General features: G+C 44.4%; 2 protein-coding genes and 1 long non-coding RNA gene across 3 annotated transcripts in view; all 3 read left to right on the forward strand.

Moving 5' to 3' along the window:
- The first annotated feature begins 26,765 nt into the window (after positions 1 to 26,765).
- Positions 26,766 to 53,827, forward strand: LOC115168979 (uncharacterized). Its single transcript, XM_029724601.1, has 9 exons — positions 26,766 to 26,842; positions 27,104 to 27,427; positions 27,545 to 27,823; positions 28,025 to 28,075; positions 50,793 to 50,888; positions 51,006 to 51,034; positions 51,152 to 51,193; positions 51,330 to 51,401; positions 53,010 to 53,827. The coding sequence occupies exons 1-9, from the start codon at positions 26,782 to 26,784 to the stop codon at positions 53,145 to 53,147; spliced, it is 1,092 nt and encodes a 363-aa protein (XP_029580461.1). The 5' UTR covers positions 26,766 to 26,781; the 3' UTR covers positions 53,148 to 53,827.
- Positions 53,828 to 68,697: 14,870 nt separating this feature from the next.
- Positions 68,698 to 72,089, forward strand: part of LOC115168713 (uncharacterized) — a 68,535-nt gene continuing 65,143 nt past the window's right edge. The window contains exons 1-2 of the mRNA XM_029724337.1: positions 68,698 to 68,855; positions 69,557 to 69,886. Of these exons, the coding sequence (XP_029580197.1) occupies positions 68,795 to 68,855; positions 69,557 to 69,886 (391 nt within the window). The 5' untranslated portion in view covers positions 68,698 to 68,794. The remainder of the gene's footprint in view (positions 68,856 to 69,556; positions 69,887 to 72,089) is intronic.
- The window catches only part of LOC115169207 (uncharacterized), a 767-nt gene continuing 591 nt past the window's right edge, over positions 71,914 to 72,089 (forward strand). The window contains exon 1 of the long non-coding RNA XR_003870817.1: positions 71,914 to 71,946. This is a non-coding gene — a long non-coding RNA (uncharacterized LOC115169207). The remainder of the gene's footprint in view (positions 71,947 to 72,089) is intronic.

The following is a 72,089-nucleotide window of genomic DNA, read 5'->3' on the forward strand; positions in this document are numbered from 1 at the left end:
AGCCCTGACCCAACATTTGGGAAACTACTTTACAGGAACAGTAATCATGTCTATGTATCCAGATGGCACATGGAAGATGTCTGCAGTGCACACATCATACAGATAGGAGGTTTTTATTTTAGCTGGGACCATGAAGAGGAAGTCAATGAAGGTCTTCACTGCTCCCTGACTTGTCAGTCACTTCCTGTTGTTGTCCAAAGTCAGAGTGATGTCACAGCCAGACGTCTGTGTGATCTGATATTTGGAGTTTCTCTGCAGCCAGGGCCGGCCCACTCATTAGGCAGGATTAGGTGGCCAAGAAGCACCTCCAACAACACATAAAACCTCTCATAATTCTGCCCCAAAACAACAACAATCTCTCTCAACCAGTGACATATGGGCTTTTTAGGTGAGCGCTGATGCCGCACTGTGATAAGCAGTGCCCACGTTGTCAAAGGCAAAAAAAAAAAAATATTTCACTTGTCCCTTCCCAGCGTGCCTTTCCAAGGTGCTGCGGCGCTCCACCAACTTTCCATCCCAAAAATGATCCATCACCTCCCGAGTGGCACAGCGGTCTAAGGCACTGCAGTGCTATAGTCTTACTGGGAGTCCCATAGGACAGGGGAGGGTTTGGGCGGGGGGGGGCTGTACTTGGCTCATCACGTCCTTGCAACTCCTTGTGGCGGCTGACCCTGGTCGCCAGTTGAACGGTGTTTCCTCCGACACATTGGTGCGGCTGGCTTCCAGGTTAAGCTGACGGGTGTTAAGGAGCGCGGTTAGGCGGGTCAGGATGCATGACCCCACCTTCGGGGAGTTGCAGCGATGAGACAAGATCGAAATTGTGGATCATTTTATCTGCCAACATAAATCGTGTAGCAGATATAGCATATGGGAGAAAGATGTGGCCTTTTCTGTAACCTACAGGCTGGAGATAAAATGTATGACAATGTAATGAGATGGACACTTTTTACATCATGGAGGTTTCTCCGAACAAATAGCCTCACCTAAATGGCACCCAATCAAATAAAAAATGTGCTGACTTGTTAACCAATAACATATCCTCAAAACAGGACAGGTCAAAGTAAAATGACAATATGGAATGAACAATCAGGTTACTCACAACTGCTGAACAGAAGTTTCACCCTCGAGGGCTAAAATGTCATGATCAGTGATTTCATATCTGTATACATCAATGTTTGACGAGCTGATCATAGTGAGAAAAAAATATTTCTGCATTTCCCGCTGTGTAAACACATTTCAACTAGGCTCAGGATAATTCCTGAAAAAGTTGGGTACCTGACATCCAGAGCTTAAATAGAGAAATTGATTATATTCTTGGAGAATATTCTGAAAATACAACTGGTTTGATCTGGGAAAAGATATGCCAGAGGCTACAGGGGACAGGAAGAGAATGGGTCATACAGAGGTCAAACCAAGAGGGTGGATGGAGGTTACCCCACAGAACTGTAATGAACATTGAATCATTCTATTACTATGGGTTAACTGTGTCCAACAAGTAGGGACTAATAGAGGATCCCACTTCCCTTTAACTAGTTACATGGCACCACCTAGTGGTGAAACTCACTGGTACGTCTGTCAGAGTATAATGGTGATTGGTTTGGTTCCTTATGATCTTGAAGACACAACACGGAGGCTACAACTCTCAAAGACACACCTGTACTACAGTGGAAGAGATACTACTACCCCATTAATACATAATGAATCATTACCTGATGATCTTGTAGAAGACACAGCCGGCGCTCCAGACGTCCATCTTGTGAGAGTTGTGTCCGTCAGTTATGAGGCACTCTGTGGTTCTGTACCAACGTGTAGAGATTTACTCTGTGTAGGGCGGGAGTAAACACTAACACGAGCCAAAGTTCCCCAGCTTCAGAGTGTCCTTCTGTTTAGGGGAGAAGACACAGGATACTACTACTGTGTGTGTTATACTGTCTGTTATGTTCCTCAGTTTCTGTGTTGTGGTTTGTGTATTTTCATGTATGCATTTCAGGAAATGGATTCCTGAAATACTCTACAAGCAGCTGATTGGTTAGCCCCATTGATGATTGGAGAGCTGACCCCGCCCCCTTGTCAGGACGCAGCTGTCTCCAATGACTAACTCCTTCTGAAGCTTTATAAGCCAGTGTTCTGTTGCTCAGAAGAAGATGATTGCGGAGACGAGGCTAATGGCTGAGGGTTATAGCATGTTGGTTGTTTCTAAGAGATTTGTTATGTACTCCGTTCGTTGTTGCGAGGGAGCTGATTGGTTGTGTGTCAATAGGATGCCGTGTTTTGATTATTGAAATTGTTTATTCTGTTTCATTTGTTCCCAGGGGGGAAGGGGAAGGCACCTAGGAGTGCTTAGGCAAGAGGCCCGCAGGCATACATTACCCGTAGTAGTTTACTGTCTATGCACACTAGGAAAGACCTGGGCGGACCATCCCCTGTATTTTGGTTAGTGCTAGATAGGTAAGTAGTGGGTAGGCAGGTAAGGTAGGAGAGGGGGCTCTGATATTTACTTGGTTAGGTTCCGTCCAGCTCCTTTTCCCCAAAATTACCTTGTGACGGAATAAGTTCCCTGTAAATGGTTAATCTCTGCCTTTTGTCATCCTTATTCACACCTACGGTCCATACCTCTTTCACACCACAGAGAGTTGCGTTGTAGCAGGGTGTTGCGTTCCCTCTTCCGAGAGGCGTGTGTAACACTGTCCTACCACCAAGTACTGTATGAAGGCTGGAATGTGTTGCTTTTAAATGATAAAGAAATATTTAACTGAACATCCATTTTCATTAAACAGTGACTGAATACAAAGTATAGTAACGATGTGAGCAGACCAAGTCATTTGGCGTCACTCTACAGCGGAAAGGTGGAATAAACTAGTCAGGAGTTGGTTTCCTTGATTGAACCCAGTTCTCTATTGAAGGATTATGGTCAATACAAACACTCCAACACAATCAAATCTCCCAAGAAAAAATATCTTCTAATCCAGATGTATCGGGAACACGATTATCTTTAAACTACAACAAAAGTCATGGGTTTGTCACCGTCTTCATGGTTAGCGTCTCTCTTGGTAGCCATCTTCCAGAGGTTTTTCCTCCCTCTTACTGGTTCCCTCCTCCCTCTTGTAGGGAAAAGATAATGGGTCATTAGTACCATCAGCTGTGCTTAACTGCCTCAGGTCCCCTTGACTCACATGCCTAGTTGGGCTACCATCCGTGAGTCCAGCCTGCCCTCTGGTGGTCCTTCCACAGTAACTGAGTGTTTGTCATGGCATTCTTAGTGCCACCATGGGTAGGTTCAGTAGAGTTCTCCTCCAAACTCAATACATCGCTCTCCTAATGCTCATCTGTGATTACCTATGTATGTGGTCCAGAGACTTGCAGAGCTGATACATGTAGTTGTGGATCCTGCTCTCTGGCAGGATTTACATTTTAGTCATTTAGCAGACGCTCTTATACAGAGGGACTTACAGTAGTGAATGCATACATTTCATACATTTAATTTCATGCATTTCGATTCCCCCGTGGGAACGTGATTGGATGTCCACTTCAGCCCTTGACAGGTTTAGAACATATTGGTACATATGCAGAAACATACATAAAATGTGATGTCATACACAAACAGGTATAATCTGCCTTAATATATGGACAGTGGGTCATCAAAAAGATGTACAAAACAAATAGGAACACCAAATCACTGGTACTACCCAGCGGGGGCATGGTACAGCTGTCCAAGGTCTGGAGATGGGACTTCTCTCTGGGCTGGAGGGACAAGAAGACAGAACCTATAATTATCTTCATCAGAGTAGGGTAGAAGATAACTGCTGTCCATACAGAGACGTAAATATGCCTTTACATCAACTCACGTAAAATGTACATTACCGGTCAAAGGTTTTAGAACTGTCACGTTGATATAAAGGGTCGGGAGACAGGCACAGGAATGCGTAATAGTTTTTTTAATTAAGCCCAAATTACGGCGTGCCGTGTAAAGGCACGGGGACGAAGACCAAACAATCACATAACAAAACACAGGGTAGAAACTCAAAACAAAAGAGTGAGGAGTACCTTGAATAAATAACACACGCGCACAATGATTAACACATGGGACGAGGACCCATAATCATCTGCACAATCCACAAGGGAACGAAAGCCCAAAACACACAGCACTCCAAGCGCACAGCACTCCAAGCGCACAGCACTCCAAGCGCACAGCACTCCAAGCACACAGCACTCCAAGCGCACAGCAGACATTGTAACAATGATCGACAGCCCAAAGGAAACTAAAGGGCACACTTATACAAGTACTAATCAGTGGGAATTGGGGATCCGTGACAAGAACACCAACTCATTCAAGGGTTTTTCTTTATTTGACTATTTTTTACAATGTCGCATAATAATGAAGACATAAAAACTATGCAATAACACATGGAATCATGTAGTAACCAAAAAACTGTTAAACAAATATATTTTATATTTGAGAGTATTCAAATAGCCACCCTTTGCCTTGATGACAGCTTTGTACACTCTCGGCATTCTCTCAACCAGCTTCATGAGGTAGACACCTGGAATGCATTTCAAGTAACAGGTGTGCCTTGTTAAAAGTTCATTTGTGGAATTTTACAGCTACAATCAGTCTGGGTATTGCTCTACAGTGCTAGATTAGCATCTATGAGTACAACACACAGGTGTGTGTGTGTGTGTGTGTGTGTGTGTGTGTGTGTGTGTGTGTGTGTGTGTGAGACACCTGTCACCTGCCATGCCTAAGGTGGTCCCCAGCACTGGTTGTGTTGGAGGCACTCTCTCCTCTCTTACCTCTCTCTCTCTCTCTAACCTCTCTCCCTCCCCTCTCTATCCTCTATCTATTCTCTCTCTATTCTCTATCCTCTCTTACGCCTCTCTCCTCTCTCTCTATCCTGTATCTATTCTCTCTCTATTCTCTCTCCTCTCTTACCCCTCTCTATCCTGTATCTATTCTCTCTATTCTCTATCCTCTCTTACCCCTCTCTCCTCTCTCTCTATCCTCTATCTATTCTCTCTCTATTCTCTCTCCTCTCTCTCTATCCTCTCTCCCTCCCCTCTCTATCCTCTATCTATTCTCTCTCTATTCTCTCTCCTCTCTTACCCCTCTCTCTCCTCTCTTAACCCTCTCTATCCTCTATCTATCCTCTCTCCTCTCTCCCTCCCCTCTCTATCCTCTATCTATTCTCTCTCTATTCTCTCTCCTCTCTTACCCCTCTCTCTCCTCTCTTAACCCTGTCTATCCTCTATCTATCCTCTCTCCTCTCTCCCTCCCCTCTCTATCCTCTATCTATTCTCTCTCCCTCTCCTCTCTTTCCTCTATCTATCCTCTCTCCTCTCTCCCTCCCCTCTCTATCCTCTATCTATCCTCTCTCCCTCCCCTCTCTTTCCTCTATCTATCCTCTCTCCTCTCTTACCCCTCTCTCCCTCCCCTCTCTATCCTCTCTTCCCCTCTCTATCCTGTATCTATCCTCTCTCCTCTCTCTATCCTCTCTTCCCCCTCTCTATCCTCTATCTATCCTCTCTCCTCTCTCCCTCCCCTCTCTTTCCTCTATCTATTCTCTCTCCCCTCTCTCTCCTGTCTCTTCTCTGTCTCCTCTGTCTCCTCTATTTCTCCTCATGCTCAGAGCCGAACCACAACACACCACAACACCACAACACCGTCACTAACAATCATCTACCCTGTCCTGCTAAATACACTCCAGAAATGTAGAGTTTTATGTATCACCATGTCAAATAAAGTTGTGTGCATTAATGACTGTATTAAAAGGTGCACATCTCTGCTGGTCTTTGAGTTGAATTACCTTTCTAGAGGCTGTTTACTGTCTTACAGACATAGTACTCTATAAGGGAATGCAGAAGATAAGAAAAAATGCATGAGAATAAAGGACACAAATTTTGTCGACCAATAAATAACTGTTTGAAAAATTGTAAAAATCCCTCCCATGTGGAATAACGGTTTGATATTTCAGAAATAATTGTCTTGATGGAATATACAGTAAACCACTAAATCTTACTACCTATCCATCCATCAGACTTCTCATGAACTCTGAATGACATTTCATCATGATATGGTCCTATATAGTTTATCACATCTAAGGCAGTGGGAACAACCAATATGTATATTCCCTGTCAAAAGTTTGGACACACCTACTCAGTCAAGGATTTTTCTTTATTTTTGCTATTTTCTACAGTGTAGAATAATAGAGAAGACATCAAAACTATGAAATAACACATTGGAATCATGTAGTAACCCAAAAAGTGTTAAACAAATAAAAATGTATTTTAAAGTCTTCAAAGTAGCCACCCTTTGTTCCCACATATGCTGAGCACTTGTTGGCTGCTTTTCCTTCAGTCTGCGGTCCAACTCATCTCAATTGGGCTGTCATGTGCCTTTTACTGAGGAGTGGCTTCCGTCTGGCCACTCTACCACAAAGGCCTGATTGGTGGAGTGCTGCAGAGTTGGTTGTCCTTCTAGAAGGTTCTCCCATCTCCACAGAGGAACTCTAAAGCTCTGTCAGAGTAACTATCGGGTTCTTGGTCACCTCCCTGACCAAGACCCTTCTCCCAGATTGCTTAGTTTGGCCGGGAAGCCAGGAGATCCAGCTCTAGGAAGAGACTTGGTGGATCCAAACTTCTTCCATTTAAGAATGATGGAGGCCACTGTGTTCATGGGGTCCTTCAATGCTGCAGAAATGTTTTGGTACCCTTCCCCAGATCTATGCCTCGACACAATCCTGTCTCGGCGCTCTACGGACAATTCCTTCGACCTCATGGCTTGGTTTTTGCTCTGACATGCACTGTCAACTGAGGGACCTTATATAGACAGATGTGTGCCTTTCCAAATCATGTCCAATCAATTGAATTTACCACAGGGGGTCCTCCAATCAAGTACAATCAAGAAACATCTCAAGGATGGTCAATGGAAACAGGATGCACATGAGCTCAATTTCGAGTCTCATGGCATGGAAATGCATAGTAAATAAGGTATGTATCTGCAGCTGAGTTTCTCTCCGGGCGCGATGGCGCGTGCCTGTAATCCAAGTCACTGGGAGGCTGAGGTTGGTGGATCGAGTGAGCTGAGGACCTCAGGGATGTAGCGCGCTATGTCAAACGGGTGTCTGCACTAAATTCGGTATCGATATGGTGCTCCTGGTGGAGCCCGGGGCCACCAGGTCGTCTAAGGAGGGGTGCACCGGTCCAGGTCGAAACGAAGCAGGTCAAGCCCCCATGCCGACCAGCAGACCACATCTGTAGGCAACACCCATAGACTCCTCTACAGACCTGGGCCCGGCTTACCATAAGATGCTTTTGGGGCTAAGTTCTCCCAACTCCTAACAGATCATCAAAAAGGCAGTGGTATCGAAACTCTAAGCACATTTTCAATTGACTAAGTACAACACACAAAATCACACAGTAACTTTTTCACCCAATCTAATCAGTGCTTCATTTAGAAATATGTTTCACATTGCAATACATGTTCATATAAAGTACCTGCTTTCATAATGCAATGTTCACATTACTTTTCATATGATTGTTTTCTCATTTGTAAACACATTTTACTATTATTTAATCTGACTGCTCTAGTTAATCAATTAACCGTTTGGTAAACCTATAGATTTTAAACTGGATTGTCTACTATATACAGATTTTGTATATAGCAAATGTATGTTTGTAAAGTATAAACATATGAAGTAGGATATATACTGTAATGTAATATTATGTTGATGACTATAATGATTTTACTTTACAGTACATAAAACAAATCTGACGTTGACAAGATCAGAGATGTCCTGTATGTAACAAATGCTTCCCATATACAGTAAACATGTATCCAAATGAAGTTGCTTGGGTTTTCACACTGCTTTACTCAATTTTAATTGGCCAATACAGTAGGCCTACTGTATTATATGCCATTTACACAGCAGACACTTTTATCCAAAATGACTCCATACATTTTCTTATGTGACCCCAGCGGGAATCAAACCCACAGCCCCAGTGTTGTTAAATGCCATGCTCTTAATAACTGAGCCACACAGGACCACCACAATGCATAGGTAGAATACAATACTGTAAAATATACTGAACAAAAATATAAATGCAACATGTAAAGTGTTGGTCCCAGGTTTCATGAGCTGAAATAAAAGATACCAGAAATGTTGTGCACAAATGTGTTTACATCCCTGCTAGTGAGCATTGCTCCTTTGATAAGATAATCCATCCACCTGACAGGTGAGGCATATCAAGAAGCTGATTAAACAGCATGATCATTACACAGGTGCACCTTGTGCTGGGAACAGTAAAAGGCCACTCTAAAATGTGCAGTTTTGTCACACAACACAATGCCAAAGATGTATCAAGTTTTGAGGGAGTGTGATATTAGCATGTTGACTGCAGGAATGTCCACCAGAGCAACATGGAAGGTGTACAGTCGTGGCCAAAAGTTTTGAGAATTACACAAATATAAATTTTCGCAGTCTGCTGCCTCAATGTCTTTAGATATTTTTGTCAGATGTTACTATGGAATACTGAAGTATAATTACAAGCATTTCATAAGTGTCAAAGGCTTTTATTGACAATTACATGAAGTTGATGCAAAGAGTCAATATTTGCAGTGTTGACCCTTCTTTTTCAAGACCTCTGCAATCCGCCCTGGCATGCTGTCAATTAACTTCTGGGCCACATCCTGACTGATGGCAGCTCATTCTTGCATAATCAATGGCTGGAGTTTGTCAGAATTTGTGCGTTTTTGTTTGTCCACCCGCCTCTTGAGGATTGACCACAAGTTCTCAATGGGATTAAGGTCTGGGGAGTTTCCTGGCCATGGACCCAAAATATCGATGTTTTGTTCCCCGAGCCACTTAGTTATCACTTTTGCCTTATTGCAAGGTGCTCCATCATGCTGGAAAAGGCTTTATTCGTCACCAAACTGTTCCTGGATGGTTTGGAGAAGTTGCTCTCGGAGGATGTGTTGGTACCATTCTTTATTCATGGCTGTGTTCTTAGGCAAAATTGTGAGTAAGCCCATCCCTTGGCTGAGAAGCAACCCCACACATGAATGGTCTCAGGATGCTTTACTGTTGGCATGACACAGGACTGATGGTAGCGCTCACCTTGTCTTCTTCGGACAAGCTTTTTTCCGGATGCCCCAAACAATCGGAAAGGGGATTCAAAAGAGAAAATGTCTTTACCCCAGTCCTCAGCAGTCCAATCCCTGTACCTTTTGCAGAATATCAGTCTGTCCCTGATGTTTTTCCTGGAGAAAAGTGGCTTCTTTGCTGCCCTTCTTGACACCAGGCTATTCTCCAAAAGTCTTCGCCTCACTGTGCGTTCAGATGCACTCACACCTGCCTGCTGCCATTCCTGAGCAAGCTCTGTACTGGTGGTGCCCCGATCCCCAGCTGAATCAACTTTAGGAGACGGTCCTGGCGCTTGCTGGACTTTCTTGGGTGCCCTGAAGCCTTCTTCACAACAATTGAACTGCTCTCCTTGAAGTTCTTGATGATCCGATAAATGGTTGATTTAGGTGCAATCTTACTGGCAGCAATATCCTTGCCTGTGAAGCCCTTTTTGTGCAAAGCAATGATGATGGCACGTGTTTCCTTGCAGGTAACCATATTTGACAGAGGAAGAACAATGATTCCAAGCACCACCCTCCTTTTGAAGCTTCCAGTCTGTTATTCGAAGTCAATAAGCATGACAGAGTGATCTCCAGCCTTGTCCTTGTCAACACTCACACCTGTGTTAACGAGAGAATCACTGACATGATATCAGCTGGTCTTTTTGTGGCAGGGCTGAAATGCAGTGGAAACTTTGCAATTAATTGCAATTCATCTGATCACTCTTCGTAACATTCTGGAGTATATGCAAATTGCCATCATACAAACTGAGGCAGCAGACTTTGTAAAAATTAATATTTGTGTCATTTTCAAAAGGTTTGGCCACGACTGTACAATCGCCATCCCTATGAGCGTACCACCCTCCTTCTGGCCATGGACGAGGCATGCGATGACATCAATCCAGATTAATTTCAGACTTGGAATCGCCATGCAAAATGTTTTTCACCAGGTGCATAAACAATGAGGACATTCACTGCAATGTTGATTAGAACCAAATGAAGACCAAATGCTCCAGACAGGCTTGATGCTGAACTTAATGTTTTATTTTTTATTTGTTTTGTTTCATTTCATTACTGTACACATATATTGTAATTATATCTGAAAGAAATACACTTATTTTTGGTATCAACGATTGTGAAAGATATCTTCAGAAATCACACCTTGGGATAAAAGTGATGGAAATTTTCAGCCAATTTTAATGGGTAGTGAAAGTGAATTTCCAAATGTGAAAACAGTGTAATGTGCTGAAATAAACAGTACTGTGGCATATTCAATTCAATTTTGAAACATGTATTTAGCATTTTTTTTGCTGTTGGATTTACCTGGTTGTTAAAACAACTAAATTGAGAAGACATTATTCTGTTGTATTTTGGTCATTCAATCAACGTTCTCATGTTATTTCACAGTTAACTTATAGTATAAACATATATTTTCAATCAATGGTTGCGTGGTGAAAGATGTCTCCAAACAAAATAAATTATTGTAATTTCTTTAAATGGTAGTTACAGTCTTGTTCATTCGCTGCTCATCTCCTCTCCGCTCCTCTCCTCTCCTCTCCTCTCCTCTCCTCTCCTCTCCTCTCCTCTCCTCTCCTCTCCTCTCCTCTCCTCTCCTCTCCTCTCCTCTCCTCTCCTCTCCTCTCTGCTGTCCTCTACTCTCCTCTACTCTACTCTCCTCTACTCTACTCTACTCTACTCTACTCTACTCTACTCTACTCTACTCTACTCTACTCTACTCTACTCTACTCTCTTCTACTTTTCTCTACTCTCCTTTCTCATCTATTCTCCTTTTCCCTATCATCTATTCTCCTTTCCTTTCACTTCTACTCTGCTCTCCACTCCTCTCTCTCTCTCTCTCTCTTCTCCTCTCCTCTCCTCTCCTCTCCTCTCCTCTCCTCTCCTCTCTGCTGTCCTCTACTCTCCTCTACTCTACTCTACTCTACTCTACTCTACTCTACTCTACTCTCTTCTACTTTTCTCTACTCTCCTTTCTCATCTATTCTCCTTTTCCCTATCATCTATTCTCCTTTCCTTTCACTTCTACTCTGCTCTCCACTCCTCTCTCTCTCTTCCACTCTCCTCTCCTCTCCTCTCTCCTATACTCTACTCTCTCTTCTTCTCTGCTCTTCTCTCCTTTTCTCTCCTTTACTCTACTCTCCTCTCTCCTCTACCCTCATCTCTCCTCTCCTCTCTCCTCTACTCCCTCCTCTCCTCTCCTCTCCTCTCCTATAATCTCTCCTATAATCTCCTCTCCTATAATCTCCTCTCCTATAATCTCCTCTCCTATAATCTCCTCTCCTATAATCTCCTCTATTCTACTCTCCTCAGCTCTACTCTCCTCTCTCCTCTTCTCTCTCATCTGCTCTCCTTTCTCCTCTATTCTCCTCTCTCCTTTCTCTCTACTCTGCTGTCCCATCTACTCTCCTATACTTTGCTCATATCGACTCTCTCCTCTGCCCTCTCCCAATCCTCTCTCTCCTCCCCTCTATTTTTTTTATCTCCACTACTCTCCTCTATTGTACTCTCCTCTTCTCTCCTCTTCTCTCTCTCCTCTACTCTCCTCTCTTCTACTCTCTCCTCTACTCTCCTTTCTTCTCTACTTTCTCCTCTCCTCTCTCCTGTGCCCTCTGCTCTGCCCTCTCCTCTCCTCTGCTCTCCTCTCTCCTCTCTCCTCTCTCCTCTACTCTCAACACTCTTCACTACTCTTCTCTCCTCTCTTTTCCACTCTGCTCTCCTATCCTCTCTCCTCAACTCTGTTCTCTCTCCTCTTCTCCCCTCTCTACTCTACTCTGCTCTATTCTCCTCTCTCCTCTATTCTCCTCTCTTATCCTCTCCTCTCTCTACACTCCTCTACTCTCCTCTTCTCTACTTTGCTCTTCTCTCCTTTCTCCTCTACTCTCCTCTCTCCTCTCCCCTCTCCTCTACTCTCTCCTCTACTCTCCTTTCTTCTCTACTCTCTCCTCTACTCTGTCCTTTACTCTCCTCTCCTATCTCCTCTCTCCTCTCCTCTACTCTCCTCTCTCCTCTGCTCTCCTCTCTCCTCTCCTGTGCCCTCTGCTCTGCCCTCTCCTCCCGTCTCATCTCCTCTCCTCTCTCCTCTACTCTCAACACTCTTCACTACTCTTCTCTCCTCTCTTTTTCACTCTACTCTCCTCTATTCTCCTCTCCACTCTACTCTTCTCTCTCTTCTACTCTACTCTCCTCTCCACTCTCCTCTCTCCTCTCCTCTACTCTCATCTCTCCACTCCTCTCTACTCTACTCTCTTCTCTCTCCACTTCTCCCCTCTCTACTCTCCTCTCCTCTATTCTCCTCTTTCCTCTACTCTTCTCTCTCTTCTACTCTGCTCTCCCCTCTTCTCTACTTTGCTCTTCTCTCCTTTCTCCTCTCCTCTCCTCTATTCTGCTCTCTCCACTACTCTCCTCTACTCTCCTCTCTCCACTACTCTCCTCTCTCCTCTACTCTCCTCTACTCTGCTCCCTACTATCCTCTCCTCTACTCTCCTCTCCCCTCTACTCTCCTCTCTACTCTCCTCTCTCCTCTTCTCTCCTCTCCTCTCTCCTCTTCTCTCCTCTTCTCTCATCTCTCCTCTCTCCTCTGCTGTCCTCTTCTCTCCTCTACACTGCTCTCCTCTCCTCTCTCCTCCTCTCCTCTCTTATCTTCTTTTCTCTTCTCCTGTCCTCTACTCTCCTACTCTCATATACTCTCTCCTCTACTCTCCTCTCCTCTCCTCTCCTTTTCTCTCCTCTCTCTCCTCTACTCTGTTCTACTCTCCTCTCCTTTTCTCTCCTCTCTCTCCTCTACTCTGTTCTACTCTCCTCTCTCTTTTACTCTGCTCTCCTCTCTCATCTGCCCTGCTCACTTCTCCTCTCCTCTTCTCTCATTTTATATTTCTCTCTCTCTGCTCAGCCTCAGAAAAATAGAAGTGGTCTGAGCTGAAAGAACCACTGAAAGAAGGACCAGTTGCAGACATAGACATACTTATTATTCTATTTATGTACGTCATTAACTGCAGTTACATTCACGTTTATAACAATTGAAATATTTACATATACATCAAACCCAACAGCCAAAAACAGGTTGTTGTCACGTCCTGACCAGCAGAGGGCGTAATTGTATTAGTTTTGGTCAGGACGTGGCAGAATTATGTGTTATGTGTTAGTTAAGTGGGTTGTTGGACTCCCAATTGAAGGCAGGTGTGTTGAGTTGCCTTTGATTGGGAGTCCTATATAGTAGTGTGTGTTTTTCTTTGGGGTTGTGGGTAGTTGTTTTTGCACTGTGTTTGTTAGCCTGCAAAACTGTTGCTGTCGTGTTTATTGGTTTTCCCCTGTGGATGCTTTACTTGAGTTTATTAAAAGTATGAGTATTCACATTCCCGCTGCGCCTTGGTCCACTTCTCTCCATGACGACACATGTTACAGAACTACCCACCACAAAAAGACCAAGCAGCGGAGGAGGAAGGAGCCACAGGAGTACAGCGTAATGGACTCATGGACATGGGAGGATATCCTGAATGGCAAGGGATCCTACACATGGGCGGAGATCCTGGCTGGAAGGGATCGCCTCCCATGGGAACAGGTGGAGGCACTCAGAAGAGCGGAGGCAGGAGGACTGAAGAACCAACGGCAGCGGTATGAGGGAACACGGCTGAGTAGGAAGCCCGAGAGGCACCCCCAATAATTTTTTTTGGGGGGGGCACACGGGTAGTTTGGCTAGGCCAAGGAAGAGCCATAAGCCAGCTACCCGTGATTACATGGAGGAGCGTATGAGGTGGAGGGCGCCATGTTTCGCCGTGATCCTGCTGTTTGTTTAAGGCTACTATGAAAGTGACCTGTATTTGCATGTGATCAGGGGTTTATTCATTCCAGTATCGTGTAGTAGCCTGAACTTATCAACGTTACACTGAGCTGTGTGACTGGAATATGAACGACAGTCATCCAATTAAACGGCACCGACCACCACTTGAATATGACCACATTAATGCCAAATCCCTGCATCACTAAAACAGACTCTCATACATGTGAAGAAGGTCTTTAACTGCTGGTGAACTGGAGGATTCTCACCAAGGTGTCAGAAACTAGATAAAAACATGACCCCTTTGAGGAAGTGATTCTACAGTGGTGAATAGAGATGCTGCTGTATGGTGAGAAACTCATATTGCTGAGACGCTCTGACAGAGGAAAGAGACAGAAACAGAGGAGAGAGAGAGGGGATCATGGCTGACATCCATCATTCATTTTTGGGATTGCTTGTGACCGTTTTGTACCTGCTAACAGGTAAGACAGAGGAGAGAGAGTAAGAATATGTCATTAGAGATCATAGAACACATGTATTTCAAACGGCCAAACTAGTTCAGTTTACATTTTACTAATATTATGATGACATTTCTGTTGTGTATCTGTTTACTCTTCACTATTGTATAATAGACAGTATATTACACTATTATTCACACTGAAGAATATCAATAAGAATACCTATGAAATATAATGTCATCTGTATTACCAGTTAATAATGATCTGATGTCATACTCCTTCCAGGTGTCAGTGGAGAAACTCTCTCTATGTTCTCCAGAGTGGGAGATGATGTCAGTCTGCCGTGTAACAATGTGGTTTATCCAGACTGTTCCTCAACTGTATGGATCTATAACAGTGTTGGATCTACTGTTACTATTGAAGAGGTCGTATTGGGGAAGATCAAAGTTGACCAGACAGAGAGAGCAGACAGACTGAGTTTAGGGTCTGACTGTTCTCTACATGTTAGTGATGTCAGAGCTGAGGATGCTGGACAATACACCTGTCAACAGTACCTTACAGAGACTGGACCACAACATGGAGGTGATGCCCCTGTTCATCTGTCTGTTCTAACCAGTGAGTATTACTGTTTAAATCAGTTTAAATGTCACTATGTACAAGTGTAGTGTTAATAATCATATGTAATGTGAAAACAGCCAACAAGTACTGTATACCTTTTTCTCTTTCTCAGTCTCCTCTACCACACCAGTGACAGATCTGAAGTCTAATGTAAATATGACATTACGGTGTTCTCTGCTCACCTATATGGGACATGGAACGTGCATGTCAGGAGTTAGTCTCAGCTGGGTGCCTAAAAACAGGTACTAATGCCCAGGTCACACTGGATTCTTCCTGTGACATCACTCTGACTGTGACACTCCAGAAGGAGGACAACAACAGGAAGTGGACGTGCACGCTGACTGAAAAGGGAAACGTGAAGATCTCCATTGACTTCACCTCCGCATTCTCAGGTATGTGTTCTTGTTATGCTACTAGAATATGAATAAGTTCACAAGATCTGTGATGATATTAAAGTTGAATATCCAACCTGATTCATTTATCCTGATATTAGTGATATTTGTGATTGATTTGAAACCTACTGCTGTGTCTGATGATGGGTTATTTAAATAAACTAACAGAGGATGTTCTCCTACTGAATTAGATATTGAAGAAAAGACCACTGATAATGATGACATCATCTCCACTGTCCCAGGTAAAATACTCCCATCTGTATGATGTGTGCAGATATAGTAAATGTTTTATCTGTCCTCTGGACACATAGAACTGGGACTGTGTTTTCCCATGCCTAGTCCCTTCTCTAGTGCTCTAGAGATTGGAGAAAGATTTAGCAGATTGCAGTAGAGAACTCTACAGGCAACAGAGTGAGTGACTGGATGTGGATCCATTCTGATCTGTGATGTCACCATTATTCACCAATGAAAAGTGGTCACTCGGTTTGTTTTCAACTACTATCCAGGAAGTACAGCCTCTACTACAAGACCAGCTTTGTCAACCAGCTCCCCATCTTCTGCTGGTCTTGTATTGAATACTATTTCCCTTCTCAGCTGTATGGTAGATAGTATGAGTGGTACAGCATGGGGCTAAAGTCAGATGTACTACCTTGATCAATACACAGAGCATGTATTTGTACATGAAACTAAACTTTTGTTACATTTTATAACTTGGCTGTGGCGCCGTACACACTTCTCTCTTCCTGTATGAATTTCTGCTTCTCTGTGATGCCAAATACCAATCCTCCAGGTTTAAGGTGTTATATAACCTTTCAATTATTTAGTGGATGGTGTGAACAATTATAATCCATTACACACAAATTAAAACACTCAGCTAGATCTTTGGTGTTCAGACAGAGGTGGAGTTATAGAGGTGTTTGGCTGATGGATATTGGTCTTCAGCATCCTCTATTGACTGTTGTGTGATACAAACTTTACCTTCATTTAAATCAATCTAAATGATTGACAGTGTTTAATCACTGTCTGTCTCATTGTCCAGGTACCAGTAATGCTGTTAAGTTGCCCATCAGTCACATCATGCTCTTTGTGACACTGACCATCATGGCTGCCATAGTCACTATTCACACAACAAGGAGGAACCGCCCACCCAAGGCTCTGCCCCCACAAGCAGGTGAGAGTCACAGGCATTGGTCCAGTTCCATTTAGGTTCCTAACTCCTCCCACAACATCAGAGTTCATAGATCTGAAAGGACTGTATAGACCTAAACATTATGGATGGTTCCATCAATCCATAGAACATATGGAGCAAACACCACATTACATTCACATATTCTGATCTTCAGATGTGTGAACTGAAATGGAATCAGGTCATAAATAGTCATTTAATATATTCATCTTGTCCATCTAATCCCCTATTAACTAGTTAGTCTTTATGGTCTGCAATAGAATGAATGGTGAGACATGTTGTCTGATGTGTTGTTTTGTTCTCTGTATAGAAGAAACCTCTGGTATGGAGTTTCATGTCCTGGAGGAATGACCCCTTGTTCCTCACTCTTCTCCTTGTGCTGGACTAAGACTTTCAAACTATCTGTAGCTTTATTGATTCAGTAACAGAGGACATTATACTATTTTAGTGCATAGTGTGGAAGATGTATTCATTCCTAGTGTGTTATATTTTTTTATGTAGTAGGGATGTAGTAGGGATTCTATGTAGTAGGGATTCAGATATCAAACCTTGGTTGATGTGGTTCATTTTTTCTGTACATTGTGAATGACGTCAGCATGGAGAAATTCCTTGGTTTTGTTTAATTAATAATTTGTCCTAAGCAGACGTAAAATGAGCACAACGCTTCTTCTAAAATGTATATTAATTGTTTAAATAAACTAATAAAAACACAATATTTCAAACTCGTCAGTTACAGGTGTTTTCAGGCTAAACTTCCACAAGGTAAAGCATGAATGTATTGACCCTATTTCATTTACAACCTTCTAGTCAGCAGCAAAGAGATTTGTTTTTCCCCTTAGAAAGAGGACCGTCAGAGATTCTGTAGGCCTACTCAGAATTTCTAAAATAAATCATTTGAAGCACTAGAAGGCCTTCCCATCAGTTCTTAGTTCTTCCCGTTGACATTCCAAAGGACTTCAGCCTACGGCCGTCCTAAATAATGTCAGACTCCTCCATTTATCACCTTTACCTGCAGCAGAGTTTCTTGCCAGGTGTAGTGGTGCGGTCTGTAATCCAAGCATCTGTGGTCTGTATCATGCTACGTTAAACAGGTGTCCTCACCAAGTTTGGTATCAGTATGACCACCAGGTCATCTAAGGAGGGCTGCACTGGCCCAGGTCAGAAATGAAGCAGGGCAAAGCCCCTGTGCTGTCCAGTAGTGGTTTAGCGCCTGTGAGAAGACGCTGCAGTGCAGCCTTGGCAAGACAATGAAACCCAATCTTTACTTTTCATTTAGTTTCACTAACTATTCTGCTTCATTGTGGCAGCTGCCTCTTAGTGGAAAAAAATTAAAAGATAATGAATGCTGAAAGAGAGAACTAGGCTATAGCTTAGCTAGCAGGGTGTAACACAGATGCTGGGAAATGAGAAGCAAGTGAAGGGTGTGGATTTAATGATAAATTAACATGAAAACAAACGACGAACAGCGTCTGGACAAAAGAACAGGAACATAACAATGCTGACTGGGAAATGAACCTGAGGGAGTAACAGAGGGATGTAAATCATAGAAGTGATGCAGTCCAGGTGAGTCTCATGAGGCGCAGGTGTGCGTAACGATGGTGACAGGTGTGTGTGCAATAATCCCCACACTGGCAACAACGAGCGCAATACATCTCTGTCTATGGGAATATGTCTCACCTTAATCAGAATGTTCTTTGGTTTTACAACCCGGTCGGTGGAAGAGCCCATGACTGTGGGGAGAAGTTACATGTCAGAAAAATCAACTGAAATGACCCTTGACCTTGACACACACACACAAGTATCAGAAGGGAGTCCGCTCTCCTAATGCTCATCTGTGATTACCTGTGTATGTGATCCAGTGACTTGCAGAGCTGATACATGTAGTTGTGGATCCTGCTCTCTGGCATGGGGTACTGTCGGGTTAACCCAGGGGTCAGAAGTCAGGGGTTATGGTAGAAATGAAGCACAGTTTTACACCTCAGTCACCCATGATAAAATCACCAGTTAACTGCTGATTCCAACAAAGGTAAAGGCTGTGTTTCATTCCTGATAGATGTGAATGTTCCATCCCTTTTGCCCTCTTTAACTCTGGTCAGAATGGATATGTGAAATATGGCTGAAAACTACGTGGAACAACTGCTTACGACCACCCGTCAGATCTATGAAGGGGAGTGAATAAGGGAAGAAGGAAAGGAAGAAGACAATGTGAATGAAATGTAGCCATATGCTAAGAGTAGACTGATACTAGGAGAATAATATTCTCTAAGTTCATTTTTAAATAACTCTTCATCAGACACATACAGTAGAGAGCAGTACGCTTGTTCACTCATCACTGATATCAGGAGAAAGGATCAGGTTTGATATTCACTTTAATGTCATTACAGATCTTGTTAACTTTATTTACAAATTATAACAAGAATACATACCTTCCTGAGAACAAAGTCAATGAAGGTCAAATTTCCACCTTGAGTCAGCTGACATGTCCACTTCCTGTTGTTGTCCTCCCTCTGGATGTTCACAGAGTGAAGTCACAGGGAGAATGTTGTGTGACCTGGTATCTGGAGTCTCCCTGCAGATCAGTACTTGTCTCATCCACCAGCTCAGTGTAACACCACTAATGATGTGTGAGTTACACTTTCCATCAAAAGTGAGTAGAGAGCACCTTACTGTCACTGTTGTGGACAGGGAGACTGAAAGACAAGGATATATTTCAGTTTTAATGTTTCAAATACATGATATACTGAGTTGCAAAATGCAAATGCATCTCAATATTTATTTGTATTATTTTGAAGCATGAAATTACTAGCTATGTTATTTTTAAGAATGAGGTGTGAGGACCTCTTTTTCTCTCTGTGCTCAGTCTCAGAAAAACAGAAGTGGTCTGAGCTGAAAGAACCACTCTTCTCTCCTCTCTCCTTTACTCTGTCCTTTACTCTCCTCTCTCCTCTCTCCTCTCCTCTACTCTCTCCTCTGCTCTGCCCTCTCCTCTCCTCTCTCCTCTCTCCCCTCTCCTCTCAACTCTTCACTACTCTTCTCTCCTCTCTTTTCCACTCTGCTCTCCTATCCTCTCTCCTCAACTCTGTTCTCTCTCCTCTTCTCCCCTCTCTACTCTACTCTCCTCTATTCTCCTCTTTCCTCTACTCTTCTCTCTCTTCTACTCTGCTCTCCTCTCCTCTCAACTCTGCTCTATTCTCCTCTCTCATCTACACTCCTCTACTCTCCTCTCCTCTACTCTCCCTTCTTCTCTACTCTCTCCTCTATCCTTTACTCTCCTCTCCTCTCCTCTCCTCTCCTCTCCTCTCCTCTCCTCTCCTCTCCTCTCCTCTCCTCTCCTCTCTCCTCTGCTCTCCTCTCTCCTCTCCTCCCGTCTCATCTCCTCTCCTCTCTCCTCTCTCCTCTGCTCTCCTCTCTCCTCTCCTGTGCCCTCTGCTCTACCCTCTCCTCTCCTCCCGTCTCATCTCCTCTCCTCTCTCCTCTAATCTCAACACTCTTCACTACTCTTCTCTACTCTCCTCTCCACTCTACTCTTCTCTCTCTTCTACTCTGCTCTATTCTCCTTTCTCCTCTATTCTTCTCTCGTATCATCTCCTATCTCCTCTCATCTACACCCATCTACTCTCCTCTCCTCTCCCCCCTTGCTCTTCTCTCTTTTCTCCTCTACTCTGCCCTCTCCTCTCCTCTACTCTCCTCTCCTCTACTCTCCCCTCTTCTCTACTTTGCTCTTCTCTCTTTTCTCCTCTCCGCTCTCCTCTCCTCTCCTCTCCTCTCCTCTCCTCTCCACTCTACTCTACTCTCCTCTCTATTCTACTCTCCTCTCCCCTCTCTCCTTTCTCCTCTACACTCCCCTCTACTCTCATCTCCCCTCTAATCTACTCTCCTCTCTCCTCCTCTCCTCTCCCCTCTCCTCTCCTCTCCCCTCTACTCTACTCTCCCCTCTACTCTACTCTCCTCTCTCATCTACTCTCCTCTCTCCTCCTCTCCTCTCCCCTCTACTCTACTCTCCTCTCCTCTCTACTCTCCCCTCTACTCTACTCTCCCCTCTACTCTCCATTCTCCTCTACTCTCCTCTCTCCTCTCTACTCTACTCTCCTCTCTACTCTACTCTACTCTCCTCTCTCCTCTACTCTCCTCTCTCCTCCTCTCTCCTCTCCTCTCCTCTACTCTCCTCTCTCCTCTCTACTCTACTCTCCTCTCTACTCTACTCTCCTCTCTACTCTACTCTCCTCTCCCATCTCCTCTCCCCTCTACTCTCCTCTCTACTCTCCCGTCTTCTCTCCCCTCTCTTCTACTCAACTCTCTCATCTATTCTCCTCTCTCCTGCTCTCCTCTCTCTTCTCCTCTCCTCTGCTCTCCTCTCTCCTCTCCTCTTTCCTCTACTATCCTCTTCTCTACTCTCTTCTCTACTTCTCTCTCCTCTCTCTCCTCTACTCTCTCTCTACTCTCCTCTTCTGTCCTCTCCTCTCCTCTCCTCTCTCCTCTACCATCTCCTCTCCCCTCTACTCTCCTCTCTACTCTCCTCTCTCCTCTCTACTCTCCTCTCCCATCTCCTCTCCCCTCTTCTCTCCCCTCTCTTCTACTTAACTCTCTCATTTCCTCTCTCTTCTCCTCTCCTCTCCTCTCCTCTTTCCTCTGCTTTCCTCTCTACTCTCCTCTCCTCTCTCCTCTCCTCTCCTCTCTCCTCTCTACTCTACTCTCCTCTCCCATCTCCTCTCCCCTCTACTCTCCTCTCTCCTCTCTACTCTACCATCCCCTCTTCTCTCCTCTCTCCTCTACTCTCCTCTCTACTATCCTCTCCTCTCCTCTCTCCTCTCCTCTCTGCTGTCCTCTACTCTCCTCTCTCCTCTACCCTCCTCTACTCTCTACTCTCTTCTCTCCTCCACTCTCCTCTCCTCTCTCCTCTACACTGCTCTACTCTCCTCTCTTATCTTCTTTTCTCTTCTCTCCTCTCCTCTCCTCTCCTCTCCTCTCCTCTCCTCTCATCTCCTCTCTGCTGTCCTCTCCTCTCCTCTACTCTCCTCTCTCCACTACTCTCCTCTCTCCTCTACACTCCTCTACACTCCCCTCTACTCTCTCTTCTCTACTCTGCTCCCTACTCTCCTCTCTACTCTCCTCTCTACTCTACTCTCCTCTCTCCTCTCTCTTCTCTACTCTGCTCCCTACTCTCCTCTCCTCTCTCCTCTATTCTACTCTCCTCTCTCCTCTCCTCTCCTCTCTCCTCTACTCTCCTCTCTCCTCTACTCTCCTCTCCTCTCTCCTCTATTCTACTCTCCTCTCTCCTCTCTCCTCTCCTCTCCTCTCTCCTCTCCTCTCCTCTCTCCTCTACTCTCCTCTCTCTTCTACTCTCCTCTCTCCTCTATTCTCCTCTCTCCTCTTCTCTCCTCTCTACTCTACTTCTCTCTCCTCCTCTATCCTCTCCTCTCTCTCCTCTCTACTCTCCTCTCCTCTGCTCTCTTCTCTCCTCTCTCCTCTACTCTCCTCTCCCATCTCCTCTCCCCTCTACACTCCTCTCCCATCTCCTCTCCCCTCTTCTCTCCCCTCTCTTATACTTAACTCTCTCATCTCCTCTCTCTTCTCCTCTCCTCTCCTCTACTCTCCTCTCTCCTCTACTCTCCTCTCCCATCTCCTCTCCCCTCTACTCTCCTCTCTCCTCTCTACTCTCCTCTCCCATCTCCTCTCCTCTCCTCTCCTCTCCTCTCCTCTCCTCTCCTCTCCTCTCCTCTCCTCTCCTCTCCTCTCTGCTGTCCTCTCCTCTCCTCTACTCTCCTCTCTCCACTACTCTCCTCTCTCCTCTACTCTCTCACCTACTCTCCTCTCTACTCTCCTCTCTACTCTACTCTCCTCTCTCCTCTCTCTTCTCTACTCTGCTCCCTACTCTCCTCTCTACTCCTCTACTCTCCTTTCTCCTCTACACTCCCCTCTACTCTCCTCTCTCCTCTACTCTCCTCTCTCCACCACTCTCCTCTCTACTCTACTCTCTACTCTCCTCTCTCCTCTATTCTCCTCTCTCCTCTACTCTCCTCTCTCCTCTCTCCTCTGCTCTCTACTCTACTTCTCTCTCCTCCTCTATCCTCTCCTCTCTCTCCTCTCTACTCTCCTCTCTACTCTGCTCCCTACTATCCTCTCCTCTACTCTCCCCTCTACTCTCCTCTACGCTTCTCTCTCCTCTACTCCTCCCTCTATCCTCTCCTCTCTACTCTACTCTCCTCTCTCCTCTACCATCTCCTCTCCCATATACTCTCCTCTCTACTCTCCTCTCCCATATCCTCTCCCCTCTTCTCTCCCCTGTCTTCTACTTAACTCTCTCATCTCCTCTCTCTTCTCCTCTCCTCTCCTCTACTCTCCTCTCTCCTCTCCTCTTTCCTCTGCTTTCCTCTCTACTCTCCTCTCTCCTCTCTCCACTCTACTCTACTCTCCTCTCCCATCTCCTCTCCCCTCTTCTCTCCTCTCTTTTCTACTCTCCTCTCTCCTCTACTCTCCTCTACTCTACTCTGCTCCCTACTATCCTCTCCTCTCCTCTCTCCTCTGCTGTCCTCTTCTCTCCTCTACTCTCCTCTCTCCTCCTCTCCTCTCTTATCTTCTTTTCTCTTCTCCTGTCCTCTACTCTCCTACTCTCATATACTCTCTACTCTCCTCTCCTCTCCTCTCCTTTTCTCTCCTCTCTCTCCTCTACTCTGTTCTACTCTCCTCTCTCTTTTACTCTGCTCTCCTCTCTCATCTGCCCTGCTCACTTCTCCTCTCCTCTTCTCTCATTTTATATTTCTCTCTCTCTGCTCAGCCTCAGAAAAATAGAAGTGGTCTGAGCAGAAATAACCACTGAAAGAAGGACCAGTTGCAGACATAGACATACTTATTATTCTATTTATGTACATCATTAACTGCAGTTACATTCACGTTTATAACAATTGAAATATTTACATATATATCAAACCCAACAGCCAGAAACAGGTTGTAACTAGAAGGAGTACAGCAATTGATGGAAGTGACTTATCTTAGCAGGCTTGGAGAGCATTTTAGCTAACCCTAACCCTTTTCCTAACCTTATGCTAATTCTCCTAACCTGCTACATATGTTCTCCTAACCTGCTACGAAAAAGTGTATCACGCCCTGACCATAGTAAGTGGTTATTTTCTATGGTAGAGTAGGTCAGGGCGTGACAGGGGGTGTTTGTCTACGTTTTGTATTTCTATGTTCAGTTTCTAGTTTTGTATTTCTATGTTGGTTTTGTTTGGTATGATCTCCAATTAGAAGTAGCTGGTCATCGTTGTCTCTAATTGGAGGTCATATTTAAGTTGATGTTTGTCCAACCTGTTTTTGTGGGTGATTATATTTTGAGTAGTGTGTTTTCTCTCTGCGTCACAGTTCGTTGTTTTGTTAGTTCAAGTATTTAGTGTATTGCATTACGTTTCACGAATAAATAAAGATGTGGAACTACAAACACGCTGCATTTTGGTCCGATCCTTTCGACAGCTGTGACAAAGTAATTTCCATCCACAGCTGTATACCGTCTAGTAATACCCTCTAGTAAAACTCAAAACCGGGTCTATGTTAATCCCCATAGAAACGGTACAGGCCACTGTTCCCACGGTATGTTTGTGTTGTTGTCTTTTTCTTTTGAAGGTGTGAAATGACCAGCTGTGTTATTTTAGGGTGAGATAATATGCTGTGGTAAAATGAAAAGACAACCCACCACTATGACTTATTTATCTCTCTCTCTGCTCAGTCTCAGAAAAACAGAAGTGGTCTGAGCTGAAAGAACCACTGAAAGAAGAGTTTCAGACATAGACATTAATATTCATTCTTCTGTGTATATCTACATCATTGGTTGTTGTTACATTCTCCTCTCTAACATTTGAAATTCACTTAAATCTGTCCTTTTTTATACTTTTTCACTACAAACACAGTTATGTGCTGCTTCTATAAGCTGGTATGAGGAATAAACCCTGGTAATACAGGAACATGATTGGATGTCCACTTCAGCTCTTGACAGGTTTAGAACATATTGGTACATAAGCAGAAACATACATAAAATGTGATGTCATACACAAACAGGTATAATCTGCCTTAATATATGGACAATGGGTCATCAAAAGTCACACAACAAATAGACACCATCTGCATAGTTTGAGAGCTCTTGTGAATGATCTTTGGTGTCTGGAAGTGCAGCTTGTTACATTGAACTCCTCAGATCATACTGTTGCTGTTTAAGGGTTAGAAACTTGTTCAGAGGACTGGTGGTTGTGCAGGAAAACTTTGAAGGCCTTGGGAGGGAGTTGTAGGAAGTGCCAATGATGAGGCAGCAGCGTCTCTGAATGGTTTCCAATCCTGGAGAGACTTGATTCCACTGATATGTCATGTTGACATGTTGACTATGTCACTTGACTTATCTCCGTCCTGTAAACTATTTAGATACAATTAGGATGCACACAGAATAAGAGTGGATAAATACCAAGTCTGATTAACCATCAAATGAATCTGACAGTTGAGGCTCCTCAGAGGAGCAAGGGGAGGACCATCCTCCTCAGTGAATTTCATAAAACTCATTTGAAAAAGTAATCCTTTTTAGATACAACTATACTAAAAATGTTCACGTCACCAGTTGTTTTGTAATGAAGGTCTACGGTAGCCTCAACAGCACTCTATAGGGTAGGTAGCACCATGCTGTAGCTGGAGGACAGATAGTTTCCTCCCTCCTCTGGGTACATTGACTTCAATACAAAACCCAGGAGGCTCATGGCACTCACTCCCTTCCACAGTAACTATGACAACTTCCGGAAGACGTCTGCCAACCTATCAGAGTTCATGCAGCATGAACTGACAAATTGTCCACCCAATCAAAAGATCAGAAAATGGGTGCTTCACTAGTTGCGCAGCGGTCTAAAACACTGCGTCGAAGTGCTAGCTGCGTCACTACAGATCCCGGTTCGATACCAGGCTGTGTCGCAGCCGGCTACAACCGAGAGACCCATGAGTCGGCGCACAATTGGCCCAGCGTCGTCCGGGTTAGGGGAGGGTTTGGTTTGCTGGGTTGTCCTTGTCTCATTGTACTCTAGCGACTCCTGTGGCGAGCCGGGCGCATTGCACTCTGACATGGTCGTCATGTGTACAATGTTTCCTCCGACACATTGGTGAACATTGTGTCAAGAAACAGTGAGGCTTGGCAGGGTTGTGTTTCGTAGGACGCATCGAAAGAAAAAAAAAAATCATCAGAGAATGAATCTAGTACTGAAAGCATAAGCTACAGTTACAGTAGCTAGCACTGCAGTGTTTAACATGTGGTGAGTAGGGGACTCGGAGAGAGAAGAACAATAGCTGAACAGTTTGAACAAATTAGTTTCTTTAAAATGAAGGAGAATTAAAAGAGAGAGAGCTATATTTAGTTGTATGTTTGAGTAGGCTAGTTTAGCACTACTCAAACACCTGACTCAAACAGAGAGGGATGCTATGTTAGCTAGCTGGCCATTGCTGTCCAACACTGGAACGTTTCCAAGTCAAGGTCAGCTTTTGATTGTATTAATGTATTGCCTCCGGGGCCAGCTTGCTAACTGTACACTCCACTCCACTCCACTGTAGAGGGTTTATTAATGTGTTAGTTCTAGTAGCTATATTGCATGACCTTAGCTAATATGGTGACAATGATGTAGGCTATGTGTAGCAGTTATGATATGAAGGTTTGGCTTGGAAAGGTTGTCGCCTGGTCACAGACAGCTGATGTTTTGCACTGGATCACACAAACGAAGGGAAAAAGTGAGAGGAGGAGAGTGTAGATGTGAGAAGGAATTAACAAGCAAAGTGATCATGCTGTTTGTTTAAGGCTACTATGAAATTGACCTGTATTTGCATGTGATCAGGGGTTTATTCATTCTAGTATCATGCAGTACCCTAAACTTATCAACGTTACACTGAGCTGGGTGAATGGAATATGAATGACAGTCATCCAATTAAACGGCACCGACCACCACTTGAATATGACCACATTAATGCCAAATCCCTGCTTCACTAATACAGACTCTCATACATGTGAAGAAGGTCTTTAACTGCTGGTGAACTGGAGGATTCTCACCAAGGTGTCAGAAACTAGATAAAAACATGACCCCTTTGAGGAAGTGATGCTATAGTGGTGAAAAGAGATGCTGCTGTATGGTGAGAAACTCATAGTGCTGAGACGCTCTGACAGAGGAAAGAGACAGAAACAGAGGAGAGAGAGAGAGAGAGAGGGGATCATGGCTGACATCCATCATTCATTTTTGGGATTGCTTGTGACCGTTTTGTACCTGCTAACAGGTAAGACAGAGGAGAGAGAGTAAGAATATGTCATTAGAGATCATAGAACACATGTATTTCAAACGGCCAAACAAGTTCAGTTTACATTTTACTAATATTAAGATGACATTTCTGTTGTGTATCTGTTTACTCTTCACTATTGTATAATAGACAGTATATTACACTATTATTCACACTGAAGAATATCAATAAGAATACCTATGAAATATAATGTCATCTGTATTACCAGTTAATAATTATCTGATGTCATACTCCTTCCAGGTGTCAGTGGAGAAACTCTCTCTATGTTCTCCAGAGTGGGAGATGATGTCAGTCTGCCGTGTAACAATGTGGTTTATCCAAACTGCTCATCAACTACATGGATCTATAACAGAGCTGGAACTGCTATTGAACTAGTCGGTCTAGGGAAGGTGAAAAAACAACTCAACAACATAGCAGACAGACTGAGTTTAGTGTCTAACTGTTCTCTATATGTTAGTAATGTCAGAGCTGAGGATGCTGGACAATACACCTGTCAACAGTACCTTACAGAGACTGGACCACGACATGGAGCTGATGCCCCTGTTCATCTGTCTGTTCTAACCAGTGAGTATTACTGTTTAAATCAGAGTGTAAATGTCACTGTGTACAAGTGTAGTGTTAATAATCATATGTAATGTGAAAACAGCCAACAAGTACTGTATACCTTTTTCTCTTTCTCAGTCTCCTCTACCACACCAGTGACAGATCTGAAGTCTAATGTAAATATGACATTACGGTGTTCTCTGCTCACCTATATGGGACATGGAACGTGCATCTCAGGAGTTAGTCTCAGCTGGGTGCCTAAAACAGGTACTAATGCCCAGGTCACACTGGATTCTTCCTGTGACATCACTCTGAATGTGACACTCCAGAAGGAGGACAACAACAGGAAGTGGACGTGCACGCTGACTGAAAAGGAAAACGTGAAGATCTCCATTGACTTCACCTCCACATTCTCAGGTATGTGTTGTTGTTATGCTCCTACAATCTGAATAAGTTCACAAGATCTGTGATGATATTAAATTGAATATCAAACCTGATACTTTATCCTGATATTAGTGATATTAGTGATTGATGATTCATTTGATTTGAATCCTACTGCTGTGTCTGATGATGGGTTATTTAAATAAACTAACAGAGGATATTCTACTACTGAATTAGATATTGAAGAAAAGACCACTGATAATGATGACGTCATCTCCACTATCCCAGGTAAAATACTCCCATCTGTATGATGTGTACAGATATAGTAAATGTTTTATCTGTCCTCTGGACACATAGAACTGGGTACTGTGTTTTCCCATGCTGTGTCAGGGTTTGAGACTGGGTCCAAAAAGACACTTGATTTGATGTTTTTAAGACAGTTCTGATGTAACTAGTGTAATGCCTGTCAAGACAACCACCAGTACTACGCAGCAGTATAAGACTAGTCATGTAAAAACAGCCCCAAATATATTTATACTGCTTGTCTAGTGCTCTAGAGATTGGAGAAAGATTTAGCAGATTGCAGTAGAGAAAACTCTACAGGCAACACAGAGTCAGTGGATGTGGATCTATTCTGAACTGTGATGTCACCATTATTTACCAATGAAGTGGTCACCTTGTTTGTTTTTAACTACTATGCAGGAAGTACCAGTCTCTTTAGCTAATGTTCCACTCCTTGCCACTCCTTGTCATTGCCAAAGAGACTGGCCTTTTGGGAATATCAGCATTCAATAGAGTACCACAGTACGAGTCATAATACCCATTAAACCTAGTGGTCAAACACCGAAATGGTTCCAATCCTTTTTCCACCATTCATTTCTCCCATAGGGGATTTTAGATACACTTCAAATAAGGGCTGTGTTTCGTGTAGGCTTACCCTGGCATGATTTTTTGATAACCGTGTAAATCTCTCTCAGACAAGGTGACTTTAAATCAAATCAATTTTTATTGGTCACATACACATGGTTAGCAGACGTTAATGCGAATGTAGCGAAATGCTTGTGCTTCTAGTTCCGACAGTGCCGTAATATCTAACAAGAGTCTAACAAATGTAAAGGGAGGAATAAGAATATGTACATATAAATATATGGATGAGCGATGGCTGTGCGGCATAGGCAAGATGCAGTAGGTGGTATAGAATACAGTATATACATATGATATGAATAATGTAGGATATGTAGACATTATTAAAGTGGCATTATTTAAAGTGACTAGTGATACCTTTATTAAATCTATTTATTAAATGTATTAAAGTGGCCAGAGATTTGAGTCTGTATGTTGGCAGCAGCCACTCTATGTTAGTGATAGCTGTCAGTCTGATGGCCTTGAGATAGAAGCTGTTTTTCAGACTCTCGGTCCCAGCTTTGATGTACCTGTACTGACCTCGCCTTCTGGATGATAGCGGGGTGAACATGCAGTGACTCGGGTGGTTGTTGTTCTTGATGTTCTTTTTGGCCTTCCTGTGACATCGGGTGCTGTAGGTGTCCTGGAGGGCAGGTAGTTTGCCCCATGTGATGCGTTGTGCAGACCTCACTACCCTCTGGAGAGCCTTACGGTTGTTGGCAGTGCAATTGCCGTACCAGGTGGTGATACAGCCAACAGGATGCTTTCAATTGTGCATCTGTGGAAGTTTGTGAGGGTTTTTGGTGACAAGCCAAATTTCTTCAGCCTCCTGAAGTTGAAGAGGCACTGTTGCGCCTTCTTCACCACGCTGTCTGTGAGGGTGGACCATTTCAGTTTGTCCGTAATGTGAACGCTGGAGAACTTAAAACTTTCCACCTTCTCCACTACTGTCCCGTCGATGTGGATGGGGGGATGCTCCCTCTGCTGTTTCCTGAGTCCATGATCATTTCCTTTGTTTTGTTGACGTTGAGTGAGAGGTTATTTTCCTGACACCACTCTCCGAGGGCCCTCACCTCCTCCCTGTAGGCCGTCTTGTCATGGTTGGTAATCAAGCCCACTACTGTAGTGTCGTCTGCAAACTTGATGATTGAGTTGGAGGCGTGCATGGCCACGCAGCCATGGGTGAATAGGGAATACAGGAGAGAGCTGAGAATGCACCCTTGTGGGGTCCCAGTGTTGAGGATCAGCGGGACGGAGATGTTGTTTCCTACCCTCAACCACCTGAGGGCGGCCCGTCAAAGTCCAGGACCCAGTTGCACAGGGCGAGGTCAAGACCCAGGGTCTCAAGCTTAATGACGAGTTTGGAGGGTACTATGGTGTTAAATGCTGAGCTGTAGTCAATGAACAGCATTCTTACATAGGTATTCCGCTTGTCCAGATGGGATAGGGCAGTGTGCAGTGTGATAGCAATTGCATCGTCTGTAGACCTATTGGGGCAGTAAGCAAATTGGAGGGGGTCTAGCTTATCAGGTAGGGTGGAGGTGATATGATCCTTGACTAGTCTCTCAAAGCACTTCATGATGACAGAAGTGAGTGCTACAGGGCGATAGTCATTTAGTTCAGTTACCTTAGCTTTCTTGCGAACAGGAACAATGGTGGCCATCTTGAAGCATGTGGGCACAGCAGACTGGGATAGGGATTGATTGAATATGTCCGTAAACACACCAGCCAGTAGGTCTGTGCATGCTCTGAGGACGCAGCTAGGGATGCCATCTTGGCCGGCAGCCTTGCGAGGGTTAACACGTTTAAATGTTTTACTCACGTTGGCTGCAGTGAAGGAGAGCCCGCAGGTTTTGGTTGCGGGCCGTGTTAGTGGCACTGTGTTGTCCTCAAAGTGAGCAAAGAAGTTGTTTAATTTGTCTGGGAGCAAGACATCGATGTCTGCAACAGGGCTGGTTTTCTTTTTGCAATCCGTGATTGACTGTAGACCCTGCCACATACGTCTCGTGTTTGAGCCGTTGAATTGTGACTCTACTTTGTCTCTATACTGACGCTATGCTTGTTTGATTGCAGAGGGAATAGCTACACTGTTTGTATTTGGTCATATTTCCAGTCACCTTGCCATGATTAAAAGCGGTGGTTTGAGCTTTCAGTTTTGAGTGAATGCTGCCATCAATCCACGATTTCTGGTTAGGGAAGATTTTAATAGTAACAGTTGGTACCACATCATCGATGCACTTGCTAATAAACTCGCTCACGGAGTCAGCGTTTATGTCAATGTTGTTGTCTGAGGCTACCCGGAACATATCCCAGTCCACGTGATTGAAGCAATCTTGAAGCGTGGAATCCGATTGGTTAGACCAGCGTAGACCTGAGCACGGGCGTTTCCTGTTTTAGTTTCTGTCGATAGGCTGGGAGCAACAAAATGGAGTCATGGTCAGATTTGCCGAAGGGAGGGTGGGGGAGGGCTTTGTATGCATCACGGAAGTTAGAGTAGTAATGGTCCAGAATTCTACCAGCTCGTGTCACGCATTCGATATGGTGATAGAATTTAGGAAGCCTTGGTCTCAGATTAGCTTTGTTAAAATCCCCAGCTACAATAATTGCAGCCTCAGGATATATGGTTTCCAGTTTACATAGAGTCCAGAGGAGTTTTTTCAGGGCCGTCGAGGTATCTGCTTGGGGGGATACACACGGCTGTGACTTTAATCAAAGAGAATTCTCTTGGTAGATAATGCGGTCAGCATTTGATTGTAAGGAATTCTAGGTCAGGTGAAAAAAAGGACTTGAGTTCCTGTATGTTGTTATGATTACACCATGAGTCGTTAATCATAAGGCATACACCCCCGCCCTTCTTCTTACCAGAGAGATGTTTGTTTCTGTCAGCGCGATGCGTGAAGAATCCGGGTGGCTGTACCGATTCTGACAACATATCCCATGTTTCCGTGAAACAGAGAATGTTACAATCTCTGATGTCTCTCTGGAAGGCAACTTGTGCCCTAATTTCATCCACCTTGTTGTCTAGAGATTGGACATTGGCGAGTAATACGCTCGGAAGCGGTGGATGGTGTGCTCGCCTTCTAAGTCTGACCAGTAGGCCGCTCCATCTGCCTCTCCTGCTGTGACCGCGTTGTTCTGGGTCGGCCTCTGGGATTAGATCCCATGTCCAGGGTGGAGGTCCGAACAAAGGATCCACTTCGGGAAAGTCGTATTCCTGGTTGTAATTATCTCATTTACAGTTGAAGTCGGAAGTTTACATACACTTAGGTTGGAGACATTAAAACTTGTTTTTCAACCACTACACAAATGTCTTGTTAACAATCTATAGTTTGTCAGTTAGGACATCTACTTTGTGCATGACACAAGACATTTTTCCAACAATTGTTTACAGACAGAGTATTTCACTTATAATTCATTGTATCACAATTCCAGTGGGTCAGAAGTTTAGATACACTAAAATTCCAGAAAATGATGTCATGGCTTTAGAAGCTTCTGATAGGCTAATTGACATAATTTGAGTCAATTGGAAGGGTACCTGTGGATGTATTTCAAGTCCTACCTTCAAACTCAGTGCCTCTTTGCTTGACATCATGGGAAAATCAAAAGAAATCAGCCAAGACCTCAGAAAACAAATTGTAGACCTCCACAAGTCTGGTTTATCTCTGGGAGAAATTTACAAACACCTGAAGGTACCACGTTCATCTGTACAATAGTATGCAAGTATAAACACCATGGGACCACGCAGCCGTCATACCGCTCAGGAAGGAGACGCGTTCTGTCTCCTGAACGTACTTTGGTGTTAAAAGTGCAATTCAATCCCAGAACAACAGCAAAGGACCTTGTGAAGATGCTGGAGGAAACAGGTACAACAGTATCTATATCCACAGTAAAACGAGTCCTATATCAACATAACCTGAAAGGCCGCTCAGCATGGAAGAAGCCACTGCTCCAAAACCGTCATATAAAAGCCAGACTACGGTTTACAACTGCACATGGGGACAAAGACTTTTTGGAGAAATGTCCTCTGGTCTGATGAAACAAAAATAGAACTGTTTGGCCATAATGACCTTTATGTTTGGAGGAAAAAGGGGGATGCTTGCAAGCCGAAGAACACCATCCCAACCGTGAAGCACAGGGGTGACAACATCATGGTGTGGGGGTGCTTTGCTGCAGGAGGGACTGGTGCAATTCACAAAATACATGGCATCATGAGGAAATACAATTATGTGGATATATTGAAACAACATCTCAAGACATCAGTCAGGAAGTTAAAGCTTGGTCGCAAATGGGTCCTCCAAATCAAATCAAATTTATTTATATAGCCCTTCTTACATCAGCTGATATCTCAAAGTGCTGTACAGAAACCCAGCCTAAAACCCCAAAAAGCAAGCAATGCAGGTGTAGAAGCACGGTGGCTAGGAAAAACTCCCTAGAAAGGCCAAAACCTAGGAAGAAACCTAGAGAGGAACCAGGCTATGAGGGGTGGCCAGTCCTCTTCTGGCTGTGCCGGGTGGAGATTATAACAGCACATGGCCTAGATGTTCAAATGTTCGTAAATGACCAGCATTGTCAAATAATAATAATCATAGTAGTTGTCGAGGGTGTAACAAGTCAGCAACACAAGAGTAAGTGTCAGTTGGCTTTTTCATAGCCGATCTTTGAGAGTATCTCTACCGCTCCTGCTGTCTCTAGAGAGTTGAAAACAGCAGGTCTGGGACAGGTAGCACGTCCGGTGAATAGGTCAGGGTTCCAGCAGGTCTGGGACAACAGGTCTGGGACAGGTAGCACGTCCGGTGAACAGTTGGAACTGGAGCTGCAGCACTGCCAGGTGAACTGGGGACAGCAAGGAGTCATCAATCCAGGTAGTCCTGAGGCATGGTCCTAGGGCTCAGGTCCTCCGAGAGAGAGAAAGAAAGAAGGAGAAAGAGAGAATTAGAGAGAGCATATTTAAATTCACACAGGACACCGGAAAAGACAAGAGAAATACTCCAGATGTGACAGACTGACCCTAGCCCCCCGACACATAAACTGCTGCAGCATAAATACTGGAGGCTGAGACAGGAGGGGTCAGGAGACACTGTGGCCCCATCCGATGAAACCCCCGGACAGGACCAAACAGGTAGGATATAACCCCACCCACTTTACCAAAGCACAGCCTCCACACCACTGGAGGGTATCTCCAACCACCAACATACCACCCCGGGACAAGGCCGAGTATAGCCCACAAAGATCTCCGCCATGGCACAGCCCAAGGGGGGGGATCAACCCAATGGCAATGACCCCAAGCATACTTCCAAAGTTGTGGCAAAATGGCTTAAAAACAACAAGGTCAAGGTATTGGAGTGGCCATCCCAAAGCCCTGACCTCAATCCTTTAAAAAATGTGTGGGCAGAACTGAAAACTTATGTGCGAGCAAGGAGGCCTACAAACCTGACTCAGTTTCACCAGCTCTGTCAGGAGGAATGGGCCAAAATTCACCCAACTTATTGTGGGAAGCTTGTGGAAGTCTACCCGAAACATTTGACCCAAGTTAAACAATTTAAAGGCAATGATACCAAATACTAATTGAGTATATGTCAACTTCTGACCTACTGGGAATGTGATGAAAGAAATAAAAGCTTAAATAAATCATTCTCTCTACTATTATTCTGACATTTCACATTCTTAAAATAAAGTGGTGATCCTATCTGACCTATTACAGGGCATTTTTACTAGGATTAAATGTCAGGAATTGTGAAAAACTGAGTATAAATGTGTTTGGCTAAGGTGTATGTAAACTTCCGACTTCAACTGTACATAACTGCAGAAAGGTGAATGTGTTTCTGTGTCTGTTGGAAGGCAGAAAACCAGGTTTTCCTCGGATTTTGCCTGTGCTTAGCTATGTTTTGTTTCTTTTTCCCCCAAAACTCCCTAGTCTTTGCTGATGACAAGCATACCCATAACATGATGAAGCCACCACTATGTTTACATTTACATTTACATTACATTTAAGTCATTTAGCAGACGCTCTTATCCAGAGCGACTTACAAATTGGTGCATTCACCTTATGATATCCAGTGGAACAACCACTTTACAATAGTGCATCTAAATCTTTTAGGGGGGGGGGGGGGTTAGAAGGATTACTTTATCCTATCCCAGGTATTCCTTAAAGAGGTGGGGTTTCAGGTGTCTCTGGAAGGTGGTGATTGACTCCGCTGTCCTGGCGTCGTGAGGGAGCTTGTTCCACCATTGGGGTGCCAGAGCAGCGAACAGTTTGGACTGGGCTGAGCAGGAACCGTGCTTCCTCAGAGGTAGGGTTGCCAGCAGGCCAGAGGTGGAAGAACGCAGTGCCCTTGATTGGGTGTAGGGCCTGATCAGAGCCTGAAGGTATGGAGGTGCCGTTCCCCTCACAGCTCCGTAGGCAAGCACCATGGTCTTGTAGCGGATGCGAGCTTCAACTGGAAGCCAGTGGAGAGAGCGGAGGAGCGGGGTGACGTGAGAAAACTTGGGAAGGTTGAACACCAGACGGGCTGTGGCGTTCTGGATGAGTTGTAGGGGTTTAATGGCACAGGCAGGGAGCCCAGCCAACAGCGAGTTGCAGTAATCCAGACGGGAGATGACAAGTGCCTGGATTAGGACCTGCGTCGCTTCCTGTGTGAGGCAGGGTTGTACTCTGCGAATGTTGTAGAGCATGAACCTACAGGATCGGGTCACCGCCTTGATGTTAGTGGAGAACGACAGGGTGTTGTCCAGGATCACGCCAAGGTTCTTAGCACTCTGGGAGGAGGACACAAGGGAGTTGTCAACCGTGATGGCGAGATCATGGAGCGGGCAGTCCTTCCCCGGGAGGAAGAGCAGCTCCGTCTTGCCGAGGTTCAGCTTGAGGTGGTGATCCGTCATCCACACTGATATGTCTGCCAGACATGCAGAGATGCGATTCACCGCCTGGTTATCAGAAGGGGGAAAGGAGAAGATTAATTGTGTGTCGTCTGCATAGCAATGATAGGAGAGACCATGTGAGGATATGACAGGGCCAAGTGACTTGGTGTATAGCGAGAATAGGAGAGGGCCTAGAACAGAGCCCTGGGGGACACCAGTGGTGAGAGCGCGTGGTGCGGAGACAGATTCTCGCCACGCCACCTGGTAGGAGCGACCTGTGAGGTAGGACGCAATCCAAGCGTGGGCCGTGCCGGAGATGCCCAACTCGGAGAGGGTGGAGAGGAGGATCTGATGGTTCACAGTATCAAAGGCAGCAGATAGGTCTAGAAGGATGAGAGCAGAGGAGAGAGAGTTAGCTTTAGCAGTGCGGAGAGCCTCCGTGACACAGAGAAGAGCAGTCTCAGTTGAATGCCCAGTCTTGAAACCTGACTGATTAGGATCAAGAAGGTCATTCTGAGAGAGATAGCAGGAGAGCTGGCCAAGGACGGCACGTTCAAGAGTTTTGGAGAGAAAAGAAAGAAGGGATACTGGTCTGTAGTTGTTGACATGGGAGGGATCGAGTGTAGGTTTTTTCAGAAGGGGTGCAACTCTCGCTCTCTTGAAGACGGAAGGGACGTAGCCAGCGGTCAAGGATGAGTTGATGAGCGAGGTGAGGTAGGGCAGAAGGTCTCCGGAAATGGTCTGGAGAAGAGAGGAGGGGATAGGGTCAAGTGGGCAGGTTGTTGGGCGGCCGGCCGTCACAAGACGCGAGATTTCATCTGGAGAGAGAGGGGAGAAAGAGGTCAAAGCACAGGGTAGGGCAGTGTGAGCAGGACCAGCGGTGTCGTTTGACTTAGCAAACGAGGATCGGATATCGTCAACCTTCTTTTCAAAATGGTTGACGAAGTCATCCGCAGAGAGGGAGGAGGGGGGGGGAGGGGGAGGAGGATTCAGGAGGGAGGAGAAGGTAGCAAAGAGCTTCCTAGGGTTAGAGGCAGATGCTTGTAATTTAGAGTGGTAGAAAGTGGCTTTAGCAGCAGAGACAGAAGAGGAAAATGTAGAGAGGAGGGAGTGAAAGGATGCCAGGTCCGCAGGGAGGCGAGTTTTCCTCCATTTCCGCTCGGCTGCCCGGAGCCCTGTTCTGTGAGCTCGCAGTGAGTCGTCGAGCCACGGAGCAGGAGGGGAGGACCGAGCAGGCCTGGAGGATAGGGGACAGAGAAAATCAAAGGATGCAGAAAGGGAGGAGAGGAGGGTTGAGGAGGCAGAATCAGGAGATAGGTTTGAGCAGAGGGAAGAGATGATAGGATGGAAGAGGAGAGAGTAGCGGGAGAGAGAGAGCGAAGGTTGGGACGGCGCAATACCATCCGAGTAGGGGCAGAGTGAGACGTGTTGGATGAGAGCGAGAGGGAAAAGGATACAAGGTAGTGGTCGGAGATTTGGAGGGGAGTTGCAATGAGATTAGTGGAAGAACAGCATCTAGTAAAGATGAGGTCAAGCGTATTGCCTGCCTTGTGAGTAGGGGGGGAAGGTGAGAGGGTGAGGTCAAAAGAGGAGAGGAGTGGAAAGAAGGAGGCAGAGAGGAATGAGTCAAAGGTAGACGTGGGGAGGTTAAAGTCACCCAGAACTGTGAGAGGTGAGCCATCCTCAGGAAAGGAACTTATCAAGGCGTCAAGCTCATTGATGAACTCTCCAAGGGAACCTGGAGGGCGATAAATGATAAGGATGTTAAGCTTGAAAGGGCTGGTAACTGTGACAGCATGGAATTCAAATGAGGAGATAGACAGATGGGTCAGGGGAGAAAGAGAGAATGTCCACTTGGGAGAGATGAGGATTCCAGTGCCACCACCCCGCTGGCTCGATGCTCTAGGGGTATGCGAGAATACGTGGGCAGACGAGGAGAGAGCAGTAGGAGTGGCAGTGTTATCTGTGGTAATCCATGTTTCCGTCAGCGCCAGGAAGTCTAGGGACTGGAGGGTAGCATAGGCTGAGATGAACTCAGCCTTGTTGGCCGCAGACCGGCAGTTCCAGAGGCTGCCGGAGACCTGGAACTCCACGTGGGACGTGCGCGCTGGGACCACCAGGTTAGAGTGGCAGCGGCCACGCGGTGTGAAGCGTTTGTATGGCCTGTGCAGAGGGGAGAGAACAGGGATAGACAGACACATAGTTGACAAGCTACAGAAGTGTTGTTTCTTGTATTATTGTCTCTTGTGTCTTTAGAGAACTGTTTCACTTTGATATCCTTTTTCTTCTGTCCTGATTTTCTCTTTCTTTTCTTCTGTTAACTAGATATTCTCTGTTATTCTTCGTTAGCTAGCTAGCTTCCTCCAAAAGAGTCCCTAGCAACTGCTTAGCAACTGGTAAACAATTCAGCTAGCTAAGATAACTACAATTTTATGAAAAATAGTAACTTTTTTCAAAAGCCTATCTTCTTTGTTTGTTGCTTGTTTTTTCTCCTATTCAGTCTTGCAGTTTTCTTTTGATTTTTTCCGATGTACTTCACTCTAAAAACCATGTAAATTTCAATATTTATAGCTACAATACTAATGTTTCTCTGGGTGTCACTGAGTAGACATGTCTTTGTCTATGTCTTTGATAATATGAAGAGTGGTACTCAGTGATGTGTTGGATATGCCCAAATCATAATGCTTTGTATTCAGGACATAAAGTTAATTTATTTGCCACATTTCTTGCAGTTTTACTTTAGTGCCTTATTGCAAACAGGATGCATGTTTTGGGATGTTTTCTTCCTGTACAGGCTACGTTATTTTCACTCTGTCATTTAGGTTAGTATTCTGTGGTAACTACAATGTTGTTGATCCATCGTGAGTGTTCTCCTATCCCAGTCTCTTAAGGATCCACCCCTTATTTTAAAATTTTCACCTAAAATGATATACCCAAATCTAACTGCCTGTAGCTCAGGCCCTGAAGCAAGGATATGCATATTCTTGATACCAATTGAAAGGAAACACTTTGTAGTTTGTGGAAATGTGTAAGGAATGTAGGAGAATATAACACATTAGATCTGGTAAAAGATAATACAAAGAGAAAACCAAACTTTTTAGAATTTTTTTGTACCATCATCTTTGAAATGCAAGAGAAAGAGCATGATGAATTATTCTACAATACCTCTTTTGCCAATTGACCCTTTTACTGTCGACACGGAGCCCCGGGGATCCATCACGACTGGTCTGTCGACGAAACAGTCCGAGATGGTTTAACTGGCTCTTCCTTTGTGACGTCGCCTGATGCCCATCTGCTAGCCCCGGCCTGCTAGCTGTCTGAATCGCTGTGTCTCCAGCTCGCATAGTGTAGCAGTGACTACGGAATTGGCTCCCTGACTCATCTAGTGCTACTCATTGGACCCTATGATCACTCGGCTACAAATGCCTCTCCCTTATGTAATATGCCTTGTCTATAGCTGTTTTGGTTAGTGATTATTGCCTTATTCTATCCCAGGACTGTTTCAATAACACGGTACCTAATTTTGTTTACCTGTCGGCGCCAGCCTCGAACTCAGGTCCTGTATGTACCTAACTGACCCGCTCTGCCCATTCATCGCCATTTACCCGTTGTTGCTCTCCTTATCAACACCTGTGATTGCTATATGCCTCTCTCTAATGTCAATATGCCTTGTCTACTGCTGTCTTGGCTAGTTCTTATTGTGTTATTTCACTGTAGAGCCCTCAGTCCCACTCATAATGCCTTAGATAGCTCTTTTGTCCCACCCCACACACATGCAGAGACCTCACCTGGCTTAACTGGTGCATCCAGAGATGAAACCTCTTTCGAAACGCCTAGGTTTACCTCCACTGTACTCACATCCTACCATACCATTGTCTGTGCATTATGCCCTGAATGTATTCTACCACGCCCAGAAATCTGCTCCTTTTATTCTCTGTCCCCAACGCAGTAGATGGCCAGATCTTATAGCCTTTAGCTGTACCCTTATCCTAGTCCTCGTCTGTTCCTCTGGTGATGTAGAGGTTAACCCAGGCCCTGTAGCACCCAGTTCCACTCCTAATCCCCAGGCGCTATCATTTGTTGACTTCTGTAACCATAAAAGCCTTGGTTTCATGCATGTTAACATCAGAAGCCTCCTCCCTAAGTTTGTTTTATTCACTGCTTTAGCACACTCTTCGAACCCTGATGTTCTAGCTGTGTCTGAATCCTGGCTAAGGAAGGCCACCAAAAATTCAGAAATTTCCATCCCCAACTACAAAATTTCCACCAAGATAGAACTGCCAAAGGGGGTGGAGTTAGCCTGCAGAGTTCTGTTATGCTATCCAGGTCTGTGCCCAAACAGTTTGAGCTTCTACTTTTAAAAATCCACCTTTCAAAAGATTGACGGCCTAATACTACCCTTTATATGGGAGAAAAAGCCCCCCAGGATGTGAAAACAGCTTTTGCAGAGGCCCAAACCAGACGGCGGTCTAGCTCTACCGGATTTCAGAATCTATTATTGGGCCGCTAACCTTAGGATCATTCACTACTGGTTGCAGAGCAGAGAGATATTCCCACCCCCAATTTGGCTAGAGATGGAGGCTGCCTCGTCTATACCGGCATCATTGTCTTCCCTCGCTCACTCCTCCGTTACAGGCCCTTACTCCTCCTTCACCAAAAATATGTTTCAAAACAACATTGAAGTTCTGGAATCAATTTAGGCGCCACTTTGGGTTTCAAACAACCTCTTCTTTTTGCTCCGGTAGCCTCAAACCCAGCTTTTCCCCCATCTATGGTTGATGGTGCTTTCTCAACATGGTCTAGTGTCGGTATTAAAAGATTCAGAGATCTGTATATTATCAATACATTTAGTACGTTTGAACAATTATCAGCTAAATTTGGTCTCCCCAGACATCATTTTTTTTAGGTTCTTACAAGTCCGGAGTTACATCCGCAGCATAGATCCAGGATTCCCCACCCTTCCTGGTGAAACCCAGTTTGACACATTTCGTGTCCCACTTCCTACTCTGAAAGGCACCAAGTCAATAATCTATAGTCAAATTTGCTCAGTACAAGTCATCTCATTAAACAGTATTAAATCCTCATGGGAGGAGGAACTGGGTGAGGAAATATCTGATGAACTATGGGAAGGGGCACTCAAAAGGGTACATAGCTCTTCTATTTGCGCTCGACACGGCCTCATTCAATACAAACTTATTAATAGGGCCCACTGGACCAAAGCAAGATTATCCAACATTTACAAGGATGTGAACCCTAATTGTGTACGATGTAATCAGTCTCCTGCTAATCATGTACACATGTTTTGGTGTTGCCCATCTCTTGATGGTTTCTGGAAAGACATCTTTAACACACTCTCAGAATTAAGCGGCACACAGATCGAGCCAGATCCTTTTATTGCATTATTTGGGGTTTCCATACCCACAATGCAATTGACCAAAATGAATAAGGATGTAATTGCCTTTGTCACTTTGTTCTCGAGACGATTCATTTTACTTAGATGGAAATCCTCTGCAGCCCCTTCTCATGCTCTTTGGATTAAATCTGTTTTGAATTGCATAAAGTTGGACAAATTCTATGCAATGTGGGCTCCCTTCTTTTCTTATGTTAAAAGAATACCTGTCCCTGCAGTTCCAGAGTGTTTTTGCTGTATTGTTGTCTTTGATGTGTTGTTTTATACTACTACCAAATAACTTACAAGTGCAATTATTTTCTAAATGCTGGTATTGAAAATTCAATAAACAAAGCATAATTATTATTTTTTTTAAATCCACCTTTCCAGAAATAAGTCTCTCACTGTTGCCGCTTGATATACACCCCCCTCAGCCCCCAGCTGTGCTCTGGACACCATATGTGAATTAAGTGCCCCCCATTTATCTTCAGAGTTTGAACTTTTAGGTGACCTAAACTGGGATATGCTTTACACCCCAGCCGTTTTACAATCTAAGCTAGATGCCCTCAATCTCACACAAATGATCAAGGAACCTACCAGGTACAACCCTAAATCCGTGAACACGGGCACCCTCACAGATATAATCCTGACCAACCTGCCCTCTAAATACACCTCTGCTGTCCTCAACCAGGATCTCAGTGATCACTGCCTCATTGCCTGCATCCGTAATGGGTCTGCGGTCAAACGGCCACCCCTCATCACTGTCAAATGTTCCCTAAAACGAGCAGGCCTTTCTAATCGACCAGGCCCCGGTATCCTGGAAGCATATCGACCTCATTCCGTCAGTAGAAGATGCCTGCTTATTCTTTAAAAGTGCTTTCCTCACCATCTTAAATAAGCATGCCCCATTCAAAAAAAAATGTAGAACTAAGAACAGATATAGCCCTTGGTTCACTCCAAACTTGACTGCCCTTGACCAGCACAAAAACATCCTGTGGCGTACTGCATTAGCATCGAATAGCCCCCAGGATATGCAACTTTTCAGGGAAGTTAGGAACAATATACAAAGGCAGTTAGGAAAGCAAAGGCTAGCTTTTTCAAACAGACATTTGCATCCAGTAGCACAAATTCCAAAAAGTTCTGGGACACTGTAAAGTCCATGGAGAATAAGAGCACCTCCACCCAGCTGCCCACTGCACTGAGGATAGGAAACACTGTCACCACCGATAAATCTATGATAATCGAGAATTACAATAAGCATTTTTCTACAGCTGGCCATGCTTTCCACCTGGCTACCCCTACCAACAGGTCTGCACCCCCCGCAGAAACTTGCCCAAGCCTCCCCATTTCTCCTTCATTTGCAAACTGGTTTCTGAGCTGGTCATGGGTGCACCTCAGCCACGCTCAAGGTCCTAAACTATATCATACCCACCATCGATAAAAGACAATACTGTGCAGACGTCTTCATCGACCTGGCCAAGGCTTTCGACTCTGTCAATCCCCACATTCTTATCGGCAGACTCAACAGCATTGGTTTCTCAAATGACTGCCTTGCCTGGTTCTCCAACTACTTCTCAGATAGAGTTCAGTTTGTCAATTGGAGGGCCTGTTGTCCGGACCTCTGGCAGTCTCTATGGGGGTGCCACAGGGTTCAATTCTCGGGCCAACTCTTTTCTCTGTATACATCAATGATGTTGCTCTTGCTGCTGGTTATTCTCTGATCCACCTCTAAGCAGACGACACCATTCTGTATACTTCTGGCCCTTCTTTGGACACTGTGCTAACTAACATCCAGACGAGCTTCAATGCCATACAACTCTCTTTCCGTGGCCTCCAACTACTCTTAAATGCAAGTAAAACTAAATGCATGCTCTTCAACCGATCGTTGCCCGCACCTGCCCGCCCGTCCAGAATCACTACTCTGAACGGTTCTGACTTAGAATATGTGGACAACTACAAATACCTAGGTGTCTGGTTAGACTGTAAACTCTCCTTCCAGACTCCAATCCAAAATGACATCTAGAATCGGCTTCTTATATCGCAACAAAGCATCCTTCGCTCATGCTGCCAAACATACACTCGTTAAACTGACTATCCTACCAATCCTTGACTTCGGAGATGTCATTTACAAAATAGCCTCCAATACTCTACTCAGCACATTGGATGCAGTCTATCACAGTGCCATCCGTTTTGTCACCAAAGCCCCATATACTACCCACCACTGCGACCTGTATGCTCTTGTTGGCTGGCCCTCACTTCATATGAGTCTCCAAACCCACTGTCTCCAGGTCATCTAGAAGTCTTTGCTAGGTAAAGCCCCGCCTTATCCCAGCACACTGGTCACCATAGCAGCACCCAGCTGAAGCACGCGCTCCAGCAGGTATATTTCACTGGTCACCCCCAAAGCCAACTCCCACTTTGTCCGCCTTTCCTTCCAGTTCTCTGCTGCCAACGACTGGAACAAATTGCAAAAATCACTGAAGCTGGAGACTTATATCTCCCTCACTAACTTGAATTATCAGCTGTCAGAGCAGCTTACTGATCATTGCACCTGTACACAGCCCATCTGTAAATAGCCCACCCAACTCCTTATCCCCATATTGTTATTTTTTCTTCTCCTTTGCACCCCAGTATCTCTACTTGCACATTCATCTTCTGCACATCTATCACTCCAGTGTTTAATTGCTAAAGTGTATTTATTTTGCCACTATGGCCTATTTATTGCCTTACCTCCCTAATCTTACTACATTTGCACACACTGTATATAGATTTTTCTATTGTGTTATTGACTATGTTTGTTTATCCCATGTGTAACTCTGTGTTGTTTGTGTCACACTGCTTTGCTCTATCTTGGCCAGGTCACAGTTGTAAATGAGAACTTGTTCTCAACTGGCCTACCTGGTTAAATAAATTAGAAATAAATACATTAATTTAAAAAATATATATATTCTAGCCCAGGTGCAATTGAGATACAATTAGATGGCAGCACATGCAGTTTAGAGTGATCAAATTTAGAGTGATCCAGTGAACTCTTGCATATCTGAAGAAGTTTTAAACTCTAACCGTTTTAAAGTCACCATTGGCCTCATAGTGAAATCCCTGAGTGGTTTCCTTCCTCCCCAGCAACCGAGTTAGGAAAGACACCTGTATTTTTGTAGTGACTGGGTTTATTGATACACCATCTAAAGTGTAATTATTAACTTCATCATGCTCAAAGGGATATTTGATGTCTGTTTTTTTTTACCACTCTACCAATAGGTGCCCTTCTTTGCGAGACATTGGAAAACCACCCTGGTCTTATGGCTGAATCTGTGTTTAAAATTCACTGCTCGACTGCGGGACCTTACAGATAATTGCATGTGAGGTACAGAGATGAGGTAGTCATTCAAAATGCATGTTAAACACTGTTATTGCACACAGAGTGAGTCCATGCAACTTATGTGACTTGTTAAGCACATTTTTACTCCTGAACTTATTTAGGTTTGCCGTAACAAAGGTGTGGAATCCTTCATGGCTCAAAACATTTCAGCTCATCGCTTTTAATTAAATTGTAAAAATTCTGAAAGCATCATTTCACTTTCACATGATGAGGTAATGTGTGTAGGCCAGTGACACAAAATCTCAACTTAATCCATATTAAATTCAGGCTGTAACAACAAAATGTGGAAAAAGTCAAGGGGTGTGAATACTTTCTGAAGACACTGTAAAGAACTAAAAATGTCTGTCTCAAGCTTCACGTCACTCACCAGTAGTGATGGGAAAACAAAGCTTCCTGAAGCATTGAGGTTTTCCAGCCAAATGTGTTGAAAATAGGTTCAGTACTCGAGGCTTTGACCAACAGTGTACACTATTGGCACCTGCTGGTCCAAATCATTTAGAGCAGCCAAATTATTACAGATAACATACACGTGGTCTGTGGTTGTGAGACGTACTGCCATCCATGTGGTCTGTGGTTGTGAGACGCACTGCCAAATTCTCTAAAACGATGTTGGAGGCGGCTTATGGTAGAGAAATTAACATTTCATTCTCTGGCAATAGCTCCGGCTAAAGGAGAAGGGTTATGGTAAAATAAGGTTATGTTGCTAAAACCATCTAGGTAGCTAGCTAGCTAGCTAGCTTCTTTGCAAAGAAAACTAGCCTAGTATTCATGACATGTAAGTATCAGGCAGCTACTAGGATAGTATTTTATATAAGACAAAAGACCAAATGCATAAATAAGCCAACATATATTAGTTAAATAAAATATTGAACAGTAAATGAACATGTTCAATAAATATTTAGTTTTGGATCAAGGTAGCTAGCTAGCTGACAGCAAAGGTGTCAGCTAGAGATGATGTGCAGGAGTTTGAAGGAATTTGTAGTCTTGAATGATGTTTATTTTGATGCTAATTAGCATTTTTTAATGATGAGAGTAAATAGTGCTGAATATAGTGACCTGTATAAAAGACACCTGGGTGCCAGAAATCTTTCTGATTGAGAGGGGGTCAAATACTTATTTCCCTCATTAAAATGCAAATAATTTTATAACATTTTTGACATGCGTTTTTCTGTTTTTTTGTTGTTGTTATTCTGTCTCTCACTGTTCAAATAAACCTACCATTAAAATTATAGACTGATCATTTCTTTGTCAGTGGGCAAACGTACAAAATCAGCAGGAGATCAAATACTTTTTTCCCTCACTGTAGCTAACTATGAACATCAACCAACCTAAACCTCATAACTGTGATCATACTGTAGCCACCATTTGTGAATGTGTTGAGTAAATTAAATTGTGAAATTTGTCCACCAAAGGATAGAAATCACCAGTAACACACATTATAACATTGTAAATAATACACTAAGCATGAATGTCCCATGTAATATGCTACCAAATGGACCCCCCCCACTTTGCTGCTTTAAAAGCCTCCACTATAGCCTCCACTGGGAAGGCTTTCCACTAGAAGTTGGAACATTGCTGCGGGGAATTTCTTCCATTCAGCCACAAGAGCATTAGTGGGTCGGTCACTGATGTTGGGCGATTAGGCCTGGCTTGCAGTCAGCGTACCAATTCATCCCAAAGGTGTTCAATGGGGTTGTGGTCAAGGCTCTGTGCAGGCCAGTCAAGTTCTTCCACACCGATCTCGACAAACCACTTCTGAATAGACGTCGCTGTGTGCACGGGGGCATTGTCATGCTGAAACAGGAAAGAGTCTTCCCCAAACTGTTGCCACAAAGTTGGAAGCACAGAATAATCTAGAATGTCATTGTATGCTGTCATTGTAGCGTTTACATTTCCCTTCACTGGAACTAAGGCCCAAACCATAAAAAAACAGCCCCAGACCATTATTCCTCCTCCACCAAACTTTACAGTTGGCGCTATGCATTGGGGCAGGTAGCGTTCTCCTGGCATCCGCCAAACCCAGATTTGTCCATTGGACTGCCAGATGGTGAAGCATGATTCATCACTCCAGAGAACACGTTTCCACTGTTCGAGAGTCCAATTGTGGCAAGCTTTACACCATTCCAGTCAAAGTTTGGCAATGTGAATTGTGATGTTAGGCTTGTGTGCGGCTGCTCGGTCATGGAAACCCATTTCATGAAGTTCTTGTGCTGATGTTTCTTCCAGAGGCAGTATGGAACTCGGTAGCGAGTGTTAGACGGTTTTTACCCAAAGACGCGCTTCAGCACTCGGCGTCTCCGTTCTGTGAGCTTTTGTGGCCATTCGCTTCATGCTGAGCCGTTGCTGCTCCTAGAGGTTTCCACTTCACAATAACAGCACAGTTGACCAGGGCAGCTCTAGCAGGGCATTCATTTGACGAACTTACATGTTGGAAAGGTGGCATCCTATGACTGTGCCACGTTGAAAGTCCCTGAGCTCTTCAGTAGGGCCATTCTACTGCCAATGTTTTACTTTGGAGTCTGCATGGCTGTGTGCTCGATTTTATACACCTGTCAGCAACGGGTGTGGCTGAACTTACTTACTTGAATAGGTTCACGTCTATGCCCACAAAGCGGACAATCTTTTGGAGCGAAGAGCTGCCATTTCATAAACTGTTAACTAATTTTTCTTGCACTCTGACAGGTAAATATTTAGCCTATAGTCTTAATATTTAGCTAATGAATGGCCTAATATCTAGATAATATTTCGCTTTTTACTTCAGCTACACATTACTTGCCTCTCTCTTCCAGCTGTTTCCATGCGCACCAGGCTACTCAAGCTTCTCCAGAATAGGCTATTCCTCTTCTCGTGAAATCCCAGGAAAAGCTATAGGCTACAAAAGCTATAGGACATTTATTTGTATCATTGTTTTTACTATAAAGCAGGCTTGCTCTTGCTAATTACTGAATGTAAAACAGGCCTACAGCATAGAAAATGCATGTTGATGTCACACCCTGACCGTAGAGAGCCTGTTTATTTCTCTATTTGGTTAGGTCAGGGTGTGATTTGGGTGGGCATTCTAGATTATGTATTTCTTTGTTGGCCTGATATGGTTCCCAACCAGAGGCAGCTGTCTTTCGTTGTCTCTGATTGGGGATCATATTTAGGCAGCCTTTTCCCTCTGGGGTTTTGTGGGATCTTGTTTTTGTGTAGCTGCCTGTGAGCAGCCCAGAACGTCACATTTCGTTTTTGGTGAGTTTTATCTTCATTAAAAGATGTGGAATTCCATGCACGCTGTGCTTTGGTTATTTATGATCGGGAGTTTGAAGACAGTGAGCGTGACAGTTGAGTTGAGAAAGTGCATTGGTGTGATCACTTTTGGCCAGTCATGATAACATTGTTGCACTGATGCATTGCAAATAGTTTCACAGGACATACAGAAATGTGCACAGTGAAAAAGAAGAACCAAAGGAATTGACAACCATCAGAAAAATGGATCACTTACAAAACCACTTGAACAACAATGAAACGACATGCTGTAAAAGATGAGCAGGCTCAATGGCATTTGATGTTGAATTGTTACATTTAAATACACATTACTATATTCTTTTTCATTAGTCCTACATGTACAGTGAAGTATTATTTGCAGTTGTCACTATGACAATGAACACACCATGAAAGCACTGAATGGTCTGAAACAGCATCTGTGTGTTAAGAGACCTTGAGAGGTCTTGTTTTTATAGGCAGCTCTGCAGTAGGATGTGTTGATCAGTCGACTGACAGGAGTAGGACTGTAGAACGATACATGATCAACTTTCCTCTAGTGTGGATGCTCACCAACGTTCTATAGTTATGTAGCCTATAGTTTATCATCGTTAGTTATTGACTTGGTGGACGGCCCAGACCTTAACTCTGACACAACTAACGGTATTATCTCAACAGAACTACATTATTCATACTTGAATGGAATAAATATAAAATTACACACACTTGTTTTCTTGACTTTTTTATGCTCTATAAATTGACTCTTTCAAATGATTTACTCTGGCCAGTTTGCTACCAGCGCGCTGCAGTAGGGAAGTAAAGCGGAAGTCGAATCCATCAGTATGTATTTTAGTTTGAGAATTTTAGTTTAAGAATTGTAGTTTGAGAATGTACAAACAAAAAATGGTTGCTTAGCAACCAGCTACCAACTGTGTTCTGTGGAGGAACAAATTGGAGTTCCAATATTTGCATAATCATTGTGATTGGAGGATAGCTGTGAGGGCAATATAATCAGGATCAAATTCTGTCCTCCTCAAGCTCATTAATGATACAATGTTCATATTTGAAGATGGCATATGACATGGAGTACAGGGAGTGGATTAGCTAAGGAGACTGTACTCAGGCTAGGGAGTACAGCCTCTACTGCAAGACCAGCCTTGTCAGCCACCTTTCTGTTACTGGCCCAAAGCTCTTATCCACTAAGCTATCTGCCGCCTCTACTTCACACTTCTCTCTTCCTGTGTGAATTTCTGCTAGTTTGGGAAACGCTGATGTCTTTTCTGCTAAATGATGTGCAACTTAACAACTCTGCATCCCCTCTCTGGTTCTCAACTAAACCAGACTCGTCTCTTGTTATGTCAGTTACTGAGCTAACAAGTTTTAGATAAGTAGTTAGTAATCATGGCTGAATACCGACAGGGCACATGCACAGGAGCCCTGACCTTCAGGGGGCCCCCATTCATTTTGTTAGTCATTCTCACTCAGATATCCTACTGACATGGCATGTCATTATAAAATGTGTAGATTTGTAGCTGAAAAAAATGTCTCTCCACCCCATGGCAAAATGGGTAAAATTGCAGAAGATTTGCTGTAAAATGGACAGAAATTGTTAAAAGGTGCTAAATGCAGCTGTTTTTATCTCAAAATCAAATAATTTTATGGGTAACAAGTATGTATCTTGCTGTGATTTGTTTTAAATTAAAAAAAACAAAAACAGCTTTTTGCAAAGAGCAATATCTCAAGCAACAATTTTGTAAAGACTATCAGGAAGTGGTGTGAGAGGGGAGGGGCAAACTGATAAACGTCTACTATTAGCAGAAAGATGTGGAACTCTGTCTAAACTATTTTACAGCATGGTGATGTCACTATGGAAGGCTAAAACTCCATCCCACCAAACACAGGCAGAAATTTAAGACTGTCTTAATAATACATTTTACACACCAGATACAAACAAACATACGAACAACAACTTACAAACAACGACTACATCATCTGTTAAAACACTATCCCATGGTTGTTCAATGAACCATAAATAATTTAATGAACATGCACCTATGGAACGGTCGTTAAGACACTAACAGCTTACAGACGGTAGGCAATTAAGGTCACAGTTATGAAAAATGAGGACACTAAAGAGGCATTTCTACTGACTCTGAAAACCACCAAAAGAAAGATGCCCAGGCTCCCTGCTCATCTACATGAACATGCCTTAGGCATGCTGCAAGGAGGCATGAGGACTGCAGATGTGGCCAGGGCAATAAATTGCAATGTCCATACTGTGAGATGCCTAAGACAGCACTACAGGGAGACAGGACGGTCAGCTGATCGTTGCGTTGATCGTCGAAAGAATGAGCGTTACACCGAGGCCTGTACTCGGGATCGAGGTGGAGGGTCCGTCATGGTCTGGGGCGGTGTGTCACAGCATCATCAGACTGAGCTTGTTGTCATTGTAGGCAATCTCAAGGCTGTGCGTTACAGGGAAGACATCCTCCTCCTTCATGTGGTACCCTTCTTGCAGGCTCATCCTGACATGACCCTCCAGCATGACAATGCCACCAGCCATACTGCACGTTCTGTGCGTGATTTCCTGTAAGACAGGAATGTCAGTGTTCTGCCATGGCCAGCGAAGAGCCCAGATCTCAATCCCATTGAGCACGTCTGGGACCTGTTGGATCGGAGGTTGAAGGCTAGGGCCAATCCCCCCAGAAATGTCTGGGAACTTGCAGGTGCCTTGGTGGAAGAGTGGGGTAACATATCACAGCAAGAACTGGCAAATCTGGTGCAGTCCATGAGGAGGAGATGCACTGCAGTACTTAATGCAGCTGGTGGCCACACCAGATACTGACTGTTACTTTTGATTTTGACCCCCCCTTCAATCAGGGACACATTATTCCATTTATGTTAGTCACATGTCTGTGGAACTTGTTCAGTTTATGTCTCAGTTGTTGAATCTTATGTTCATAGAAATATTTACACATGTTAAGTGTGCTGTAAATAAACGCAGTTGATAGTGAGGACGTTTTTTGCTGAGTTGATATAAAACACAGGAAATCACGTTTTTGTCTGCACTGGGCCTTTAAAACGGCAACATTTTCTCTACACCCCACAGCAAACTGTGTGGAATTGCAGGAAATTAACTTAAAAACGTAAATGTTTCTCTCCACCATCAGGAGGGGGGCCTGCTCTAAGGTCCCCCACTAACCAGACCCTTCTCCCCTCTCTGGTCGTCTCAGGTTCTCAGGTCATCCTCACGCTGTCTGTAGGAGTGGCTGTGGTAGCAGCGGTGTGTGTCACTGCTGCTGTCATCATAGTACGCAGGAGCAGAGACAGTAAGGACTTACATTTGTCTTTGAGTTTAATGGAGGGCATGAATTACACAGTAACACATGGAGCCAGCCAGTTGTTTCATTGAAATTATTCTGATTTCTTTTATTTGTTCTTGTCAGAGAATCAAGTGCCAACTGATAACAGCATTGTGAGTGAACTGTGACTTAATAAACAGTTAGTTATTTTACTACAATAGTATAATACACTAAGAGGTTCCACTATAATTCTATTGTTTTGAATCCATTACCTTTGATACTAATTAAAGGGTCTGAATGCAGTAAACCACTCTACCCCACCAACCAATGAGGTTAGTGCCTCAATATCCCAATGGAATTTGAAACATGATTAATATGAAACATCATTTAACCCAGTTGTTATCATGCAATCAGACTAATGTCCAGTTTAAATGATTCATGTTTCAATAACAATTTTGATCCTTGTAGAGTCAACCTGCTGACAGAATCACCTATTCCTCCATTGACCACTTCAGTCAAAATCCCCATCAGAGAGTTGACGTAAGTGAAGCTATACTGAACATATTGTAATGCTATCACTCTCCCTTCTATACACTGTTTAACTTCTCTAGGGTAGGGGGCAGTATTTTCACAGCCGGATGAAAAACGTACCCAAATTAAACGGCCTACTACTCGGGCCCAGGAACTAGAATATGCATATTATTAGTAGATTTCTATAGAAAACACTCTGATGTTTCTAAAACGGTTTGAATGATGTCTGTGAGTATAAGAGAACTCATATGGCAGGCAAAACCGTGAGAAACATCTAACCGGGAAGTGGGAAATCTGGTGCTTGTAGTCCTTTCAAGTCATTGCCTATCGAACACACAGTGACTTAGGGTTCATTTTGCACTTCCTTACACTAGATGTCAACAGTCTTTAGAAAGTTGTTTGAGGTTTCTATGGTGAACAGAGAGCGAACAGAGGAAGTTGGAATTTGTTGACTCAGGAAAGGACATGACTTCATTGGCGCGCATTCACGTGAGAGTTAGCTGTGTTCCAAAACGTTTTTCAAGACACTGGAATCGTCCCATTGGAATATTATTGAAGTTCTAAGTTAAAAAGGCCCTAAAGATTGACGCTATACAATGTTTGACATGTTTGAACGAACGTAAATCTAACTTTTTTTTACTTTTCGTCGTGACATTTTGGGCGCGCTTCCTACACTTGGAGTAGCTTACTGAACGCGGAATCAACAAGGAGTTATTTGGACATAAATTATGGACTTTATCGAACAAAACAACATTTATTGTGGACCTGGGATTCCTGGAAGTGTCTTCTGATGAAGATCAAAGGTAAGTGAATATTTCTAATGCTATTTATGATTTTAGATGACTCCAAAATGGCGGGTATCTGTATTGCCTAGTGTTTTTTTCTGAGCGCAGTACTCAGATATTTGCAAAGTGTGCTTTCCCCGTGAAGCTTTTTTGAAATCGGTCACAGCGTTTGCATAAAGGAGATGTTCATCTATAATTCTTTGAATAACAGTTTAATATTTTATCAACGTTTATGATGAGTATTTTTGTAAATTGTTGTGCTGATTCACCGGCAGTATTGGAAGCAAAATATTTTCTGAACATCACGCGCCTGTAACGCCCTGGCCATAGAGAGGGGTTTTTGTTCTTTATTTTGGTTAGGCCAGGGTGTTACATTGGGTGGGCGTTCTGTTCCTTTTTCTATGTTTTTGTATTTCTTTGTTTTGGGCCGTGTGTGGCTCCCAATCAGGCACAGCTGAAGTTCGTTGTTGCTGATTGGGAGTCACACATAAGGAGCATGTTTTTCCTTTGGGTTTTGTGGGTAATTGTTTCTGTTCAGTGTGTTTCCTGACAGGACTGTTTCTGGTCGTTTTTGTTTCGTTTTTGTAAAGTGTTCTCTTTTTGAATTAAAATTCTAATGATGAACACATCCTCTGCTGCACCTTGCTAATTCTGACGACGGCCGTTACAGCGCCAATGTAAAAGGCTGTTTTTGGATATAAATATCAACTTGATCGTACCAAAAATGCATGTATTGTGTAACATGATGTCCTAGGAGTGTCACCTAGGAGCGTCCCACCTCCCCAATAGAGGTTAAAGCCTTTCCTTTGTTGTGTGTGTGTTGTCTCTGTAGGCCCAAGGTGAAGATGCAGTGATGTATGCCTCTGTTATGCCCTCTTCTGGCAGAGGGAGAGAGACAGAGAACCCTGCTGACCCCAGCTCCCTCTACTCCACTGTCAACAAACCTCAGGGAGTCAAGACATCAACATGAAGACTATGCTCATTCACACCCTAATTCCAGACTTAATATGGTTCTAGGAACATAGATTTTTGTGCTATTAAAAGGGGCAATCTGCACTAGTTACATCCATTTCTAGACGTATAAATTAATGATATGCACCCATTGATTCTTGAAAAATAAAACGTAGAAATGCCTCGTGAGTTTAGTTAAACTGTCATAACCCATCAGAACCCAAAATATATGCTTGTTTTACTCCAATGTTTGTAAACAAATGAAATGTAAACAAACACACTGTATAGCTCAAAACATGGTTTAAACTATAATGTTGATATCATGGATGGCCAGTCCTTGCATCTATAGCTCTGTCTAGGAGAGTGGTTCGCCAGCCCCATCCCTCAGCTTTTCAGCAAAACAGTGGCGGGGAGTTTGATTGGTTAATGTTTCAACTGCTGATTGCCGCTTTAAGATGTGTATATTTTATTGATATAGACCAATGAGTTAGGAGACAGGAAAAGTGGAAGCGTTTGAGAGAGAACTGCACCCTTCAGATTCAAATTCATGCTGACTGATAGCCTAGGCTATACAGTAATATACTGTATATGCACATATAAAATATTACACACTACTATCCAGGGTGTACAGCTTCTACTGTAAGACCAGAGTGTGGCTATTTTGCAAGAATCTAACATGTAAAATATTGTTTTGGTTACTACATGATTCCATATGTGTTATTTCGTAGGTTTGATGTCTTCACTATCATTCTACAATGTAGAAAATATTAAAAATAAGGAAAAACCCTTGAATGAGTAGGTGTGTCCAAACTTCTGACTGGTGCTGTATGTGAATGAGTTTGCCAAAATATCGAAAAATAGGTTCATTATGAGGTATTGTGAGAATAATTTGTTTTTTTAATCCATTTTGAATTCAGGCTGTAAAAAAAACAAATGTGGAAAAGGTCAAGGGGTATGAATAATTTCTGAAGGTACTGTAGAAATACATGCTCTGTGTATTGACCAAGGTAATACACCTGACCCTGGCCCAATGCTGTACCACTCATACTATCTACCATAGAACTGAAATAGTATAATATACAATACCAGAATAAGCTGGGGAAGCTGGTCCTTAAGTTGAGGCCTTCCTCCCTGGATAGTAATAGAAAACATACAAGATTAGCAGAGGTGAGTCCAGCATGACAGAACAGTACACAACATATTTACTAACTCACTCTGTAAAGTTATAGAGGGAAAAGTCTAAAGTTTTCATCCACTGTAATCTCTCAAAGACTTGTCTCTCTAGACAAGCAAAAGTTCCTACAAATATGTATGGGGCTGTTTTGATGTTACCAGTCTTAGGCAGCTGATGAGCACTGATGGTTGTCCTGACAGGAAACAGAATTGTTCCATCAGAACTGTCTGAAAAACATCAATTCAAGTGTCTTGACGTCAGTATGGCAAAATGTCACAACCCAGTCTGAATCCATTAGAGGGACCAGCCAGTCTGAATCCATTAGAGGGACCAGCCCTGACCCAACATTTGGGAAACTACTTTACAGGAACAGTAATCATGTCTATGTATCCAGATGGCACATGGAAGATGTCTGCAGTGCACACATCATACAGATAGGAGGTTTTTATTTTAGCTGGGACCATGAAGAGGAAGTCAATGAAGGTCTTCACTGCTCCCTGACTTGTCAGTCACTTCCTGTTGTTGTCCAAAGTCAGAGTGATGTCACAGCCAGACGTCTGTGTGATCTGATATTTGGAGTTTCTCTGCAGCCAGGGCCGGCCCACTCATTAGGCAGGATTAGGTGGCCAAGAAGCACCTCCAACAACACATAAAACCTCTCATAATTCTGCCCCAAAACAACAACAATCTCTCTCAACCAGTGACATATGGGCTTTTTAGGTGAGCGCTGATGCCGCACTGTGATAAGCAGTGCCCACGTTGTCAAAGGCAAAAAAAAATAAAATATTTCACTTGTCCCTTCCCAGCGTGCCTTTCCAAGGTGCTGCGGCGCTCCACCAACTTTCCATCCCAAAAATGATCCATCACCTCCCGAGTGGCACAGCGGTCTAAGGCACTGCAGTGCTATAGTCTTACTGGGAGTCCCATAGGACAGGGGAGGGTTTGGGCGGGGGGGGGCTGTACTTGGCTCATCACGTCCTTGCAACTCCTTGTGGCGGCTGACCCTGGTCGCCAGTTGAACGGTGTTTCCTCCGACACATTGGTGCGGCTGGCTTCCAGGTTAAGCTGACGGGTGTTAAGGAGCGCGGTTAGGCGGGTCAGGATGCATGACCCCACCTTCGGGGAGTTGCAGCGATGAGACAAGATCGAAATTGTGGATCATTTTATCTGCCAACATAAATCGTGTAGCAGATATAGCATATGGGAGAAAGATGTGGCCTTTTCTGTAACCTACAGGCTGGAGATAAAATGTATGACAATGTAATGAGATGGACACTTTTTACATCATGGAGGTTTCTCCGAACAAATAGCCTCACCTAAATGGCACCCAATCAAATAAAAAATGTGCTGACTTGTTAACCAATAACATATCCTCAAAACAGGACAGGTCAAAGTAAAATGACAATATGGAATGAACAATCAGGTTACTCACAACTGCTGAACAGAAGTTTCACCCTCGAGGGCTAAAATGTCATGATCAGTGATTTCATATCTGTATACATCAATGTTTGACGAGCTGATCATAGTGAAAAAAAAATATTTCTGCATTTTCCGCTGTGTAAACACATTTCAACTAGGCTCAGGATAATTCCTGAAAAAGTTGGGTACCTGACATCCAGAGCTTAAATAGAGAAATTGATTATATTCTTGGAGAATATTCTGAAATTCAACTGGTTTGATCTGGGAAAAGATATGCCAGAGGCTACAGGGGACAGGAAGAGAATGGGGTCATACAGAGGTCAAACCAAGAGGGTGGATGGAGGTTACCCCACAGAACTGTAATGAACATTGAATCATTCTATTACTATGGGTTAACTGTGTCCAACAAGTAGGGACTAATAGAGGATCCCACTTCCCTTTAACTAGTTACATTGCACCACCTAGTGGTGAAACTCACTGGTACGTCTGTCAGAGTATAATGTGATTGGTTTGGTTCCTTATGATCTTGAAGACACAACACTGGAGGCTACAACTCTCAAAGACACACCTGTACTACAGTGGAAGAGATACTACTACCCCATTAATACATAATGAATCATTACCTGATGATCTTGTAGAAGACACAGCCGGCGCTCCAGACGTCCATCTTGTGAGAGTTGTGTCCGTCAGTTATGAGGCACTCTGTGGTTCTGTACCAACGTGTAGAGATTTACTCTGTGTAGGGCGGGAGTAAACACTAACACGAGCCAAAGTTCCCCAGCTTCAGAGTGTCCTTCTGTTTAGGGGAGAAGACACAGGATACTACTACTGTGTGTGTTATACTGTCTGTTATGTTCCTCAGTTTCTGTGTTGTGGTTTGTGTATTTTCATGTATGCATTTCAGGAAATGGATTCCTGAAATACTCTACAAGCAGCTGATTGGTTAGCCCCATTGATGATTGGAGAGCTGACCCCGCCCCCTTGTCAGGATGCAGCTGTCTCCAATGACTAACTCCTTCTGAAGCTTTATAAGCCAGTGTTCTGTTGCTCAGAAGAAGATGATTGCGGAGACGAGGCTAATGGCTGAGGGTTATAGCATGTTGGTTGTTTCTAAGAGATTTGTTATGTACTCCGTTCGTTGTTGCGAGGGAGCTGATTGGTTGTGTGTCAATAGGATGCCGTGTTTTGATTATTGAAATTGTTTATTCTGTTTCATTTGTTCCCAGGGGGGAAGGGGAAGGCACCTAGGAGTGCTTAGGCAAGAGGCCCGCAGGCATACATTACCCGTAGTAGTTTACTGTCTATGCACACTAGGAAAGACCTGGGCGGACCATCCCCTGTATTTTGGTTAGTGCTAGATAGGTAAGTAGTGGGTAGGCAGGTAAGGTAGGAGAGGGGGCTCTGATATTTACTTGGTTAGGTTCCGTCCAGCTCCTTTTCCCCAAAATTACCTTGTGACGGAATAAGTTCCCTGTAAATGGTTAATCTCTGCCTTTTGTCATCCTTATTCACACCTACGGTCCATACCTCTTTCACACCACGGAGAGTTGCGTTGTAGCAGGGTGTTGCGTTCCCTCTTCCGAGAGGCGTGCGTAACACTGTCCTACCACCAAGTACTGTATGAAGGCTGGAATGTGTTGCTTTTAACTGATAAAGAAATATTTAACTGAACATCCATTTTCATTAAACAGTGACTGAATACAAAGTATAGTAACGATGTGAGCGGACCAAGTCATTTGGCGTCACTCTACAGCGGAAAGGTGGAATAAACTAGTCAGGAGTTGGTTTCTTGATTGAACACAGTTCTCTATTGAAGGATTATGGTCAATACAAACACTCCAACACAATCAAATCTCCCAAGAAAAAATATCTTCTAATCCAGATGTACCGGGAACACGATTATCTTTAAACTACAACAAAAGTCATGGGTTTGTCACCGTCTTCATGGTTAGCGTCTCTCTTGGTAGCCATCTTCCAGAGGTTTTTCCTCCCTCTTACTGGTTCCCTCCTCCCTCTTGTAGGGAAAAGATAATGGGTCATTAGTACCATCAGCTGTGCTTAACTGCCTCAGGTCCCCTTGACTCACATGCCTAGTTGGGCTACTATCTGTGAGTCCAGCCTGCCCTCTGGTGGTCCTTCCACAGTAACTGAGTGTTTGTCATGGCATTCTTAGTGCCACCATGGGTAGGTTCAGTAGAGTTCTCCTCCAAACTCAATACATCGCTCTCCTAATGCTCATCTGTGATTACCTATGTATGTGGTCCAGAGACTTGCAGAGCTGATACATGTAGTTGTGGATCCTGCTCTCTGGCAGGATTTACATTTTAGTCATTTAGCAGACGCTCTTATACAGAGCGACTTACAGTAGTGAATGCATACATTTCATACATTTAATTTCATGCATTTCGATTCCCCCGTGGGAATCGAACCCACACCATGATGGTGTTGCACTCACCATGCTCTACCAACTGAGCCACAGGGAAGACCACAACATCTATGAGATCTATGAAGGGGAGTGAATAAGGGAAGAAGGAAAGGAAGAAGACAATGTGAATGAAATGTAGCCATATGCTAAGAGTAGACTGATACTAGGAGAATAATATTCTCTAAGTTCATTTTAAATAACTCTTCATCAGACACATACAGTAGAGAGCAGTACGCTTGTTCACTCATCACTGATATCAGGAGAAAGGATCAGGTTTGATATTCACTTTAATGTCATTACAGATCTTGTTAACTTTATTTACAAATTATAACAAGAATACATACCTTCCTGAGAACAAAGTCAATGAAGGTCAAATTTCCACCTTGAGTCAGCTGACATGTCCACTTCCTGTTGTTGTCCTCCCTCTGGATGTTCACAGAGTGAAGTCACAGGGAGAATGTTGTGTGACCTGGTATCTGGAGTCTCCCTGCAGATCAGTACTTGTCTCATCCACCAGCTCAGTGTAACACCACTAATGATGTGTGAGTTACACTTTCCATCAAAAGTGAGTAGAGAGCATCTTACTGTCACTGTTGTGGACAGGGAGACTGAAAGACAAGGATATATTTCAGTTTTAATGTTTCAAATACATGATATACTGAGTTGCAAAATGCAAATGCATCTCAATATTTATTTGTATTATTTTGAAGCATGAAATTACTAGCTATGATATTTTTAAGAACGAGGTGTGAGGACCTCTTTTTCTCTCTCTGCTCAGTCTCAGAAAAACAGAAGTGGTCTGAGCTGAAAGAACCACTCTTCTCTCCTCTTCTCTCTCTTCTCTCCTCTCTTCTACTCTCTCCTCTACTCTCCTTTCTTCTCTACTTTCTCCTCTACTCTCTCCTTTACTCTGTCCTTTTCTCTCCTCTCCTCTCTCCTCTCTCCTCTCCTCTACTCTCTCCTCTGCTCTCCTCTCTCCTCTCTCCTCTCCTGTGCCCTCTGCTATACCCTCTCCTCTCCTCCCATCTCATCTCCTCTCCTCTCTCCTCTAATCTCAACACTCTTCTCTCCTTTTCTCCCCTCTCTACTCTACTCTCCTCTATTCTCCTCTTTCCTCTACTCTCTCTCTCCTCTATTCTACTCTCCTCTCCCCTCTTCTCTACTTTGCTCTTCTCTCTTTTCTCCTCTCCTCTCTCCTCTCCTCTCCTCTCCTCTCCTCTACTCTCCTCTCTCCTCTAATCTACTCTCCCCTCTACTCTCATCTCCCCTCTAATCTACTCTCCCCTCTACCCTCCTCTCTCCTCCTCTCCTCTCCCCTCTAATCTACTCTCTCACCTACTCTCCCCTCTACTCAACTCTCTCATCTCCTCTCATCTACTCAACTCTCTCATCTCCTCTCTCATCTATTCTCCTCTCTCCTCTACTCTCCTCTCTCCACTACTCTACTATCCTCTCCTCTACTCTCTACTCTACTCTCCTCTCCCATCTCCTCTCCCCTTTACTCTCCTCTCTACTCTCCCGTCTTCTCTCCCCTCTCTTCTACTCAACTTTCTCATCTATTCTCCTCTCTCCTGCTCTCCTCTCTCTTCTCCTCTCCTCTGCTCTCCTCTCTCCTCTCCTCTTTCCTCTGCTTTCCTCTCTACTCTCTCCTCTACTCTCCTCTCTACTCTGCTCCCTACTATCCTCTCCTCTACTCTCTCCTCTACTCTACTCTCTCCTCTCTTCTCTACTCTCTTCTCTACTTCTCTCTCCTCCTCTATCCTCTACTCTCTCTCCTCTCCTCTCCCCTCTATCCTCTCCTCTCTCTCCTCTACTCTCTCTCTCCTCTACTCTCCCCTCTATCCTCTACTCTCCTCTATTCTACTCTCCTCTCTACTCTCCTCTCTCCTCTCTCATCTCCTCTCCCCTCTTCTCTCCCCTCTCTTCTACTTAACTCTCTCATCTCCTCTCTCTTCTCCTCTCCTCTTTCCTCTGCTTTCCTCTCTACTCTCCTCTCCTCTCCTCTCTCTTCTACTCTCCTCTACTCTACTCTGCTCCCTACTATCCTCTCCTCTCCTCTCCTCTACTCGCCTCTCTCCTCTCCTCTCCTCTCCTCTCCTCTCCTCTCCTCTCCTCTCCTCTCCTCTCCTCTCCTCTCCTCTCCTCTCCTCTCCTCTCCTCTCTGCTGTCCTCTACTCTCCTCTCTCCTCTAATCTACTCTCCCCTCTACTCTCCTCTCTCCTCCTCTCCCCTCTACTCTACTCTCCCCTCTACTCTCCTCTCTCCTCTACTCTCCTCTCTACTCTACTCTCCTCTCTACTCTACTCTCCTCTCTCCTCTCTCTTCTCTACTCTGCTCCCTACTCTCCTCTCCTCTCTCCTCTACTCTCTTCTCTCCACTACTCTCCTCTCCTCTCTCCTCTCTCTTCTCTACTCTGCTCCCTACTCTCCTCTCCTCTCCCCTCTCTCCTTTCTCCTCTACACTCCCCTCTACTCTCATCTCCCCTCTAATCTACTCTCCTCTCCTCTCTCCTCTCTACTCTACTCTCCTCTCTCCTCTACTCTCCTCTCCACTACTCTCCATTCTCCTCTACTCTCCTCTCTCCTCTCCTCTTTCCTCTGCTTTCCTCTCTACTCTTCTCCTCTCTCCTCTATTCTCCTCTCTCCTCTCTACTCTACTCTCCTCTCCCATCTCCTCTCCCTTCTCCTCTCTACTCTACCATCTCCTCTCCCTCTTCTCTCCTCTCTCTTCTACTCTACTCTCATCTATTCTCCTCTCTCCTCTACTCTTGCCTCTGCTTTCCTCTCTACTCTCTCCTCTACTCTCCTCTCCTCTCCTCTCTCCTCTCCTCTCTGCTGTCCTCTACTTTCCTCTCTCCACTACTCTCCTCTCTCCTCTACTCTGCTCTCTCCTCTACTCTCCTCTCTCCACTACTCCGGTTCCGGAATTCCAAATTGAGCAGCAGCTGATGAAAAATGAGCTCCTACAAATATTGAAATTTACATGGTTTTTAGAGTGAAGTACATCGGAAAAAATCAAAAGAAAACTGCAAGACTGAATAGGAGAAAAAACAAGCAACAAACAAAGAAGAAAGGCTTTTGAAAAAAGTTACTATTTTTCATAAAATTGTAGTTATCTTAGCTAGCTGAATTGTTTACCAGTTGCTAAGCAGTTGCTAGGGACTCTTTTGGAAGAAGCTAGCTAGCTAACAAAGAATAACAAAGAATATCTAGTTAACAGAAGAAAAGAAAGAGAAAATCAGGACAGAAGAAAAAGGATATCAAAGTGAAACAGTTCTCTAAAGACACAAGAGACAATAATACAAGAAACAACACTTCTGTAGCTTGTCAACTATGTGTCTGTCTATCCCTGTTCTCTCCCCTCTGCACAGGCCATACAAACGCTTCACACCGCGTGGCCGCTGCCACTCTAACCTGGTGGTCACAGCGCGCACGTCCCACGTGGAGTTCCAGGTCTCCGGCAGCCTCTGGAACTGCCGGTCTGCGGCCAACAAGGCTGAGTTCATCTCAGCCTATGCTACCCTCCAGTCCCTAGACTTCCTGGCGCTGACGGAAACATGGATTACCACAGATAACACTGCTACTCCTACTGCTCTCTCCTCGTCTACCCACGTATTCTCGCATACCCCTAGAGCATCGAGCCAGCGGGGTGGTGGCACTGGAATCCTCATCTCTCCCAAGTGGACATTCTCTCTTTCTCCCCTGACCCATCTGTCTATCTCCTCATTTGAATTCCATGCTGTCACAGTTACCAGCTCTTTCAAGCTTAACATCCTTATCATTTATCGCCCTCCAGGTTCCCTTGGAGAGTTCATCAATGAGCTTGACGCCTTGATAAGTTCCTTTCCTGAGGATGGCTCACCTCTCACAGTTCTGGGTGACTTTAACCTCCCCACGTCTACCTTTGACTCATTCCTCTCTGCCTCCTTCTTTCCACTCCTCTCCTCTTTTGACCTCACCCTCTCACCTTCCCCCCCTACTCACAAGGCAGGCAATACGCTTGACCTCATCTTTACTAGATGCTGTTCTTCCACTAATCTCATTGCAACTCCCCTCCAAATCTCCGACCACTACCTTGTATCCTTTTCCCTCTCGCTCTCATCCAACACTTCTCACTCTGCCCCTACTCGGATGGTATTGCGCCGTCCCAACCTTCGCTCTCTCTCTCCCGCTACTCTCTCCTCTTCCATCCTATCATCTCTTCCCTCTGCTCAAACCTTCTCCAACCTATCTCCTGATTCTGCATCCTCAACCCTCCTCTCCTCCCTTTCTGCATCCTTTGATTTTCTCTGTCCCCTATCCTCCAGGCCGGCTCGGTCCTCCCCTCCTGCTCCGTGGCTCGACGACTCACTACGAGCTCACAGAACAGGGCTCCGGGCAGCCGAGCGGAAATGGAGGAAAACTCGCCTCCCTGCGGACCTGGCATCCTTTCACTCCCTCCTCTCTACATTCTCCTCTTCTGTCTCTGCTGCTAAAGCCACTTTCTACCACTCTAAATTCCAAGCATCTGCCTCTAACCCTAGGAAGCTCTTTGCTACCTTCTCCTCCCTCCTGAATCCTCCTCCCCCTCCCCCCCTCCTCCCTCTCTGCGGACGACACTTCGTCAACCATTTTGAAAAGAAGGTTGACGATATCCGATCCTCGTTTGCTAAGTCAAACGACACCGCTGGTCCTGCTCACACTGCCCTACCCTGTGCTTTGACCTCTTTCTCCCCTCTCTCTCCAGATGAAATCTCGCGTCTTGTGACGGCCGGCCGCCCAACAACCTGCCCACTTGACCCTATCCCCTCCTCTCTTCTCCAGACCATTTCCGGAGACCTTCTCCCCTACCTCACCTCGCTCATCAACTCATCCTTGACCGCTGGCTACGTCCCTTCCGTCTTCAAGAGAGCGAGAGTTGCACCCCTTCTGAAAAAACCTACACTCGATCCCTCCGATGTCAACAACTACAGACCAGTATCCCTTCTTTCTTTTCTCTCCAAAACTCTTGAACGTGCCGTCCTTGGCCAGCTCTCCTGCTATCTCTCTCAGAATGACCTTCTTGATCCTAATCAGTCAGGTTTCAAGACTGGGCATTCAACTGAGACTGCTCTTCTCTGTGTCACGGAGGCTCTCCGCACTGCTAAAGCTAACTCTCTCTCCTCTGCTCTCATCCTTCTAGACCTATCTGCTGCCTTTGATACTGTGAACCATCAGATCCTCCACTCCACCCTCTCCGAGTTGGGCAACTCCGGCGCGGCCCACGCTTGGATTGCGTCCTACCTGACAGGTCGCTCCTACCAGGTGGCGTGGCGAGAATCTGTCTCCGCACCACGCGCTCTCACCACTGGTGTCCCCCAGGGCTCTGTTCTAGGCCCTCTCCTATTATCGCTATACACCAAGTCACTTGGCTCTGTCATATCCTCACATGGTCTCTCCTATCATTGCTATGCAGACGACACACAATTAATCTTCTCCTTTCCCCCTTCTGATAACCAGGCGGCGAATCGCATCTCTGCATGTCTGGCAGACACATCAGTGTGGATGACGGATCACCACCTCAAGCTGAACCTCGGCAAGACGGAGCTGCTCTTCCTCCCGGGGAAGGACTGCCCGTTCCATGATCTCGCCATCACGGTTGACAACTCCCTTGTGTCCTCCTCCCAGAGTGCTAAGAACCTTGGCGTGATCCTGGACAACACCCTTTCGTTCTCCACTAACATCAAGGCGGTGACCCGATCCTGTAGGTTCATGCTCTACAACATTCGCAGAGTACGACCCTGCCTCACACAGGAAGCGACGCAGGTCCTAATCCAGGCACTTGTCATCTCCCGTCTGGATTACTGCAACTCGCTGTTGGCTGGGCTCCCTGCCTGTGCCATTAAACCCCTACAACTCATCCAGAACGCCGCAGCCCGTCTGGTGTTCAACCTTCCCAAGTTCTCTCACGTCACCCCACTCCTCCGCTCTCTCCACTGGCTTCCAGTTGAAGCTCGAATCCGCTACAAGACCATGGTGCTTGCCTACGGAGCTGTGAGGGGAACGGCACCTCCATACCTTCAGGCTCTGATCAGGCCCTACACCCAAACAAGGGCACTGCGTTCATCCACCTCTGGCCTGCTGGCCCCCCTACATCTGAGGAAGCACGGTTCCCGCTCAGCCCAGTCCAAACTGTTCGCTGCTCTGGCACCCCAATGGTGGAACAAGCTCCCTCACGACGCCAGGACAGCGGAGTCAATCACCACCTTCCGGAGACACCTGAAACCCCACCTCTTTAAGGAATACCTGGGATAGGATAAAGTAATCCTTCTAACCTCCCCTTAAAAGATTTAGATGCACTATTGTAAAGCGGTTGTTCCACTGGATATCATAAGGTGAATGCACCAATTTGTAAGTCGCTCTGGATATTAGCTTCTGCTAAATAACTTAAATGTAATGTAAATGTACTCTCCTCTCTACTCTACTCTCCTCTCTACTCTGCTCCCTACTCTCCTCTCTACTCTCCTCTCTACTCTGCTCCCTACTCTCCTCTCTACTCTCCTCTCCTCTCCCCTCTCTCCTTTCTCCTCTACACTCCCTCTACTCTCATCTCCCCTCTAATCTACTCTCCCCTCTCCACTACTCTCCTCTCTCCTCTACTCTCCTCTCTACTCTACTCTCCTCTCTCCTCTCACTTCTCTACTCTGCTCCCTACTCTCCTCTCTACTCTCCTCTCTCCTCTCTCTTCTCTACTCTGCTCCCTACTCTCCTCTCCTCTCTCCTCTACTCTCCTCTCTACTCTACTATCCTCTCTCCTCTCTCTTCTCTACTCTGCTCCCTACTCTCCTCTCTACTCTCCTCTCCTCTCTCCTCTCTCCTTTCTCCTCTACACTCCCCTCTACTCTCCTCTCCCCTCTACTCTACTCTCTCATCTACTCTCCTCTCTCCTCTACTCTCTACTCTCCTCTCCACTACTCTCCATTCTCCTCTACTCTCCTCTCTCCTCTATTCTCCTCTCTCCTCTACTCTTCTTTCTCCTCTCTCCTCTACGCTCCTCTCTACTCTACTTTCCTCTCTCCTCTCTACTCTCCTCTCCTCTCCTCTGCTCTCCTCTCTCCTCTATTCTCCTCTCTCCTCTACTCTCCTCTCTCCTCTCTACTCTACTCTCCTCTCCCATCTCCTCTCCCCTCTTCTCTCCCCTCTCTTCTACTTAACTCTCTCATCTCCTCTCTCTTCTCCTCTCCTCTCCCCTCTACTCTACCATCTCCTCTCCCTCTTCTCTCCTCTCTCCTCTGTTCTACTCTCCTCTCTCCTCTACTCTTGCCTCTCCTCTACTATCCTCTCCTCTCCTATCCTCTCCTCTCTGCTGTCCTCTACTCTCCTCTCTCCTCTAATCTACTCTCCCCTCCCCTCTACTCTCCTCTCTCCACTACTCTCCTCTCTACTCTGCTCCCTACTCTCCTCTCTCTTCTCTACTCTGCTCCCTACTCTCCTCTCTACTCTACTCTCCTCTCCCCTCTACTCTCCGCTCTCCTCTCCCCTCTCTCCTCTACTCTCTCACCTACTCTACTCTCTCCTCTACTCTCCTCTCTACTCTACTCTACTCTCCTCTCCCCTCTACTCTCCTCTCTCCACTACTCTCCTCTCTACTCTCCTCTCCTCTCCCCTCCCCTCTCTCCTTTCTCCTCTACACTCCCCTCTACTCTCCTCTCCCCTCTCTCCTCTACACTCCCCTCTACTCTCATCTCCCCTCTAATCTACTCTCCCCTCTACTCTCCTCTCTCCTCCTCTCCCCTATACTCTACTCTCCCCTCTACTCTCCTCTCTCCTCTACTCTCTCCTTTCTCCTCTACACTCCCCTCTACTCTCATCTCCCCTCTAATCTACTCTCCCCTCTACTCTACTCTCTCACCTACTCTCCTCTCTCCTCTCTACTCTCCTCTCTCCACCACTCTCCTCTCTACTCTCTACTTTCCTCTCTCCTCTCCTCTCTACTCTACTTCTCTCTCCTCCTCTATCCTCTCCTCTCTCTCCTCTCTACTCTCCTCTCCTCTCCTCTACTCTCCTCTCTCCTCTATTCTACTCTCCTCTCTACTCTCCCCTCTACTCTCCTCTCTCCTCTACTCTCCTCTCTCCTCTCTACTCTACTCTCCCATCTCCTCTCCCCTCTACTCTCCTCTCTCCTCTCTACTCTCCCGTCTTCTCTCCCCTCTCTTCTACATAACTCTCTCATCTCCTCTCTCATCTATTCTCCTCTCCTCTGCTCTCCTCTCTCTTCTCGTCTTTCCTCTGCTTTCCTCTCTACTCTCTCCTCTCCTCACCTCTCTACTCTACTAACCTCTACTCTCCCCTCTCCTCTACTCTCCTCTCTCCTCTACTCTCCCCTCTCCTCTACTCTCCTCTCTCCTCTACTCTACTCTCTACTCTACTTTCCTCTCTCCTCTCTTCTCTACTCTCTTCTCTACTTCTCTCTCCTCCTCTATCCTCTACTCTCTCTCCTCTACTCTCCCCTCTATCCTCTCCTCTCTCTCCTCTACTCTCTCTCTACTCTCCTCTCCTGTCCTCTCCTCTACTCTCCTCTCTCCTCTATTCTACTCTCCTCTCTACTCTCCCCTCTACTCTCCTCTCTCCTCTACTCTCCTCTCTTCTCTACTCTACTCTCCCATCTCCTCTCCCCTCTACTCTCCTCTCTACTCTCCCCTCTCTTCTACTTAACTCTCTCATCTCCTCTCTCTTCTTCTCTCCTCTCCTCTACTCTCCTCTCTCCTCTCCTCTTTCCTCTGCTTTCCTCTCTACTCTCCTCTCCTCTCTCCTCTCTCCTCTCTACTCTACTCTCCTCTCCCATCTCCTCTCCCCTCTACTCTCCTCTCTCCTCTCTACTCTACCATCTCCTCTCCCCTCTTCTCTCCTCTCTCTTCTACTCTACTCTCTCATCTATTCTCCTCTCTCCTCTGCTCTCCTCTCTCCTCTACTCTGTTCTACTCTCCTCTCTCTTTTACTCTGCTCTCCTCTCCTCTCCTCTCTACTCTCTTCTCTCCTCCACTCTCCTCTCTCCTCTTCTCTCTCCTCTACTGTCCTCTCCTCTCCTCTCTACTCTCTTCTCTCCTCCACTCTCCTCTCTCCTCTTCTATCCTCTACTCTAATCTCCTCTCTCCTCTACTCTGTTCTACTCTCCTCTCTCTTTTACTCTGCTCTCCTCTCTCATCTGCCCTGCTCTCTTCTCCTCTCCTCTTCTCTCATTTTCTATTTCTCTCTCTGCTCAGCCTCAGAAAAATAGAAGTGGTCTGAGCTGAAATAACCACTGAAAGAAGAACCAGTTATAGACATACTTATTATTCTGTTTATGTACATCATTAACTGCAGTTACATTCACGTTTATAACAATTGAAATATTTACATATACATCAAACCCAACAGCCAGAAACAGGTTGTAACTAGAAGGAGTACAGCAATTGATGGAAGTGACTTTTCTTAGCAGGCTTGGAGAGCATTTTAGCTAACCCTAACCCTTTTCCTAACCTTATGCTAATTCTCCTAACCTGCTACAAAAAAGTAATTTATTTCCATAGCTGTATACCATCTAGTAATACCATCTAGTAAAACTCAAAACCGTGTCTATGTTAATCCCCATAGAAACGGTACAGGCCACTGTTCCCACGGTATGTTTGTGTTGTTGTCTTGTTCTTTTGAAGGTGTGAAATGACCAGCTGTGTTATTTTAGGGTGAGATAATATGCTGTGGTAAAATGAAAAGACAACCCACCACTATGACTTATTTTTCTCTCTCTCTGCTCAGTCTCAGAAAAACAGAAGTGGTCTGAGCTGAAATAACCACTGAAAGAAGAGTTTCAGACATAGACATTAATATTCATTCTTCTGTGTATATCTACATCATTGGTTGTAGTTACATTCTCTTCTCTAACATTTGAAATTCACTTAAATCTGTCCTTTTTTATACTTTTTCACTACAAACACAGTTATGTGATGCTTCTATAAGCTGGTATGAGGAATAAACCCTGGTAATACAGGAACGTGATTGGATGTCCACTTCAGCTCTTGACAGGTTTAGAACATATTGATACATAAGCAGAAACATACATAAAATGTGATGTCATACACAAACAGGTGTACAGCTGCCTTAACGTATGGACAGTGTGTCATCAAAAGTCACACAACAAATAGACACACCACCAAATCAATAAATAGTCATATTAAATAGATTTAGTGGTGGAGAGTGTAGATGTGAGAAGGAATTAACAAGCAAAGTGATCCTGCTGTTTGTTTATGGCTACTATGAAATTGACCTGTATTTGCATGTGATCAGGGGTTTATTCATTCTAGTATCATGTAGTAGCCTAAACTTAGCAACGTTACACTGAGCTGGGTGAATGGAATATGAATGACAGTCATCCAATTAAACGGCACCGACCACCACTTGAATATGACCACATTAATGCCAAATCCCTGCATCACTAATACAGACTCTCATACATGTGAAGAAGGTCTTTAACTGCTGGTGAACTGGAGGATTCTCACCAAGGTGTCAGAAACTAGATAAAACTATGACCACTTTGAGGAAGTGATGCTATAGTGGTGAATAGAGATGCTGCTGTATGGTGAGAAACTCATAGTGTTGAGACACTCTGACAGAGGAAAGAGACAGAAACAGAGGAGAGAGAGAGAGAGGGGATCATGGCTGACATCCATCATTCATTTTTGGGATTGCTTGTGACCGTTTTGTACCTGCTAACAGGTAAGACAGAGGAGAGAGAGTAAGAATATGTCATTAGAGATCATAAAACACATTTATTTCACACGGCAAAACTCGTTCAGATTACATTTTACTAATATTATGATGACATTTCTGTTGTGTATCTGTTTACTCTTCACTATTGTATAATAGACAGTATATTACACTATTATTCACCCTGAAGATGTCACGTTCTGACCTGTAAAGGTGTTATTTGTTAGAGTTTAGTTTGGTCAGGACGTGGCAGGGGGTATTTGTTTTGTGGTTCATGTGGTTATGTGTATGTGTCAATGTAGAGAGGGCTATTTGATTAATTACTCCAGGGTTTTGGTTATTGTTCTATGTTAATTTCTATGTTCTGTCTAGTCATTTTGTATTTCTATGTTTAGTTAATTGGCGTTGGGGCCTTCAGTTGGAGGCAGCTGTCTATTGTTGCCTCTGATTGAAGGTCCTATAATTAGGGGTGTGTTTGTATTGTGGATTGTGGGTAGTTGTATTCTGTTTTGTGTTGTTCACGTGACAGAACTGTTAGTGCCGTTTTCGTAATTGTATACGTGGTTCATTTTGTTTCTCCTTCTTCAGTATTAATAAAAGAAGATGAGTATACACTTCCCTGTTGCGTCTTGGTCTAAACCCTATGACAACCGTTACAGAAGAATACCTATGAAATAGTTAATAATGATCTGATGTCATACTCCTTCCAGGTGTCAGTGGAGAAACTCTCTCTATGTTCTCCAGAGTGGGAGATGATGTCAGTCTGCCGTGTAACAATGTGGTTTATCCAAACTGTTCCTCAACTATATGGATCTATAACAGTGTTGGATCTACTGTTACTGTTGAAGAGGTCGTATTGGGGAAGATCAAAGTTGAGAAGACAGAGAGAGCAGACAGACTGAGTTTAGGGTCTGACTGTTCTCTACATGTTAGTGATGTCAGAGCTGAGGATGCTGGAGTCTACACCTGTCAACAGTACCTTACAGAGACTGGACCACAACATGGAGCTGATGCCCCTGTTCATCTGTCTGTTCTAACCAGTGAGTATTACTGTTTAAATCAGAGTTTAAATGTCACTGAAAAGGAAAAGGTGAAGATCTTAATTGACTTCCCCTCCACATTCTCAGGTATGTGTTCTTGTTATGCTCCTAGAATATCAATAAGTTCACAAGATCTGTGATGATATTAAAGTTGAATATCAAACCTGATCCTTTACCCTGATATTAGTGATATTAGTGATTGATGATTCATTTGATTTGAAACCTACTGCTGTGTCTGATGGGTTATTTAAATAAACCAACAGAGGATGTTCTCCTACTGAATTAGATATTGAAGAAAATACCACTAATAATGATGATGTCATCTCCACTGTCCCAGGTAAAATACTCCCATCTGTATGATGTGTGCAGATATAGTAAATGTTTTATCTGTCCTCTGGACACATAGAACTGGGTACTGTGTTTTCCAATGCCTAGTCCCTTGTCTAGTGCTCTAGAGATTGGAGAAAGATTTAGCAGATTGCAGTAGATAACTCTACAGGCAACAGAGTGAGTGACTGGATGTGGATCCATTCTGATCTGTGATGTCACCATTATTCACCAATGAAAAGTGGTCACTGTTTGTTTTCAACTACTATCCAGGAAGTACAGCCTCTACTACAAGACCAGCCTTGTCAACCACTTCCACATCTTCTGCTGGTATTGTATTGAATACTATTTCCCTTCTCAGCTGTATTGTAGATAGTATGAGTGGTACATCATGGGGCTAAAGTCAGATGTACTACCTTGATCAATACACAGAGCATGTGTTTGTACATGAAACTAAACTTTCATGTTACATTTTATAACTTGGCTGTGGTGCCGTACACACTTCTCTCTTCCTGTATGAATTTCTGCTTCTCTGTGATGCCAAATACCAATCCTCCAGGTTTAAGGTGTTATATAACCTTTCAATTATTTAGTGGATGGTGTAAACAATCATAATCCATTACACACAAATTAAAATGCTGAGATAGATCTTTGGTGTTCAGACAGAGGTGAAGCTGTAGAGGTATTTGGCTGATGGATATTGGTCTTCAGCATCCTCTATTGACTGTTGTGTGATACAAACTTTACTTTCATTTCAAATCAAAGTTTATTTGTCACCTGCGCCGAATACAACAGGTGTAGACCCTACAGTGAAATGCTTACTTAGTGTCACGGTTGTCGTCGGGAAAGGAGGACCAAAATGCAGCAGGATTGTGAATGCTCTTCTTGAAGTTTATTTTAACTCAAGTGAACACCAAAATAATAAACACAACAAACTCTAAACAAGAAACAATCTCCCACAATTACAAACAAACACACCCTAATATATAGGACTCTCAAAGGCAAATAGACAACACCTGCCTTCAATTGAGTCCCCACTCCAATTAACTAAACATAGAAATACATGAATATACAACAGTGCCCAAAAACCCCGGAATACATAAATCAAATACCCTACTACCTAAAACACTGCCCCGAACCACATAAAACAAATACCCTCTGCCACGTCCTGACCAAACTACAATAACAATTAACCCTTGTACTGGTCAGGACGTGACATACAGGCTCTAACCAATAGAGCAAAAAACCTATTAGGTGAACAATAGGTAAGTAAAGAAATAAAACAACAGTAAAAAGACAGGCTATATACAGTAGCGAGGCTATAAAAGTAGTGAGGCTACATACAGACACCGGTTAGTCAGGCTGATTGAGGTAGTATGTACATGTAGATATGGTTAAAGTGACTATGCATATATGATGAACAGAGAGTAGCAGTAGCGTAAAAGAGGGGTTGGCGGGTGGTGAGACACAATGCAGATAGCCCGGTTAGCCATTTGATTATCTGTTCAGGAGTCTTATGGGTTGGGGGTAAAAACTGTTGAGAAGCCTTTTTGTCAATCTAAATGATTGACTGTTTAATCACTGTCTGTCTCATTGTCCAGGTACCAGTAATTCTGTTAAGTTGCCCATCAGTCACATCATGCTCTTTGTGACACTGACCATCATGGCTGCCATAGTCACTATTCACACAACAAGGAGAAACCGCCCACCCAAGGCTCTGCCCCCACAAGCAGGTGAGAGTCACAGGCATTGGTCCAGTTCCATTTAAGTTCCTAACTCCTCCCACAACATCAGAGTTCACAGATCTCAAAGGACTGTATAGACCTAAACATTATGGATGGTTCCATCAATCCATAGAACATATGGAGCAAACACC

Source organism: Salmo trutta, chromosome 1 (genome assembly GCF_901001165.1).
Source record: "Salmo trutta chromosome 1, fSalTru1.1, whole genome shotgun sequence".
Lineage (NCBI taxonomy): Eukaryota > Metazoa > Chordata > Actinopteri > Salmoniformes > Salmonidae > Salmo > Salmo trutta.

Excerpts from the sequence above, each read along its gene's own strand:
- LOC115168979 (XM_029724601.1), top strand. The coding sequence starts at position 26,782 with ATGGCTGACATCCATCATTCATTTTTGGGATTGCTTGTGACCGTTTTG. Across the intron at positions 27,428-27,544 it reads TCATCTGTCTGTTCTAACCA|TCTCCTCTACCACACCAGTG; the intron begins GTGAGTATTACT and ends TCTCTTTCTCAG. Across the intron at positions 51,035-51,151 it reads TGCCAACTGATAACAGCATT|GGTCTGAATGCAGTAAACCA; the intron begins GTGAGTGAACTG and ends TACTAATTAAAG.